Source organism: Myxocyprinus asiaticus, chromosome 47, assembly GCF_019703515.2.
Source record: "Myxocyprinus asiaticus isolate MX2 ecotype Aquarium Trade chromosome 47, UBuf_Myxa_2, whole genome shotgun sequence".
Lineage (NCBI taxonomy): Eukaryota > Metazoa > Chordata > Actinopteri > Cypriniformes > Catostomidae > Myxocyprinus > Myxocyprinus asiaticus.
The window spans coordinates 25,470,300-25,542,388 of record NC_059390.1 but is presented as its reverse complement, the minus strand read 5'-3'; the positions used below and the strand labels follow the sequence as shown (position 1 = coordinate 25,542,388).

The window sequence follows — 72,089 nt, the reverse complement described above, 5'->3', positions numbered from 1 at the left end:
TCTCTGAAGCATGAAAGTGCATGCAAATCCAGCAGGTTTCAGATTGGGATTCACAGACACTTGCACTACTCAACCCGGTTTCTCTCTATCATGGCACAAACTTCAAAACTTGCATGACTCATTTGAATTCTGCTGAGTTTTGAGTTTTTTTATACCTTAAAGCGCTATGGAGGAAGTCAAACATGTCAAACGGTGAGACAGCCTGACATTCTAACCAACACTGATGAGGAAAACAGCTAAAGCAATGTGTCATGTGCCAACAATTATGTGTCATCTGCAGATTTTTAAACTATACATCATCACCCTTAATAAAATTCAGTTTGAATTTTCTCGCTTTGCTTTCAGATATTCAAATATTGTCTACAGAGATGACTTAAACCATTAAGAGCCTAATGAAGTGTTTTATAATAATAATACTGGTTAACAACATCAGAATGAAGTGTTAAATTTAACATTGTGATAAGGTTGATTACCACTTTTTGAATACCACCAATTGTTTTGTTTTGTTTTTTTACTGTTTGTCAAGTTCCAAATAAAGAGAAAACTATAAAAGAGGAAGTAGTTGTCATTTAAAGTATTTAATTCAATGACTGGATTATTCAAAAATAGCCATTACAATATGTTTATTTAATATATAAACCAGTTTTTATAGATTTTTATTTTTTGTTTTATTTTTATTTTAGTTTTTTTTTTTTTTTTTGACAAATTTAATATATATCGTGATATAAAGTTTTAAGACAGATTTAGATTTTGGTCAAATCGCCCACCCCTAACTGAATGTAACCAAAGATAAGAGGGTTAACCGGCTTAACCTGCTGAGCAGACCGCAAAGCAGTGGAAAAAATGGTTTGGTGAGTTATCGTTTTACCCTTTTTGTATATCCAGATGGATAGACATTACAGGTTAAAGCCAAAAGATGTTGTCAATCCATACTGTAAGTCTGTTGCCAACCGTTAAACAAGTTAGGGGAACCACAATGGTAATATTTGTCAAGTGGATTATGTCAACTGGTTTATGCTGGTTAGTCCTGGTGTAGCTTGTAGAATCTCAGCAGATGTCTAAGATCTCACAGTGAATTCGGCGACAAGTAGGTCTAAAGTTCTTTAGCTCAAATCTGTCTGTACTTACTGAAATTCGAACTACTGCCCCCAGTGGCCAAAGTGGGATATGTTGTTGAACATATGGGCACGTGTGAACTCCCATGTACATAAATATAAACTCAGCAGAAATGTCCTCTCACTTTCAACCGCTTTTATTTTCAGCAAACTTAACATGTGTAAATATTTGTATGAACATAAAAAGATTCAACAACTAAGACATAAACTGAACAAGTTTCACAGACATGTGACTAACAGAAATGTGTCCCTGAACGGGGGGGGGGGGTGGTCAAAATCAAAAGTAACAGTCGGTATCTGGTGTGGACACCAGCTGCATTAAGTACTGCAGTGCAACTCCTCCTCATGGACTGCACCAGATTTGCCAGTTCTTGCTGTGAGATGTTACCCCACTCTTCCACCAAGGCACTTGCAAGTTCCCAGACATTTCTGGGGGGAATGGCCCCAGCCCTCACCCTCTGATCCAACAGGTCCCAGACGTGCTCAATGGGATTGAGATCCGGGCTCTTCACTGGCCATGGCAGAACACTGACATTCCTGTCTTGCAGGAAATCACGTACAGAACGCATTGTCATGCTGGAGGGTCATGTCAGGATGAACCTGCAGGAAGGGTACCACATGAGGGAGAAGGATGTCTTCCCTGTAATGCACAGCGTTGAGATTGCCTGCAATGACAACAAGATCAGTCCGATGATGCTGTGACACACCGCCCCAGACCATGACGGACCCTCCACCTCCAAATCGATCCCGCTCCAGAGTACAGGCCTCAGTGTAACGCTCATTCCTTCGACGATAAAAGCGAGTCCGACCATCACCCCTGGTGAGACAAAATCGCGACTCGTCAGTGAAGAGCACTTTTTGCCAGTCCTGTCTGGCCCAGAGAAGGTGGGTTTGTGCCCATAAGCGACGTTGTTGCCGGTGATGTCTGGTAAGGACCTGCCTTACAACAGGTCTACAAGCCCTCAGTCCAGCCTCTCTCAGCCTATTGCGGACAGTCTGAGCACTGATGGAGGGATTGTACTGTACGTTCCTGGTGTAACTCGGGCAGTTGTGTTGCCATCATGTACCTGTCCCTCAGGTGTGATATTCAGATGTACCGATCCTGTGCAGGTGTTGTTACACATGGTCTGCCACTGCGAGGACGATCAGCTGTCCTTCCTGTCTCCCTGTAGCGCTGTAGCATGCAACATGCCTAAGGCACGTTCATGCAGATGAGCAGGGACCCTGGGCATCTTTCTTTTGGTGTTTTTCAGAGTCAGTAGAAAGGTCTCTTTAGTGTCTTGAGTTTTTATACTGTGACCTTAATTGCCTACATCTGTAAGCTGTTAGTGTCTTAACCACCATTCCACAGGTGCATGTTCATTAATTGTTTATGGTTCAGTGAACAAGCATGGAAAACATTGTTTAAACCCTTTACAATAATGATCTGTAATGTTATTTGGATTTTTACAAAATTATCTTTAAAATACAGGGTCCTGAAAAAGGGATGTTTCTTTTTTTGCTGAGTTTATGTGTTAACATGATTTTAGTGTGATAAAAAATTGCTTACTAACCTTATTTTTGTAATGAATTATTCAATAATAGGAATACAGGGTTTTGTTGTCATGGCAATGAAGTCGTAATATTGGATTTAACTTTACACAGATAAGGTTAGTCATGTTTAAATGTGTTTTTGTTAATGTTTTGTGTTCAGGTCTTTTTATTTTGAAAATGTAGTTCCTTGTTCCTGTTTCCTCTTTCTGGTCATGTGATATCTTATTTCCCTCCATGTTTATGTGTCTCGTTCTCATTGGTTTATTGTCTTGTTATCTTATTATCAGTTCTGTTTTATTATTGGTTCCTTTTTATTAGTCTGTTGTCATGTTCATTAGTTTAGTCTCGTCATTGGTTGTCTATGTCATGTGGTTCCCATGTCCATGTATTTAAGCCCTCATGTTTACCATTGTCTTTTGTCAACTGGACTGTGACTGGAGCATTGATGGAATGAAGTGACGGTAGTACCGGAAGTGATCCGGAGATGGAGGAAGAAAATATCAGTGGGAATAGTGGAGTAGGTGATTGGAGTAAAACTGTCAAACGTAAAAGGAAGAAAACTTGTAGACATGAATCGGGAACTAAATAGTGAAAAAGAAAGGGTACCAGACAGGACAAACAAGGAGGAATTTAAGGTACTGATGAAATTTGCAGAAAATAAAAATTTCCAAAGCATTAAATAAAACACTAGGTGATGTAGAGAGTGCTAAGACCCTGAGAAATGGAAATCTAATTTTCTGTAAACAACAGAAAGTAGCACAAGGCATAAAATCAATGCTTGGCCAATCAGTGAATTCCATAGTTCCGAGTAAGAGAGCTTGATTAAGGGAAGTAATCTCTGGAATTCCAATTGATGTATCTACAGATACAGTAAAGAGCAACATATAGGGGGCTAAGGTGATTGAAGCGAAAAGATTGAAATGTGTATGAAATAAAGAGAAAGTAGATTGCTTTCTGTTTTGCTTCAATTTGATGAGGAATCAATGCCAGAGAGAGTGTACATTGGGTATGTCATTTATATGGTAAGAGCATATGTACACCAATCAGATGTTTTAAATGTCAAAAATATGGTCATGTTGCTGCAGTCTGTAGGGGAAAACAACGATGTGCTAGATGAAGTGGTAATCATGAGTATGGGAAAACACCGTTGAAATGCTGTAATTGTGGAGGCGAACACAGTGCTGGATTTGGTGGATGCATGGTGCATAGGAATGCTGTAAAAGTTCAGAACATTAGGATGCAAGAGGGAATATCATATGCAGAGGCTGCAGAAAAGGTGAAATAGACAGAATCTGTTCAAGGAAATGGGCCAGTAGTCCTAACAAACCACACTAATAGGACATCAGCACAACATAGAACAAATGAAGATTGTTTAAATGTTGGAAAAGTTGAGTTTGTGAGGTAATAAACTGTGCGGCACAAACCAAAAGCAGAACTGAAAGGATCAAAATAATAATCAAGGCAGCTAAAAAATATCTACAGGTTGAGGGAATTACCCTGGAATAAGTAAATGAAAAACTTAAGGGTCAAGTAGCAGATACTCAGGCATCATATGGAGGTACTTAATGGTATTAATAGTATTACAGTGGAATGCAAGGAGCTTAATTGCAAATGGACAAGAATTTAAAAAGTTTATGGATGATAAGGAATGTAAACCTCATGTTATATGTATACAAGAGACATGGTTGAAATATCATCTAGATTTTGTGATACAAGGTTATACAATTATTCGAAAGGATAGACAGACAGGTAATGGTGGTGGGGTGGCTATATGTATTAAAAATGAAATTGCACATAGGATTATAAAAGTGAGTGATGAATATGAATCAATTATAGTAGAGATATTTTTGAGAGAACAGAGTGTTAGGGTGATTAATTTTTGTAATCCATGCAACAGGTTAAGTATTGAAGCGTTAGAAAAGATCAAGGGAATGGGTAATCAAAAAGTGGTATGGTGTGGGGATTTTAATGCTCATAATACTTTATGGGGAAGTGATAGTATTGACCACAATGGTAAGGTAATAGAAGAAATGATAGCTTGGAAGGGTCTGGTGTGTATGAATGATGGTAGAGCTACTAGAATTAATGTGACAAGGGGTGGTTGTTCTGCTATAGATTTAACATTGGTGACAGAATGCCTAGCAGGGATATGTAGGTGGGAGGTTTTGGAGGATTTTACAATAGGTAGTGATCATTGTTATTTGCAGTAAAATAGGCATAGATGTAAATGAGATTACAGAGGATAAGATACAAAGATGAAAATTTAAAACAGCAAACTGGGAGGCATTTAAATATATTAGTGAAGTTACAAGAGTTGAATTTAAATGAGGAAATTGAGGATGTAGAAAGTTATAATGTGAAATTATGTGAAGTATTGTATAATACTGCTGGTGAAGTCATTGGGAAAAATAAAGAAACAAAAAGAAAGAAATCAGTTCCATGGTGGACAAAATTATGTAGCACAGCAAGACAGGCTAGGAATAAGGCCTTTAGAAAGGTTAGGAAGACATATATATTTGATGACCTCATTCTATATAAAAAAGCACTAGCAAATGTGAGAAGGGTAATTCGAGACCCTAAAAAGAATTACTGGAGAAGTTATTGTAATTCTATAGGGGAGAAAGTAGACGCCAGTGAAGTATGGGGTATGATCAGAAAAATGGGTAGTTTAAAAAGAAATTTAGGTCTACCTGTTCTGAGTAATGGGGAAAGAATAGCTGTGACAAATGTCGAAAAGGCAGAAATGTTAGCAGAGGTGTTTGTAAAGGTGCACAGTAATAATAATATATCAGAAAAAATGAAATTAAGTAGAGAACAGAGTAGAAATGAACATCCAAATATTATGGTGGGGAAAAGGCCTTCTAGTGACCCTACTGATGTGGAATTCTCATAACATGAATTAAAGAGAGTAATTGGGGGAGTAAAGCAAACATCTCCAGGAAAGGATGAAATATGCTGTATGATGATTACAAATTTATCAGATTTTTCATTGAATATTATACTACATTTATTTAATAAATTATGGAACACAGGTAGACTTCCTTCATGGAAACATGGGGTAATTATCCCTGTATTAAAGACAGCAAAGAACAAGCATAATGCTGCCAGTTATAGACCTATTGCATTAACGTCAAATTTGTGTAAAATAATGGAATGGTTGATTGTAGGTAGACTGAACTACACGTTTGAAAGGAAAGGGATTATATCACCTTACCAGAGTGGCTTCCGTAAAGGATGCAGTACAGTAGATGCTGCTATATGTTTAGAGACAGACATAAGAAAAGCTCAAGTAAATAAAGAGGTGGTAGTAGGCATATTTTTCAACATTGAAAAAGCTAATGACATGCTTTGGAAGGAGGGGTTGTTAATAAAGTTAGAACAACTAGGGGTTGAAGGTAGAATGTTTAATTGGATAAAGGATTTTTTGCTTGATAGAACATTTCAGGTAAGGATCATCATATTCCAAAATATATAAAATAGATAATGGGACCCCACTGTCATGTGATTTCATGTTTTCCCTCTATGTTCATGTGTCATGTTTTCATTGGTTTATTGTTTAATTATCTTGTTATCAGTTCTATTTGTTCATTGGTTTATGTTCCCCCATGTCCATGTATTTAAGCCTCATGTTTTCCATTGTGTCTTTGTCAAGTATTGAATGTATGTGAATGTGAATAGTAACGTTGTTTATAGTCAAGCCATGTTTATAGTCAAGTCATAGTCAAGTTCATGTTTATGTTTTATGTTTCACATTTGTAGTTAGGGTTATAAGTTATCACATTTGTAAATAAACTCCACTTGGGTTCTCTATACTTCATCATCGTCTTCGTCATTGCCATTGCCAGCACAACGTTACAGAATACTTGACCGAATAATGAACCCAGCAGTTCGGCTCATACGGCTACGTCAGGGGAATCGTCCCCTGGAGGATTACGTAGAGGACTTTTGCGCTCTGGCCAGCCAGGCGTATTTTAATGTGGTCGCCCTCAAGGACATTTTTCGGGTGGGATTAAGTGAGCCGATCTCCTCCTTGATGCCTGGTGGTCGCAGTTCCCTCAGCCTGGCTCAATATATTGACCTCGCCCTACAGATCATTGGTTTCACGTTCACTGTGGGGGAGGTGGACGCTGAGCCAGATGTCCACGACATGACCGCTGCCAAGCCAGAGGTCCACGACATGGCCGCCGCCGAGCCAGAGGTACACGACATGGCCGCCGCCGAGCCAGAGTTCCACTACATGGCCGCTGCCGAGCCAGAGTTCCACGTCATGGCCGCCAAGCCAGAGTTCCTCATCATGGTCGCTGAGCTAGCGCCATCTTTTGCTCCATACCACGTCACAGCAACGCCTCAGCCTGCTCCATGCCACATCACAGCAACGCCTCAGCCTGCTCCATACCACGTCACAGCAATGCCTCAGCCTGTTCCATGCCACATCACAGCAACGCCTCAGTCTGCTCCATGCCACGTCACAGCGACACCTGAGCAGCTGGACCTGGAGATGGTTCCCACCCTTATACACACCCTTAGTTCTCCTGAGCAGGCAAGGGGAACTTTCGGCCCTCCGACCACGCCTGGACCCTCCGAGCCCTGGACTTTGCCTTGGCCTGTCGGTCCCTCGACATTGCCTCAGCTCTGCGTTCCCTCGGCTCCACTGCGGTCCTTCAGCCTGTCGGCTTTGCCGGGGTCCCTCGTCCCTCGGGCTCCTCCTTGGTCTGTCGGTCACCTGGCTCCGCTTTGGCTCTCTGATCCTCTGGCTGTGCCTCGTCCCGCCGATCAGTCAGCTCCACCGGGGACCTCCTTCCCTACGGCTCCACCTTGGTCCTCAGTCCCACCGGCTCCACCTCAGTCTTCTGATCCCCCAGCTCCGCCTTGCTCCTCCGAGCCTCTAGCACCGCCTTGGTCCTCCCTGCCATCGGCTCCACCCTGGCCCTTCGAGTCTTCGGCTACTCTCCGGGCACCAAGTTCCATGGCTCCGCCCCTCTAGCCTCTCATGGCTCCACCCCCAACGGACTCTGCCCTGGTCACATGCCCCACGCCTCAAGACACACATTCCCCCCCCCCCCCACCTACAGAACTTTGAATTTATGTCATGTTTTACGTGTTTTGTTTATGTGTTTATGTGTCAAGCCATGTTTATAGTCAATGTTTATAGCCTGGAGTTCGGTCCGGGTTACTCTCACGTGATCCTGAGACCCCGACCGAGCTATGTGCCCAAGGTTCCCACGATCCCTTTTAGGAGGAGGCAGACCCAGCCCTGACGTCGCTGTGACCAGTGCGTGCTTTACGCATCTATTTGGATCGCATGCAGAGCTTTAGAGTCTCTGAGCAGCTCTTTGTCTGCTTTCGTGGACAGTGGAAAGGAAACGCTGTCTCCTAGCAGAGGATCGCCCACTGGCTCATTGACGCCATAACTATAGCATATCACGCCCAGGACGTGCCACCCCCGGTAGGGCTACGAGCCCATTCTACCAGGGGTGTAGCGGCCTCCTGGGCCTTGACCAGGGGCGCCTCTCTAACAGACATTTGCAGAGCAGTAGGCTGGGCAACACCCAACACCTTTGCGAGGTTCTACAACCTCCGGGTGGAACCGGTTTCATCACGTGAAGTGGCATGCACAAGCAGGTAAGTCCGGGACAGCCAGCTGGGTGTATTGCTTGTGCATAGCACCTTTCAGCTCCCCTGAGCTGAAGATGTGCACCGTTAACTCCCAGTAGTGTTCACAAACTGTGTTCCCTGCTTGATTTCCTCCGAGTCCTGTGGCAGACAAGTTTTCGGAGAGATTCACTGCCGGCCCAGTACACATGCTAACTAAAGCCCTGTACTGGAGTAGGTGCTCCGCATGTGGCGGTTCCCCGTAGGTAACCCCATGCGACGTATATCTTCTGCTAATTCGTTTCCCTATTGGAAAACTGCATCTTCCTTGGGCAGAGGCCCCTCTGCCCCAGTCTCCATGCTTGTAGTAACTCCTCCCCTATAGAGTAGGACCTACCATGGGACTTCTCCACATGGCATAATTTCGACATAGCTTGGCAAGACCATGTGACGTATTTCCACTTAAATACCCCCCCCCGCAGGGACACCCCTCCGACTAGACCTGGCCGGCCCAGTCGGTTAATCCCCCTTTTTTTTAGGGAGTGGAAAAAAAGGGGATAAGAGGCCATGACTGGGCTAGCCCGTCTCTATCTTTTGGGTAGTCGACTTGTCCCCAGTGGGCTGTTCGACACTCATAACAGTGTTTGGGGAGGTTATGTGTCAGTCTGGTGCGCTGGCTACGAGGCACACGGTGGTCTGCCTGTCACGCACCGCCAGTTCATGTAACACAGTTCAGCCAGTTGCGCCGTTTCGTATAGGGACCACTAGTGTCACTACATCGACACAACGTCGAGCGAGTGACAGATAGGGAATGTCATGGTTACTTGCGTAACCTCCTGATGGAGGGAAAGAGACATTTTGTCCCTCCTGCCACAATGCTTAACTACCCGCTGAAATGGCCAGGACCTCGGATCCTCAGCACAAAACCTGAATGAGTGGTTGCATACCAGCTCCTTTTATACCCGTATGTCCGGGGGAGTGGTATGCAAATACCACTCGCCAATTTTCATTGGCTTTTTATCAAAGACCAGAGGTGTCTCGGGCTCCCAAGAGCGACCCCTAGTGTCACTACATCGACACGTCTCATTCCCTCCATCAGGGAAAGGAGGTTACGTAAGTAACCAGGACGATATACTGCATACACTCACCGAGCACTTTATTAAGTACACCTGTACACCTACTTATTCATGTGATTATCTAATCAGCCAATCATATGGCAGCAGTGCAATGCATAAAATCATGCAAATACGGGTCTGGAGCTTCAGTTAATGTTCACCTCATCCATCAGAATTGGGAAAAAAAGTGATTTCAGTGATTTTGACCGTGGCATGATTGCTGGTGTCAGACGGGCCGGTTTGAGTATTTCTGTAACTGCTGATCTCCTGGGATTTTCATGCAAAACAGTCTCTAGAATTACTCAAAATTGTGCGAAAAACAAAAAATTTCCAGCAAACAGCAGTTCTGTGGGCAAAAATGGCTTGTTAATGACAGAGGTCAGAGGAGAAGGGCCAGACTGGTCCAAACTGACAGGAAGGTGACTGTAACCCAAATAACCACACGTTACAACAGTGCTATGCAGAAAATCATTTGTGAACAAATATGTCGAACACTGAGGCTACATCTACATTAATCTGGATACATTTGAAAATGGCATTTTCATTTCAAAACGCACTCTGTCCACACTAGCGTTTTCAAGCGTTTTCCAGAAGTTGCTCATCCACACTGAAACGTCTGAAAACGCTTACGTCCCTGTAATGCACATGAGTAAAACATAAGACGCTTCGACATGCGTCATTTCCGTCAGGCGTTTATTTACTTTCCGCCTCTATCTGAACACACACAAAAAAATCTGTACTTGATTTGATAAGTCTAAGGGGTCATAAAAAAAAGCAACACTTGTGATGTTCCGGGTGATTTTTGACCTAACGTATAATGTTCGAGTAAGGGCAGCCGGTGGAGTTTCTAGTGCCCTCCAAGGGTAAGATGGTGCCCACCTAGGGACTTGGTGTCCTACGCAGACTGCATAATATGCATATAGGGAGAGGCGGTACTGCATGTGTTCAATATGCAGAATCACTATTTTTACATTTTATATTTATACAACTACCTGTACAAATCCATTTGAACATAATTTCCTTTGCACATTTCTGTATAACAACACTACGTACATTTACCATTCATCTGCCATGTGAAAGAGAAAAAAGTGATTTAGACTTTATATATTTAAATTGCGACATCATATCTCACAATTTCAGGGTAATCTCTCACAATTACAGCTTTATTTGTCACAGTTACAACTTTATTTCTCTAATTTGCAGCATTATATCTAGCAATTTCGAGTTTATATCTTGCCATTGCAACATTATATCTCACAATTTGACTATTTCTTGCAATTATGACTTTAATTCTCACAACTTAGACATTATATCTTGCTATTGGAACATTATATCTCATTATTTCACATTTATATCTTGTGATTGTGACTTTATATCTCACAATTTCTAGTGTAGGCTATATCATGTGATTGCGACAATACATCTCACAATTTTGACTTATTTTCTCGAAATTACAAGAAATAAAGTTTTAATTGTGAGGGGGGAAAAACTCACAAAATTGTGAGCTAAAAAGTCAGAATTACCTTTTTTATTTACCTCATTCTTGACGAGATATGGCTTCCATAAAAAACAGTACAAGATGCTAGCATGAATGACATCAAGCTTAAATAGGATTGACATTACAACATTTTTGTTTCATCTTCCCAATAACAAGGGAACATGAGAATGACGACTACATGAACAGGTGGTTATAAATAAAATCTTATTGGCTTGATTTATACTCACATCTTTGTTGTATTTGATGACTTTATCCTCATAGTCATACCTCTCTTCATCTACTACATCGATTTTGGCGTGGAGTTGCTTGCACAAATTCTGAAGGTGAACATGCAACATCAGCAAATACACACTTTTTAGATTCAAGGAAAACTGGATACAGTTTTTTTTATTTTTTTAAGAAAGTTGTGCTTTTATATAAAGTTGCATGTAATCGTCCTGGTTACTTTCATAACCTCCGTTCCCTGAAGGAGGGAACGAGACGTTGTGTCGATGTAGTGACACTAGGGGTCACTCTTGGGAGCCCCAAACACCTCTGCTTTTTTGAAAAAAGGCCAATGAGAATTGGCAAGTGGAATTTGCATGCCACTTCCCCGGACATACGGGTATAAAAGGAGCTGGTATGCAACCACTCATTCAGGTTTTGTGCTGAGGAGCCGAGACCATGTCCCGGCCATTTCAGCGGGTAGTTCAGCGTTGTGGCAAGAGGGACACAACGTTTCGTTCCCTCCATCATGGAACAGAGGTTACGAAAGTAACCAGGACGTTCCCTATCTGTCACTCACTCGACATTGTGTCGATGTAGTGTCACTAGGGGTCCCTATACAAAATGCCACAACTATCTGAACTGTGTTACGTGAACTGGTGGTGTGTGAAGGGCAAACCGCTGTGTGCCTTGTAGCCAGCACACCAGGCCGTCACATAACCTCCCCCAACAATCTTATGAGCGTCGAACTGTCCATCAGGAACAAGTCGACTGCCCAACTATAGGGACAGGCTAACCCAGCTGAGGCCTCTTTCCCTCTCTTTTCTCTCCAAAAAGTGACTGGGAGCCATAAGTGTCTGCGTCGGGGGGTGACACCGTGGAGACCACACCCCGCCCAAAAAGGGGGGGGTATATTGAGTGGAATACGTCATATGGTCTTACCGAGTCTTGTCGGAAGTATGTCATGTGGAGAGGTCCCATGCTTGGTCCTACCCAAAGGGGGAGGAGTTTCTACAGAGCATGGCGACCGGGGGCAGAGGGGCCTCTGCCCAAGGAAGACACAGTTTGCCGACATGGAAACGATTTTGCAGAAAATATCACATGGGGTCGCCTTTGGGGTACCAGCACATGTGGAGCACCTACCTCAGTACAGGGGCTCATTAGCGTACGTACTGAGCCGGTCAGCGAGTTTCTCCGCAAACTCAGCTGCCAGAGGGCTAAGGAGGAAAGTCGTCCAGGGATCAGAGTCTGTGAACATGACTGGGAGTCAAGAGCGCACATCTTCACCTCTTGCGCAATTGGTACACCCGGCCAGCTGTCCCGGAACTTACCTGCTCGTGCCTGCCAATACACGGGACAAGACCAGCTCAACCCGGAGATTGCAGAACCTCGCAAAGGTGTTGGGTGTTGCCCAGCCCGCTGCTCTGCAGATGTCTGCCAAAGAGGCACCACTGGCCAGGGCCCAGGAGGCCGCCACACTCCTGGTAGAGTGGGCTCGTAACCCCGCAGGGGGTGGCACGTCCTGAGCCTGATATGCCATCACGATGGTGTCAATAACCCAGTGGGCGATCCTCTGTTTGGAGACAGCGCTTCATTTCCACTGTCCACCAAAGCAGACAAAGAGCTGCTCAGAGCTTCTAAGGCTCTGTGTGTGATCCAAATAGATGCATAAAGCTTGCACCGGACACAGCAATGCCAAGGCTGGGTCTGCCTCCTCTTGGGGCAGTGATTGCAGGTTCACCACCTGATCCCTAAAAGGGGTCATGGGAACCTTGGGCACATAGCCCGGTCGGGGTCTCAGGATCACGTGAGAGTAACCAGACTGAAATCCAGGCACGATTCGCTGACAGAGAATGCCTGCAGGCCCTTTTGATGGAAGTGAGCGCAGTCAGGAGGGCAGTCTTCAAAGAGAGTGCCTTAAGCTCGGCTGACTCCAAGGGCTCAAAGGGAGCTCCCTGTAGACCCCGAAGAACTACACAGAGGTCCCATGAGGGGACGAGTTGCGGTCTTGAGGGATTCAACCTCCTAGCACCTCTCAGGAACTTGATGATCAAGTCGTGCTTCCCCAAGTACTTACCATCTACTGCATCGTGATGAGCTGAAATAGCGGCTACATAAACCTTCAAGGTGGAGGGGGACAGCCGCCCCTCCAGCCTCTCCTACAGGAAGGAAAGCACCGATCCGACTGCGCATCTCTGGGGGTCTTCGCGTGGGGAAGAACACCACTTAGCGAACAGACGCCATTTCAAGGCATACAGGCGCCTCGTAGAGGGAGCCCTAGCCTGAGTGATCGTGTCTACCACCATGGGTGATAGGCCACTTAGGTCTTCCGTGTCCCATCCAGGGGCCAGACTTGGAGATTCCAGAGGTCTGGTCGCGGGTGCCAGATGGTGCCCCGTCCCTGAGAAAGAAGGTCCTTACTCAGGGGAATTCGTCAGGCCATGTCTGGGTGGGCCAGTAGGTTGCTACTAGGATGACCTGCTCCTCGTCCTCCCTGACCTTGCACAGGGTCTGTGCAAGTAGGCTCACTGGGGGAAACACATATTTGCATAGTCCAGGGGGCCAGCTGTGTGCAAGCGCATCTATACCGAGGGGTGCCTCGGTCAGGGCGTACCAGAGCGGGCAGTGGGAGGATTTCCAGGAAGCAAACAGGTCTACCTGTGCTCGACCGAATCGACTCCAAATCAGCTGGACCACCTGAGGGTGGAGTCTCCACTCTCCCCTGAGGGTAATCTGACATGACAGCACATCCGCTGCGGTGTTGAGGTCGCCCGGGATGTGAGTGGCTCATAGCGACTTTAGGCGCTGCTGACTCCAGAGGAGGAGTCGGCGGGTGAGTTGTGACATGCAACGGGAGCGTAGACCGCCTTGACAGTTGATGTACGCTACCATTGCTGTGTTGTCCGTCCGGACCAACACGTGCTCGCCCTGGATCAACGGCCAGAACCTCCACGGGGCAAGCAGTACTGCCAACAACTCTAGGCAGTTGATGTGTCAATGCAGCCGCAGGCCAGTCCAGGAGCTGGCGGCTGTGTGCCCGTTGCATCCAGCATCCCAGCCTGTCTTGGAGGCATCTGTTGTAACCACGACGTGCCTGGAGACCTGCTCTAGGGGAACCTCTGCCCGTAGAAATGCAAGGCCGGTCCAAGGGCTGAGGCGGCCACAGATTGACATGATGGTCGTGCAATGTGTCCTGCGGCACCATGCCCATCTCGGGACTCAAGTCTGATGCCAGTGCTGAAGTGGTCTCATATGCATCAACCCAAGCGGTGTGGCCGCCGCTGAGGATGCCATATGCCCCAGGAGCCTCTGAAAAAGTTTCAGTGGAACTGCTGTCCTCCATCTGAATGCCTTCAGACAGTTCAGCACCAGCTGCATGCTCTCGTTCGTGAGGCGCGCTGTCATCGAGACTGAGTCCAACTCCAAACTGAGAAAAGAGATGCTCTGAACCGGGGAGAGCTTGCTCTTTTCCCAGTTGACCCAAAGCCCCAGTCAGCTGAGGTGCCGGAGCACGAGGTCCCTGTGTGCGCACAGCAACTCTCGAGAGTGAGCTAGGATTAGCCAGTCATCAAGATAGTTGAGGATGCAGATGCCCACTTCCCTTAGCGGGGCAAGGGCTGCCTCTGCGACCTTCGTGAAGACGCGAGGGGACAAAGACAGGCCGAAGGGAGGACCTTGTACTGGTACGCCTGGCCTTCGAAGGCAAACTGCAGGAAGGGTCTGTGGTAAGACCGACTGGGTCACCCGTCTCGGGGGTGCTTCGAAGCCTTCCTCAGGTTGTGGAGGGAGGCGGTCCCGGTGACATTGGCTACGGTAGTTCCAGAGAAGGCGGAGCTCGGACCGGAGGTGAATTCAAAACATAAACAGTTCACCCCAGTCACTTGCGGAGACCACCTCTCACCGAGTCAACTCGTGGAGGTTGCCAGGTTGCAACAGGAATTTGCGGATGTGTTCTCCCCTCTACCGGGTCGTACAAACCTCATTCACCACCACATCGAGACCGAGCCAGGGGTCATGGTACATAGCCTCCCCTACCGATTACCCGAACACAAAAAGAAAATCGTTCGGGAAGAATTGGATGCAATGCTCGATATAGGGGTAATAGAAGAATCCCACAACAATTGGTCCAGCCCAGTTGTTCTAGTGCCTAAGAGCGACGGGTCTGTACGGTTCTGTGTGGATTATAGGAAAGTCAACGCGGTGTCTAAATTTGATGTGTATCCAATGCCTCGATTGGTGGGCAATGCCTTGATGAGTTGCTCGATCGGTTGGGCACTGCTCGATTTTATTCGACATTGGATTTGACGAAGGGTTATTGGCAGATCCCCTTGACACCAATTTCCCGTGAAAAAAACGTCTTCTCCACACCGTTTGGATTACACCAGTTTGTAACACTTCCGTTCGGTTTGTTTGGAGCCCCGGCTACGTATCAGCGTCTCATGGACCGAATTCTCAAACCGCATTCAGCTTACGCCGCTGCCTATTTAGATGACATCATCATTTACACCAATGATTGGCAGCGGCACAAGCAGCATCTGAGGACGGTTCTGAGATCGCTGCGCCAAGCAGAACTCACAGCAAACCCAAAGAAGTGCGCAATTGGGCGGGTGGAGGTACGGTATCTGGGGTTCCACTTGGGCCACGGGCAGGTGCGTCCCCAAATTGACAAGACAGCAGCGATTGCGACCTGCCCGAAGCCAAAAAGGGGGTGAGACAGTTCCCGGGGCTGGCTGGCTATTATTGAAGATTCGTGCCTAACTATTCGGATGTCACCAGCCCGCTGACTGATCTCACTAAAAAGGGAGCTCCAGATCCGGTCCAGTGGACGGAGCAGTGTCAGCAGGTGTTCACGCAAGTTAAAGCCGCACTTTGCGGGGGGCCGCTTTTACATTCACCTGATTTCTCTCTCCCTTTTGTTTTACAGACAGATGCTTCAGACAGAGGGCTGGAGGCCGTACTCTCACAGGTGGTGGAGGTGGAGGAGCGCCCGGTGCTGTACATTAGCCGTAAGCTCTCGTTGAGGGAAACTAAGTACAGCACCGTGGAAAAGGAGTGTCTCGCCATCAAGTGGGCGGTCCTCACTCTCCGATACTACCTGTTGGGGCAGGCCTTCACCCTCTGTTCCGATCACGCCCCGCTCCAGTGGCTCCACCACATGAAAGATACCAACGCGCGGATCACCCATTGGTATCTAGCTCTTCAGCCGTTTAAGTTCAAGGTGGTCCACAGACTGGGGACGCAGATGGCTGTCGCCGACTTCCTTTCCAGAAATGGGGGGGGGAGTGGTAGACAGGCCGGATGCCTCCCCGGCCTGAGTCAGGCGGTGGGGATATGTTGCAGCGGGGGGGCGTGGTCAAGCATCTCTCCGGAGAGAGAGAAAGCGGTATGGGCGCTTACACCTGAGCTAGATTATGTCTAACACCTGTCTCTAATTTCAGTGAGCACAGGGAGAGCGGCATAAAAGAGCCACACCGCCAGCAGACAGGGAGAGAGATTGGCACGAGGAAGGCCACGGTGCTACAGAAGCTGTTATGATTATTGTGTTAGGAAGTTAAAGTGTTTAAGTAACTATTTGTCTGTGAAGCTGATGTGTTTAAATAACTCCGTGCCTAAGAGACTGTTGAGTTTATGAAACTGTAAGCATCAAGGTGGCCAAATTAAACGCTTACCTGAACCTGGAAACCTCGCTTCCCTGTTATCCTTTCCACTGAACAGTGTTACATATATATAACTGGATATATAGAGAGTAATACATTCTGAATATAGTTATAAATCTAAATTTACAGTTATAATCTGAATAAACTTGTAAAACTGAAAGTAAAGTTATAATTCTTAAATATGTAGTTATAAATCTGAATATATAATGGTAAATCTGATTATAGTAAAATTCTGAATACCTAATTGTTAATCCAAATATATAGTTATAAATCCTAAATATGTCATATGAACATATAGTTATAAATTCTGAGTGTTTCTGAATAAATAGTTATAAATCTGAATATATAAATGTAAATCCCCAAATTATATATACTGTATATATACGTATATACAAGAAGAAATTACAATAATAGTTCTGTGATTTGACAGTCATTGTTTTGCTTAACCAGGGCCTATTTGAATGAAAATCTGGTTATTTTGTCATAGCATGCAATCATAGAGATGAAGACAATGTGCATTTCCATTTTTAATCAATTAAGAGACTAAGAGGCTAGGATATTCTTCTAAAATGTAGTTATGTACCCTCCATGTTACACGTGAAGCTCTCTAGATTTCGGAAACTAATGAATAAGAAATGTGAAGTCAGTTCTGTTTATTCAAAGTAAGTATCTAAATCCTCTTTGGGGCCACTGAATTTACTACACCTGCTTCCTGTATTTACCTGCTAAAGTATCAGCTAATGAGCTTGCAGAAAGGTATGCAGCACCAGCCACACTCAACATTTCCAAAGTTACGCTTGCTCAGGAAGTGATCAACTTATAGCTTCTACAAACCTACATTATACACATGACTCCACCAACAAATGCATGACTATGAATTACTGAAATCAAAGACGTTCTTAATACAGAGCCACAACCATTTAGAACACTTCTCATTAGCTTTATTGGTACATTTACACAAATACATTTTTATGATGGCACAAAGGAACAATGGGACATCACAGACAAATGACCTTGTTGCCATGCTGCCACCGGTGCAGAGCAGGTGCTTCAGCTATTTATTCTGAAATCAGATCCCAGCACAGAGAACTTACTCATCAGAGAGTTTCAAGTCAAGTCATTTATATTTGTATAGCGCTTTTCACAACACACATCGTTTCAAAACAGCTTTACAGAAAATCATGCATTAACAGAAAATTATTGTTTGATTAAAAAGATTTGAAAGATGAAAGATTTGTGGTTATGTACTTTTTATGGGCTCAATGACCTTATTTGCAATGTGTATGTTAGTGTGTTTGTTTGTGTGTGTGTGTGTGTGTGTGTGTGTGTGTGTGTGTGTGTGTGTATTTATACACACACACACACACAGTATATACGTGTGTATATATATATATATATATATATATATATATATATATATATATATATATATATATATATATATATTTACTGGTACAGTAATTTAATTAAATTGTAAATACTTAATAAAAATTAAACATAATTAATTATAATAATAAAACTGAATTAAATTATTTGAAATAAATTATAGTTTTTACCAAAACTAAATAACACAAAATAAATTAAAATATGATAAATAAATTAAATATGATCATTACAAAATAATAAAATTTGATACCAAAATTATTTCAGACATTTTAATTCATTCATAAAAAGAAAAAAATATTTTTCCATTATTATGTAAAATTATTAATATAACATTATCAATAAAATTCACAGAGACTACATGATCATTGCCATCATGTATTTCTTGTTTTCATGTGTAATGTTTATTTTTATTTTATTTGTTATTTAATTTTTTGCACATATTTTTTGTCAACAGTGTTGTTAAGTCTACATTTCTTACAGTAAATGTCTACAAGTGCTGTGACAATCTGGAGACATCTATCATCTTATAAATGAAAGGAAAGAAAAGAAAAGAAAAGAAAAGAAAAGAAGATGTAATTCCATTGCTCTCTTGTGTGTTCCATGAAAGCATCATTAAAAAAGAACAAGTATGCCAACCAGTGGTGGTTCACAGTCACTTTAGTCATTTACTGTAAATAAATATTACTCTTTCAAGAAAAGTATTTGACATGGATCAGTCCAGTGGACAGCAATAATTTAAAGCAACATCTTTTCTGCTGTATACAATGTAATATTATTATAATAGAGCAAGATTGGCAGTAATACAGAAAAACTAAAGCCTGCATGAATTGTTCAGCAAAAATGTGGCAGTTTATATTGTATATTTGTTGTATACTGTCATGTTGTCTAAAAACAACATGATAATGCAATGACCTGTCATGCATCCTATCAGTGATTCATCTAAAGCAACTTAAAAGATATTGACAGTTATGCACTTAAAATGGAAGTCTATGGGGCACCTCTTTACGATTGCTCCAGACATTCATTGTACATTCATTTCTGTCAACACGCTCTTTCGGTTGTTTTTACAAACTGAGTAACGAGTTGTAATTATAGTCTGTGGTAATGGACAGCATGCCACAGATGTTGTCAATAGAGCTTAACTTGTATTTAACCTGGAATTCCTTTAAGTATCTGCATCCTTCAAGACTCACCCCAGTACACCCCAGTCTTTTGTTGACAATTTCATTCAAACTTATTCTTACACATCATTTAGGTTACTGAAATATCTTTTTCTGTTGCATGTTGATCTAATGATATTCCTGCATATTGTTCTATTAAATTGTGCACTACTGTTTTTGTGTCAAACCCTTCCTGAAGTTTCTTTACTAGACAAGATGGCATGAATATATATATATATATATATATATATTTTCTGAGGTCTTGGCTGATTTCTTTTGATTTTCCTAAGATGTCAAGCACTGAGTTTGAAGGTAGGCCTTAAAATACATCCACAGGTACACCTCCAGTTCAGTACACCTCTATCAGAAGCTAATTGGCTAACTGTCTAAAGGCTTAACATAATTTTCTGGAATTTTCCAAGCTGCTTAAAGGCACAGTTAATTTCGTGTATGCAATTAACTGACCCACTGGAATTGTGATATAGTCCATTAAAAGTGAAAAATCTGTCTGTAAACAATTGTTGGAAAAATTACTCATGTCATGCACAAAGTAGATGTCCTAAATGACTTGCTAAAACTATATTTTGCTAAGATGAAATCTGTGGAGTGGTTAAAAAATGAGTTTGAATGACTTCAACCTAAGTGTATGTAAACTGTATATAAAATAAAATATAAAAAACTTCTGACTTCAATATATATATATATATATATATACTGTATATAAAATAAAATATAAAACATTTATAAAATAAAATATTAATGTAAAATTAAAATATTGTGACACCCTAAAATATATGCTATATGCTATTATATATACTCTTTGATGTATGTTAAAACATAAAAAATGGCAAAAATCCCATGAAAATATATTTCTATGCAATAAATTAATAGATACATAAATGTATATTTCAAAATATATTTGAGTCAATTATTTTTCCTGATATATATATATATATATATATATATATATATATATATATATATATATATATATATATATATATTCTATATTAGAATTATATTATATATTATATTCTTTTAGAATTATAAGTAATTTTAATTACAATTAATATTATTAATTGTATTCATTATTGCTAATTATAATAGCATAAAAATATATATAATTTATATATATAATTATATTATGAATAATAATAATAATAATAATAATATAATTAATATTTATTCAAATGTATATTACTAATTATACATTATTATTAACTATCCCTTTAGCACATAGTTGGAATGAAGAGCATGTCCCTCATGGGATCTTGCTTTCATGTAACTTGATGCTTCTTTAGTGCTTGTCATTCCGGGTTTACAGCATTACAGGTGTCTGAACCTCACATTGCACAGGTGAATCACTGCATGCAGCAATAATTATAAATCCTCCTAAATAATATACAGTACAGTCTGGTAGAATTATAGTTGAGTTTTGGGCTGGTAACACAAGGTTTTCCAGCTTAATCCCAGGAAGAACAGCCAATGACGATGAGCTTCACTGAGATACTCACAGGACCTTTGAGCAATGCTTAACCAAAGGTTACTCAGAAGGGATCTGGTAGTGTACATGCAGAACAAGAAAATACAGTAATATTTCTGTGGTTTGACATTCATTGACTGTCATTGTTTTGTTAACCAGGGTCTGTTTGAATTAAAATCTGGTTATCTTTGTCATAGCATGCAATCATAGAGATGAAGACAATGTCCATTTCCATTTTACAGGTGTTTTTCTTTTATTAGCGTTTGTATTATTTTCACAAGTAAGTGGTACATTTTCAAAACTCTTAGTACTAATATCACAACAGATCATCAAAAAAATGTTTTCAAACATTTCAGTATATTTTCAATTGAATAATTTCAAAACACAAAATCACAAAGTAATGGTTTCACCAGACCAAATAAGTGTTTCATCTATATATACCTTTCATTGAAAGAAACTGCCTTTCATAATGCTATTAACATCATCATTAACATTAACTTTTCATTTGCATCTCTTCTCATTTGTTTGAATACATTTGAGTATCATTTCATCCAACTGATCTTATTTGTTAATCAGTGAATCATTTGGCATATCTATAGATTTCCAACTGGTTTGACTATTTTTTGTGTTTGAAAATATCAACATATACAGCAAATCATACAGGTGCATCTCAATAAATTAGAATGTCATGCAAAAGTTCATTTATTTCAGTAATTCAACTCAAATTGTGAAACTCGTGTATTAAATAAATTCAATGCACACAGACTGAAGTAGTTTAAGTCTTTGGTTCTTTTAATTGTGATGATTTTGGCTCACATTTAACAAAAACCCACCAATTCACTATCTCAAAAAATTAGAATACATCATAAGACCAATAAAAAAAAACATTTTTAGTGAATTGTTGGCCTTCTGGAAAGTATGTTCATTTACTGTATATGTACTCAATACTTGGTAGGGGCTCCTTTTGCTTTAATTACTGCCTCAATTTGGCGTGGCATGGAGGTGATCAGTTTGTGGCACTGCTGAGGTGGTATGGAAGCCCAGGTTTCTTTGACAGTGGCCTTCAGCTCATCTGCTTTTTTTGGTATCTTGATTCTCATTTTCCTCTTGACAATACCCCATAGATTCTCTATGGGGTTCAGGTCTGGTGAGTTTGCTGGCCAGTCAAGCACACCAACACCATGGTCATTTAACCAACTTTTGGTGCTTTTGGCAGTGTGGGCAGGTGCCAAATCCTGCTGGAAAATGAAATCAGCATCTTTAAAAAGCTGGTCAGCAGAAGGAAGCATGAAGTGCTCCAAACATTCTTGGTAAACGGGTGCAGTGACTTTGGTTTTCAAAAAACACAATGGACCAACACCAGCAGATGACATTGCACCCCAAATCATCACAGACTGTGGAAACTTAACACTGAACTTCAAGCAACTTGGGCTATGAGCTTCTCCACCCTTCCTCCAGACTCTAGGACCTTGGTTTCCAAATGAAATACAAAACTTGCTCTCATCTGAAAAGAGGACTTTGGACCACTGGGCAACAGTCCAGTTCTTCTTCTCCTTAGACCAGGTAAGCCACTCCTGAACCACAGACAACGTCAGAGGCGTCTCTGACATTGTCTGTGGTTCAGGAGTGGCTTAACAAGAGGAATACGACAACTGTAGCCAAATTCCTTGACACGTCTGTGTGTGCTGGCTCTTGATGCCTTGACCCCAGCCTCAGTCCATTCCTTGTGAAGTTCACCCAAATTCTTGAATCGATTTTGCTTGACAATCCTCATAAGGCTGCGGTTCTCTCGGTTGGTTGTGCATCTTTTTCTTCCACACTTTTTCCTTCCACTCAACTTTCTGTTAACATGCTTGGATACAGCACTCTGTGAACAGCCAGCTTCTTTGGCAATGAATGTTTGTGGCTTACCCTCCTTGTGAAGGGTGTCAATGATTGTCTTCTGGACAACTGTCAGATTAGCAGTCTTCCCCATGATTGTGTAGCCTAGTGAACCAAACTGAGAGACCATTTTGAAGGCTCAGGAAACCTTTGCAGGTGTTTTGAGTTGATTAGCTGATTGGCATGTCACCATATTCTAATTTTTTGAGATAGTGAATTGGTGGGTTTTTGTTAAATGTGAGCCAAAATCATCACAATTAAAAGAACCAAAGACTTAAACTACTTCAGTCTGTGTGCATTGAATTTATTTAATACATGAGTTTCACAATTTGAGTTGAATTACTGAAATAAATGAACTTTTCCATGACATTCTAATTTATTGAGATGCACCTGTATATTCAGAACAGGATAACCAAACATAATGACTTTGTTACAATATTGCCAATTTATATCAAAATTCAGAGCAAACAAACAGTGAAGAAGAGGAAGAAGAGGAAGAACGAAGAGTTGAAAACTGAGAAGAGGTAGAGTGGGTAAAGTAAAAAGAAATAGGTGGACGAATTGATGAGAAAAGGGGAATGTTTTTTCAACTCAATCAGGGGTGAGCATTGAAAGAGTTGAGGAAAGACCAAATGGAGATGGTGTAATGATGGTGAGCAGAGAGAAAGAGGACAGCAGGGTGGAAGAGTAGTGTAAAGAAGAAACAGAAGAGGCTCAAATGAACTGAGATCATGTTATGAATCACAGTCTCTCTGAGACACAAAGAGTTCAGTCAAATGTGAGCAGATCTACAGTGACTTCAATCTCAACAAAAAAGAACTGGGAGGAATGGCATTGGTCTGCATGCCACAATCAATGTCCACAGTCACCATCTGTGATTACAGTGCTGTCTTAGCTTCATACAATCTACTTTAGCAAGACTGCTATTTTTTATTTACAGTATTTATATTCCACAGTACACTTCCTTACCCTCTTTCTAGAGGCAGAGCAGGAACAACTAAAATTTAGATACATTTTACGAAAACAGTTGGAAAAAGGTCTTTGATTTAGATTTTTATGATAAATGTGTTATTACAATAGTAGAGTTGTGTGTCTATAGCTGAAAATGTTATGAATTCAAAAGAGAACACATCTATAGTTTTGATGTAAGTATTTCGTTTTTATAAATGCATTATCAGAAAAGAATATAGTGCTTCATTATGCCATGAAATTGAATTGTTCTGCAAAACTGAGTGTCTGTTTCGTCTGCTGTGTGAATTATTTTGAGAGCATTGATTATAGTTTGGAGAAATGTATAAAATCGATTGAGAAAAACTGTATAATTGCTTTGGCACAAAATGCATTGAGTAAGCCTTGCACATCAGAATAGTTTGCATTAATTTGCTATTGAATGATATTACTCTCAAATGCAATTATACACATAATTAGAACAAACCAACAATCACAATAACCTGTCACACATATATTAGACACATAATAGTTATGTGGTATTGTTGATGAATAGACTTAGGCTAGATGGAGAACAATTCAATTTCCTCACAATTTAGAGCAACCAAACGCAAATGATGTCCAGTTTAGCTGACAGGTGAAACTCATAACCTATTGGTTCTCAAACACATTTATACTGCAATGGTAAGACTGAATTTCACAGCTGTGGAATATGAAGCAGGCAGGAGACAGACAGGGGCAAGAGCCTGCTCGTGCCAGAGTAAGGGGAATTAGAGTGTGGGGTGGTATGGTGAGGGGGAGAGGAAGAGGGAGAGGGGGCACAAAGGACAAGGAAGAGCCAGAGAAAGGCAAAGGCACAGAGAAATCTCAAATGAAATGGGCAACAATTATAGACCATGTCATCAACCATGGCCTAAGTATGACAGAGGCTGGTTGGAGAGTGCAGCCTAATCTGGGCCGGTCCATGGTGTCGTCAATAATCCAGACATTCAGGAGAGAAAACAGGTGTGTAAACAAATATTGTTCTGAAATATTCCTTCACACTGGTATTCCAGTAAACTTAACCAATGAATGTCTCAGAATTTATGTAGAATTCATTGACTTTACTGTGCTGTATTTTCTGTCTAGGACTGAGTGTCTGTCACATGGTGGTGGCAAAAGATCAGTTTTCACTGATCAACAAGAACTTGAAATTTGTAATATGGTCGTAGCAAACAATGCTATTAGACTAAAAAATATTCAAAGTGCAGTCATATAAGATGACGGCATCTTTCAGAATGTCAACACTGTCAGCCTCTCCACAAGTGCTGAAGAGAAATCAGGTTGCAATGAAGCAACTCTGCAAGGTACCTTTTGAGAGGAATGGTGAGAGTGTGAAGGAGCTGAGGTACCAGTATGTACAGGTAAGAATTAATCATTGTATACTACGCAGTGCTGTAATCTCCTTGTCTTTCAGTATTGGCAAGTATAACCTGTATATGCAGAATATGTTACACAGTGTGGGATATGCGTAACTTTTTGATTTACAATCTCTTCTGTAAATTATTTCCTACATTGCTTTACTATCTTTTATAGAGAGTGATGGAGCTGGAGGCTGATGAATCCCCACACATTTTTGTGTATGTTGATGAGGCAGGATTCAACTTGACCAAAGTCTGGAGACGTGGCCGTAATATTTTTGGTCACCGAGCCACTGTTGATGTGCCAGGCCAGCGTGGAGGGAACATTACAATGTGTGCTGCCATATGTGGGAATGGTGTACTCAGCTACATTCCCATTATTGGGCCCTATAACACACAACATCTCCTCAATTTCCTGGAAACTCTTTATAGGGATCTCATTCCTGAGAATGAGAGGGGGTTGGTAAGAAATGACTTGCCAACGTATTTTATAGTTTGGGACAACGTAAATTTCCATCGTTCAAATACAGTCAGGGAATGGTTTGTTGCCCACCCATGTTTTTTGACGGAGTTTCTCCCACCATACTCCCCATTCCTAAATCGCATTGAGGAGTTCTTTACTGCATGGAGATGGAAGGTCTATGACCACCATCCTCACGACCAGTTGTCCTTACTGGGTGCAATGAATGCTGGTTGTGAGGATATCATAGCAGATTGTTGTGGGGGGTGGCTGCGTCATGCCAAAAGATTTTTCCCTCGTTGCATTGCAAGGGAGGATATCAGGTGTGATGTAGATGAAATGTTGTGGCCAGACAGAAAGGAGAGATTGGAAGACCCATGAGGTTGATGAACCTGAAGCATCTTTTCTTTTTTCTTGCACATCTTTTAGTTCCTGAATTTTGCTGTTGTATATATTTTTTTCTGTACAAGCTTTCTTTATGTATTTTTGGTTGGCTGTAAAGTGTGTACATACAATGATGAGAAATGTTTGAATAAATGTTTTGTTGAAAGTATAGTGTGTGCCATGACTTTTTGACATCAGTTCTATTCAGCTGCCTACATATACAATGCTAGCAATTGGACAATGTTACATAGTGGGTAACTATCACACTTTCAGAGTACACTGTCATTTGACAAGATGTCTTTGCATTTTGACTGTCTTGGTCTAAGCAATGATAAAGGAACCTTTTTGTTTAATGACAATTATTTATTCATTGATGGATTTATTTACATTTGAAACATGAGTTAATTATTTTGAGTAATCATCTTTTGCAGGTCACAGAGACTGGTGTGCTGAATGTATCACGTGATGTGAGGAGAGTTTTGGCAATTGTAAGTTTGGCTGTGTCTTGTTTGGAAGGATGCGTCCTGTGGAGGTCGCATTTGTCAGCCACATACGTCATCGAGGCTGTCCGTTTCAGAAAAGCGTGTAGGACACTTCGAATGCGACCTTCTTTCATGGGAATTCGGAGGATGCATGAGGTGTATCCTTCATGGGCACTCACAACCCACAATTCTTTGCTTCAACAGAAATGTCTAAAACAATTACACCAATTTGCCCATAAATATGATGTCCAGATGCAAGGAATGTTAATTCCCAAGTCAAAGTACCTCAGTAGATGGGTGCAGAGTATATAATATGTATAATTATATTAATATATAATTAAAATAAAGTATTAGACTAAAGTACACCTGTAAAATCTATTTTCTTTTCTCTTTACATCATTATAACTCTACTAAAATGTACCTCATACATTCCCTTCTAAAGAGACTTTGTTCCCTTCTCACTCAAAGCGCTCGCGTTTGTTAAAGAGTGGCGTGCTGTTATAGCAACCGTGTTATGTTCCGTTTCCGTTTGTCCTACGAAGGCTGTCTCGTTTAAATTTGGCTTGTTTAAAGGATGACACTCGGTATACTGCAGCCTTCAAAGGACGCGTCCTACCTAGCACGCAGCCTTCCAAACGAGACACAGCCTCAGTTTCAGTAAATGTGCCAAATCGATTGAGAAAAACTGTTATAAAACACAAGACAAGGGATGGACAATAAACATACATGGCGACCTCTAGTGGTCACCAGGGAAAACCTCACATGTTACTAGTGTGAACAGCTTGGTGTTTTGTACTAGAAGTTTGAAAATTTACCACTTACTTGTGAAAATAGTACAAAAGCGATTAACATTTTTTAAGAGAATGAGAGGCCAGGATATTCTTCTAAAATGTAGTTATGTACCGTACAGACAGACAGGGTTGGGGAGTAATGGAATACATGTAACAGGAATACGTATTTAAAATACAAAGTATAAGTAACTGTATTCCACTACAGTTACAATTTAAATCATTGGTAAATAGAATACAGTTACATTTGAGCAGCGGTGAAACACTTTCTTATGATGTGTTACATTCATACGAGCAGACAGAGAAGAAAGTTTGAAGAAAGTTTGGAGCAGAAGAAATAGAAATAAAACTTGTGTAAATTGTCAGCTTTACGCTAAGCTAAAATGCTATTTCTAGCCATTTTACATGCACATTACCAGGCACGATCATATTTTTTTATCAAGAAAATTCATGTTAGATCAGAATTTTAGGGCAAAAATCATATTCCTGATAATAATTTTTGTATTTTTTCCCTGTAAAAATATCTAAAAATCCTTAAAACAAGATCAATTCGATTTATCTTGTTTTAGAAACAACACTGCATAAGATATTTAGGTTTTTCAGAGAATGTAGTTTTAACATGTGTATTTTGTCTTACTGCGCTGGCAGAATTTTTATAGTCAAATCAAGTGAAAAAATCTACCAGTGCTGAAGAAGTAATCCAAAGTATTAAGAATACATTACTGACCTTGAGTAATCTAACGAAATATGTTACAAATGACATTTTACAGTATTCTGTAATCTGTAGTGGAATACATTTAGAAAGTAACCCTCCCAAACCTGTGTTCAACTAAACAAGAGGATAAGTACATCAGAGTCTCTAGTTTGAGAAACAGATGCCTCACATGTCCTCAGCTGACAGCTTCATTGAATTCTACCCGCTTAACACCAGTTTCATGTACAACAGTAAAGAGAAGACTCAGGGGTGCAGGCCTTATGGGAAGAACTGCAAAGAAAAATCCACTTTTGAAACAGAAAAACAAAAAGAAAAGGTTAGAGTGGGCAAAGAAACACAGACATTGGACAACAGATAATTGGAAAAGAGTGTTATGGATCTTAACCCCATTGAGATTTTGTGGGATCAGCTAGACTGTAAGGTGCGTGAGAAGTGCCCGACAAGACAGTCACATCTATGGCAAGTGCTACAGGAAGCGATGGGTGAAATGTCACCTGAGCATCTGGACAAACTGACAGCTAGAATGACAAGGATCTGCAAAGCTGTCATTGCTGCACATGGAGGATTTTTTGATGAGAACTCCTTGAAGTAGTTTAAGAAGTTCTAACATTTTTTTCAAATTGTAATAGTAATTTTTCACATTATTAATGTCCTGACTATACATTGTGATCAGCTGAATCCCAAATTTGGTGGTGTTATTTGGTGAATAAAAGTACCAATTTCTTTCCATAAGAGCAAAATCTGTACATTATTCCAAACTTCTGGCTGCCAGTGTACATATTCCAGATGTAAACTCACACATCAAATAGACGTCTGTGTGACATACATGTGTGTGTTTTCTGGGTGTGATCAAGGAGCTTTTTACAGCTTTATAACGTGCGTGCCATTGAAGAGATGGTAAGTTACTAAAGATGGCGCTACTCTGAAAAAGGGCAGTGAACAGATCGACCAGCAGGGGGCAACACCAGAACCAATAATGAGAGCAGTGATGCGTGGTCAAGTGGTTACAAACTGAGCTTTGTCTCACTCTAGTCCGAAGATTACAGGAGACGATAAGATTGGGAGGGAAGGCCTTACTTTATTATTATTATTATTATTATTATAGCGGGGACACTGACACAGGCTGTGCGGTGGAAAAGGCAATGAGTCAGAATTTCAGAGCGATTCGATTTTTAGGGTCCACCGTGCAGAAAGAGCGCTCAAACCGGGTAAATCGGGGTGACGAGGCAAGAAGTAGCTCCGGAGCCCGTATAAAAACGCCTGAGATTCCTTCAACTGGGCCACAGTGAACTGATGCATGGCGCCCGCATCCACCAAATCCCTTAAAAACCGGAATGAGGAATTTGATGCATGCATGAAAATCTGAGCCGGATGCAACACTGTTGACCTCTCTAGTAATTCCTCACCGCATGATGAGAAGAGGACAATGACAGCATCCAAATGTGTTTTGTGCTCATAATGGTGGTGACACCGAAATAAACGGGTCGATCGTGGGCACGTGGTTTTGGACTAAAAGTTTTGGGCTTTATCGAAACAGTTCGACGGAATAATGCATTTGAAATGTCACAGGAGTAAGTCTTTATGGGCTACTCTGGGGGTGCTGGTGTTGTGTTGGCTCTACATTTTTCCAGTGTACAGAATACCAAGCGACAAGGAGATGGTGGAGGAGGTTCTGCGGCAGGGACAAACGTGGACCAGAAACCAAACGGGAATCGATCTGTACAGGTATTCCAGTAGACGTGTCCATGTCTGTTTTCATTCATTCACGGATGTGCAATACCACATATCTCAGATAAATCTGTCTAGTTATACTTTAAATGGCATTTTAGTCTAGGTAGCCTGTTTTGCTGTAATCAAAGCAATGGAGCGGATGCAATCAGTACATCTTCCATCTAATCTGGATTTCAAGCGGATATATTTGGTCGCGCAGACATCGCACTTTTAAAAACCAATTAAGATAATACTTAAAACTCATAACATCCTGAAACATTATCTGTCCCCGCGCTGAACTATAACAGTCTCTAGACATATTGTAATAAAGATGCTGGTTCTACGGGTTTATTGTTGGGTCAGCTGTCAATTATTGTAAATGATCTATGTCAGTACATGAAACCCTTTTTTGTTGTGAACAAAGTCTGCCTTCATTTACACTAAATTTACATTCACATTAACGTAGTATACAAAGAACCTGTTGTGAAACTGTTATACAGGATATTTTAATAATGTATTTCCAGTATACTTGCCTCGTTATATTTTTAGTGTTTATTTCCTATTAATCAACAACTTTTTGTTAGCACATTACCCATGAGATGCGAGACGAACTGTGGACGCTTGGTCCACTCACACCAAGACCGAGACATCTTTTTCTTTTGTGAACAAGGTGGCACTTAAAGGGATAGTTCACCCAAAAATGAAAATTCTCTCATCATTTACTAACCCTCATGCTAGCCTAGATGTGTAGGATTTTCTTTCTTCTGCTGAACACAAATGAAGGTATTCAGAAGAATATCTCAGCTCTGTAGGTCCAGACAATGCATGTGAATGGTGACCAGAATTTGAGGCTCAAAAAATCACAAATGCAGCATAATACATAAGACTCCAGTGGTTTAATCCATGTCTTCGGAAGCAATATTATCACTGTGGGTGAAAAACAAATACATATTTAAGTCCTTTTTTACTATAAATTAGGGCTGCAACTAACGATTATTTTGATAATCGATGAATCTAACGATTATTTGACTATTCGGCGATTATTGCAACGATTAATCATTAGCCCTTAACCGATTATTCAGCTTGTGCCTGAGTTAAAAGGTTGTATTAAACGCACTTACTAACAATAAAGAGGACAAAATCATCTTTTAAAAATACCTCTAAATGACATTCTCTGAATTAAAAGAAAGAAAAAAAAACATTTTTATTAAGTTTTAATTCAGTAAAGAAATTCTATTGTTATGTTAAGTGTTTTTGTATTGTTTTCCACTTAAAATTGTCTAAAAATCCTTAAAGAGCACCTGTTATGGTTTTTCAAATATTACCTTTCATGTAGTGTGTTATATAGCTGTTTGTGAATGTAAAAAAGTCTGCAAAGTTTCAAAAATCAAAGTGCACGACAAATGGAGTTATTGACTCCCAAAAGAAAGAACCGATTCTGAACACCTGAAACGAGTCGTTAGTAATTCCAGACTTACTTCCTCTACTAACCTACGTAATTTGGTAACAAAAACCCACCTCTAGTTTTCATTGGCTGCTCGTGAACAGCTTTGAGCCGCCCTCAAACACTACACTAAGCGGTAGACCAATCACAACAGACTGGGACATCTGACCAATCAGAGCAGAGTAGGTTCTCTGAAAGGAGGAGTTTAGAATGAATCCTTTAGAATGGATCATTGAACGAGTCGTTTTTGACACTGGGAAAAAAAGGTAATGCTGCAATTTAAATTAGGAGCAAATTAAAGTGTTTTTTGACCTTGGATGCATGTAAATCTATTGTATGAGACCTTTAAAACAAAATTAGGCACGTTTAAAAACCATAATAGGTGCTCTTTAAAACAAGATAAATTTACTTGAGAAGCAACAATGAAGATATTTAGACTTGCTTTAAGAGAATGGATCAGAAGTGTATTTTTTTATAGAAATTTATTTTTTCACTGCCAGTGCAGTAAATATACTTTCATTCAAGATCTATTCTCTAAAAGCAAGTCTAAATATCGTATATGCTGCTTCTCAGGTGAATGCATCTTTTTAAAAGGATTTTTAGATATTTTAATATATTTGTATTTTTAATATTATATTCAACATTCTCAAATAACATTTTTTTCTTCTGCAGTATAGCTGCTAAAGAAAATGTACATTGTTTTAAAAGAGTTTTAGATATTTATATTGGAAAACAAGCCAAAACAAAAACAAATAAAAACGTATTTTGTTGCCGTGTATAATGGGGAAGACTACGTACACTCTCTCACGTTTTTGTTCACTTCGATCCATCTTTAAAGCAACACTATATAAGATTTTTATGTTTGAAATGAACAAAATTTCATTAATGAGCAAGTACACCAACAACCCGTCTTCAAAAACATGTTTTTGCCTTACCCAGTTCACTACGGTAAGAATACAAGAGAGATTTTTATTTAGAGGGGTCGGGACAGATTTGGCACGAAATCGTAGACCTACGTCATTCATCCTTGTGTGTTTACATCATGTTCACAAGCTCAGAAAGAAGGTTCGGCTGTGGATTAGCGGGAAGCAGTTGCAACAGCTGTTCAGCAGCGATGTGAAATCACTCTCCTCATGGATTGTTACTGTTTTTAACTGCTTGGTGAAGTTGTTTACCTGCTTTAATGTGTACCAATCACAATGTGTTTGTTTCTTTTTTTTAACTTTTCGTTGATGTTTCTTTTACATGTTTAGTAATATTCATGACTTATGAGTATTTTGTTTTTATTGCTGCAGTTTCGAGATTCCCAAAGAGTGTGTCCCTAAGTATGTGTGTGCTGCTGTTTTCAGATTATTTTCATTTTTTTTTATTTTTTTTTTTTTACCTCAGTCACAAAAATGCACAAGTTGAAAGATTTATTATTATTATTTATTTTATTTATTTATTTATTTTGCCTGATGAAGAACTAATAGTCTAAATGTTGCAAGCAAGTTTAAGCCAATAAAGTATTTTTGGAGCAATAAATCAGAGCACAGACCCTTGCCATTGTTTTTCCTTTAAACAGATCCCCATGAATTTATGTTCCCCAAGTTGCTTATCCTGTACCGATTTCATAGCACATTAATCAAATCAAATCAAAATCAAATCACTTTATTGTCACACAGCCATATACACAAGTGCAATGGTGTGTGAAATTCTTGGGTGCAGTTCCGATCAACATAGCAGTCGTGACAGTGATGAGACATACGCCAATCTACAATAAACATCAAATTAACACAACACAATTTAAACATCTGTTATACATAATTAAACTCGACTTAAAACATCAAATTAACACAGCACAATTTAAACATCTGTTATACATAATTACACAACTTAAAACATCAAATTAACACAACACAATTTAAACATCTGTTATACACAATTACACTCAACAATATACAATAATAACATACATTGCACAGTATACAATATGCTGTTTTTGTTTTTTTTTTTTTTTTTTTTTGTTTTTTACTATATAGATACTATATAGATACACATTATTCAATAAAAATTAAAATATATATGAAAAAAGTATATATATAGAATGTACAGTATTGTACTGTATTGACATTCAGGCTGTCGGTTGATAGTCAGTTGTTAAGAGAGACATAATATAATGACAGTAATATAATTTATGACAGTCCGGTGTGAGATAAAAGAGTAATAAAGTGCAGGGATGATGTATTTTGATCGTGGGAGATCAAGAGTTCAGAAGTCTGATTGCTTGGGGGAAGAAGCTATCATGGAGTCGGCTGGTGCGTGTCCTGATGCTGCGATACCGCCTACCTGATGGTAGCAGTGAGAACAGCCCATGGCTCGGGTGGCTGGAGTCTCTGATGATCCTCCGAGCTTTTTTCACACACCGCCTTGTATATATTTCCTGGAGGGAGGGAAGCTCACCTCCGATGATGTGTTTGGCAGTTCGCACCACCCTTTGCAGTGCTTTGCGGTTGTGGGCAGTGCTATTGCCGTACCAGGCGGAGATGCAGCCAGTCAGGATGCTCTCCACAGTGCAGGTGTAGAACCGTGTGAGGATGTGGCGGTTCATTCCAAACTTCCTCAGCCGTCTCAGGAAGAAAAGGCGCTGATGAGCCTTCTTCACAACGACTTCAGTGTGGACGGACTATGTGAGTTCCTCAGTGATGTGGACACCCAGGAACTTGAAGCTGCTGACTCTCTCCACTGGTGCCCCATTGATGGTGATGGGACTGTGTTCTCTGTCTTTTCTTCTGAAGTCCACCACAAGCTCCTTTGTCTTACTGACGTTGAGGGAGAGGTTGTGCTCCTGACACCAGTGTGTCAGAGTGTGCACCTCCTCTCTGTAGGCTGTTTCATCATTGTCAGTGATCAGACCTACCACCGTCGTGTCATCTGCAAACTTAATGATGGCATTGGAGTTATGTGTTGCCACACAGTCATGTGTGTACAGGGAATACAGTAGTGGGCTGAGAACACAGCCCTGCGGGGCTCCAGTGTTGAGGGTCAGTGATGAGGAGATGTTGCTGCCTATTCTAACCACCTGGCGTCTGCTTGACAGGAAGTCCAGGATCCAGCTGCACAGCGAGCTGTTTAAGCCCAGAGCCCGGAGTTTCTCATCTAGCTTGGAGGGCACTATGGTGTTGAATGCTGAGCTGTAGTCTACAAACAGCATTCTCACATAAGTGTTCTTTTTTTCCAGGTGGGAGAGAGCAGTGTGTATTGTAGATGCAATGGCATCATCAGTGGAGCGGTTGTTACGGTAAGCAAACTGCAGCGGGTCAAGATTGAGTGGTAATACAGAGCAGATGTAATCTCTGATTAGTCTCTCAAAACATTTGCTGATGATGGGGGTCAGAGCAACAGGACGCCAGTCATTTAAACAAGTTATTTTCGATTGTTTTGGAACAGGCACAATGGTGGATGTTTTAAAGCATGTGGGGACTACAGACAAAGAGAGGGAGAGGTTGAAAATGTCCGTAAAAACACCAGCCAGCTGGTTCGCGCACGCTCTGATGACGCGGCCCGGAATGCCGTCTGGACCCGCGGCTTTGCGGATATTCACCCGTCGGAATGATCGGGTTACATCCGCTACAGAGACGGAGAGTGAACTAACCTCTGTAGCTTCGGCCGTGAGAGCTCTCTCCGCGAGGGCGGTGTTATTTCCCTCGAAACGAGCATAAAAAGTATTTAGCTCATCCGGTAGAGAGGCAGCGGTGTTCATGGCGGAGTTTTTATTCCCTTTAAAGTCCGTGATGATGTTAATTCCCTGCCACATGCTTCTAGAGTTGGTGGTGTTAAACTGTCCTACAATCTTACTCCTGTACTGGCGTTTTGCTGTTTTGATAGTTTTTCGGAGGGCATAACTGGCTTGTTTATGCTCCTCCGCGTTCCCGGAATTAAAAGCGGAGGTCCGCACATTAAGTGCTGCGCGAACATCGCTGTTGATCCACGGCTTCTGATTCGGATAGATTCGCACAGTTCTGGTCGGAATCACTTCCTCTACACACGTTCTGATGAAGCACATTACGCTATCAGCGTAAAGCTCGATGTCGTCATCAGAGGCGGACCGGAACATCTCCCAGTCCGTGCGATCAAAACAGTCTCGTAGCGTAGAGTCTGATTGGTCCGACCAGCACTGGATCGTTCTGAGGGTGGGTGCTTCCTGTTTCAGTTTCTGCCTGTAAGCGGGCAGAAGCAGAATGGAAGAGTGGTCCGATTTTCCAAATGGTGGGCGGGGGAGGGATTTGTAGCCATCCCGGAACGGAGAGTAGCAATGGTCCAAAACCCGGTCCCCTCGTGTGTTGAAACTAATGTGCTGGTGATATTTTGGTGCGACTGATTTTAAACTGGCTTTATTAAAGTCCCCGGTCACAATGAACGCGGCCTCAGGGTGCGCGGTTTCCTGCTCACTTATACTCCCATACAGTTCCTTGAGTGCCCGGTCTGTGTCGGCTTGTGGGGGGATGTACACAGCAGTGATAATGACCGCTGTGAATTCCCTCGGTAGCCAGAATGGTCGACACAGAAGCATAAGAAATTCCAGATCAGGAGAACAGAAAGACTTGATAGAATGTAAGTTCCTCTGATCGCACCAGGATTTGTTGATCATAAAACATACACCACCTCCTCTAGTTTTACCTGAGAGGTCTTTCGCTCTGTCCGCTCGGAGCATGGAAAACCCCGCGGGTTCAATGGCTGAGTCTGGAATCTCCGCAGACATCCAAGTTTCCGTAAGGCAGATAACGCAGCAGTCCCTCGTCTCTCGTTGGAAAGAGATCCGCGCTTTCAACTCGCAGAGCTTGTTATCCAGAGACTGAACATTTGCCAGTAGAATAGTGGGTAGCGGGGGTCGATTTGCGCGGCGTCTTACTCTGATGAGAACGCCGGCTCTGTTTCCCCTTTTCCTCCTGCGTTTCCGCGGCCGTGCTGCCCAGACAAAGGGCTCCGCTTGCGTGTTTGTAAACAGCGGGTCGGCATTGAGGAATGTGAAGTCCGGTTTACGGTGTGAGATCGCTGAGCCAATGTCCAAAAGTGTTTGTCTGTCGTAGACAATAAGGCAGGCAACATCCAAGACAAGAAACATAAGAATTGTAAACAAAACAAACAAACCATTGCTAAGTTGTGTCGGAGCTCGCAACGCAGCAGCCATACTCGGCGCCATCTTGAGTCCAAAAAGCATTAAAACATTAATGTACTGTATATTAATTTGTAGGGCTGCCTCTGACCAAAGATTTCCCTAGTTGACTAGTAGTTGTTAGTTTAAGCCATTAGTCGACTAGTGCGACTAGTCGCACGTTTATGATATTTATTTAATTACTTGAATATATATTTTTTGGGTGGCATCAAAAAATGGTTTGAGTTCCAGGGCTGAGAAAGAATGTTATAAGTAACATTGCCAACACTGTTCTACATTACAGAGAAATACTAAACCGTAATAATGAGCTTTTAAAATATACATTTTACAAGCGCATGCACGAAGCCAGCCGCAGCGATACCGGCAAAAGCAGTAATGATTCTGAATGTGTCGGAAAAAACATCAAGGAGGCTGTCTGGATGTTTTGTTAATTTATATAGAGAATTGCACATTAAGTTAAACATGCAGTAAGCGAGGTACTAATTTAGCTTCCCCACTCCCCACGAACACTTGGATAAGCTTAATAGCGCATATTTATTTAGGTTATCTTTCGTTAGAGCGAGCGGCCATGCTAAGTGGCTAACGTTAGGATACTTGCCTGTTTCAAATGATAAGCCATATTTGAGGTCAGTGAATGATAGGCGAACGTTTGCCTGCAGAGTTTGCATGTCACCTTCCTGAGGTCATCCTTTATCCTCTCAAAATGATCCCACACTTTAGATTTCCTGGCCGACATTATTAATTACCGCATGGACCGGCAGTGTAAACGATCATGTCTGTCCATCCCTGACTGCATGACTTCGCCACTTCCTGTGGAGTTTTTTTTTTTTCTGCGACCAAACGACCAATCAAAACTTGATCGACCAAGACTCTTCTCATTGACTAACGTTTGGTCGACCATTAGGGGGCAGCCCTATTCATTTGTTTAGCGGTTTACCAACTCTTTGTTTTAACTTCCTAATAATCTATTAAACATTTTTTTTTATTCTGATGTTGCATATTTCCGTGAAATATTTTCACGTTCAATAAAGTATTTCATCATTATTAAATTCTCGTTTTGCATTTTTATATTACAGTGTTATTTTTTGCAGTGGATAGACCTACTATTGTAGTATTACGGTTTGCTCACGTTCTCCACTGAGGCTGTAGATTGTAATATAAAAATAAGTGTCTTCAGTTGAACTCAAATCAGCCATTTCACAAGTTTCACCTCTTAAATTGATGTGTAGTACAAAACAAACATTAATGTGTATTGTGTAGTGGATAAAACACTTTAATAATCATACTAAAATATAATTAAGAGTGTTGTTTGTCTTCCTCAAAGTAAGTAATACCGGTTATAAATGTTAAGCAAATAACAATAAGCAATAAATAATATCAACATGAAAATAGCTCATCATGACTTCGCTCTGCAGGTAATCTCAGAGTTCTCGCTCAAACCATTAGATTCATCCACTACAAAAGCAGTGCCGAATCATTACTGACGTAAACTGTTCTTCCAGAAGTAACTTGCATTTTTATGCTTCAACCGCTAGAGGGCTAAAAGTTACATAGTGTAGCTTTAACTAACAAAATACAAAGTCTCTCTTCTTAATAAAGCTGTGTATTGCCGATTTTCTTTACAACAAGAAACACAAGCTGTATATTATGATTCAATAAGTCACAAGCAATCATGTTATAATCTAGCTGCAGCAAGCGCACGCACAAGAGACGAGTGTCCCCGTGCCTGAGTGTTCATCAGCCGGGATGCAGTTTCAACCTCTTCCCCCTTAGTTTGAGTCACTTTACATGACTCATAGAAGCACTGCTGACTGCACTGAGAATATTTCTGAGAACTGACTGCCAGTTTCGGAGTTTGTGCTTATTAACATAACCTGCTTCCTCATTATTTGAACTTTAATAAAAGATGCATTAAAGATATAATGCCGGGTGTTTTCCTTTGTCCTTGTTCTGCTTAAGCGTAACGGTAGCTTTATTTCACAACAAGTGCTCTTTTATTGACTTATTTTCTATTTTCTATAATTATAATTTTGCGATCTACATCACCTGAAACTGTTTGGAAAGTCTGGAGTGCTTCTGGACTGTGAGCTGTGTGTTCTTTCTCTCCTCAGTCAGGCTCAAGCTGCAGTGTTCCTCTTGCGTGCCATCGTTAGTTTCATATGATCTCATGTTATCTTAAATTAGATCAAATGACCATTCGACAACGGAAATCTTTGTACGTTGTTGAAAATGTAGACTAACTGTTTCAGCCCTATTCGCAATTAACATTCGCCCCAACAATGTGGGCTTGGTGTGAATAGGCCTTAATAAATGTTTTCAGTTTTCAGTCAGAGCTGTCAGGTCTGACAAAGTTGAATGACCACTCAAAACTAGCCTAAAACCAGCCCAATGACCAATAAAACAAGCCAAACCAATTATAAAAAATACCAAATTCTGTGGGAAACCTGTGTGAATTGAGTAATAGTAATAGTTGAGTAATAGCTGTCGTTATTAAATTGTACCATGTATTTATCAGCATTCTTTGCTGAAAATACGACACTGTTTTTGTTCTCTAAAAGAAGCTTTCGCATGTGTTATATGAGTCATTCATCCACACAGTTGGCCAAGTGAAGGAGACCCTTTCATTAGCCTGTGTTGTCTGTTTTCCTCCTCTGCTTCTGTCAGCATCTTTACATTCCCTGTCCTTCTTTTTTTTGAAGGAAGCTACTCACAGAATGCTGCGACCCAAAGAGGATGTTTGCAGTGACGAAGGAGAACTCGCCAATTGGTAAAGTCCTGTGGTATGACGGAGAGCTCCACCATTACCACACGGTCAGCAATGAGACCTACCCATTCTTTGTTCAGGTATGCTCCTTTATGGAAGTCTGTTAAAGATGCGGAGGTAATATTACAAACAAATTACTTCAGTGATGAGACAGGTCCTGAAATACACACTCTAACTGTTAAGAGATGTGCGAACACAACAGGACACCCCAAACCTTTGGGGTTTTGAAATCCCGGTAAGATTTTCTTATGTAGACCTCTATGAAGCCAAATGAGGAACTAATGTAGTTTGGATCTGAAAAACAGAAATGTAAATAAAAAGGTCGCCACAAAGAGAAATGAAAACTTGAGGCTTTTATTAATGTTTCTAATCTTCATAAACAATCTACATGCACTGGAATAAATAAATAAGAAATTATTTTTATTTTTATTTGTAATTTTTTTTTTTATTTATTTATTTATTTATTTTTTTCAATTCAAAATTCTTTAGTCCCTAATTTGGCTTCATACACCTTGTCTTTACAATGCAAAATAAGTTGCATCTGAAAATGGCAATATATGACATAAAAAATTAATGCCTATTTGTAATAAAAGATTAATAATGCAGCATTAATGTATTTACACCGTATGGATGGATGGTTTGATGGAGGGCCCACAGATGTGAGGGACATCGCTGACTACTAACAAGTACCCTAAAAGGAAAAAGCTATAATCAATGACATAAGTTCCCAACCGACCATAAACAAAGGGAAAGAGGATTCATTGTGAAAAGAAAAAGGTACCCAACCGGTTCACAAAAGTCTTTACGTAAATATTGTCAATATTTGCAGTGCGGCTAAACAACTGTCCACAAGTTCATAGACAGAAGCCATCTGGCTATAATTGAACTATTCATTTAAATCAGTGTAAAGATAGGTAGAAAGAGAAATTGCAACTATCGTAAACCTTGACTTCAATGGTATAGATACTAGTACCTGTAGATACTAAACCAGGTATATTTGATGCTCTGGCTTTGACATAACTGACTTTATTACAGCATGTACTGAAAAGAGTGCACCATTATATTCTAGAAATGTAATAATTAGTGATGCAAAACTATTTTCCTACAGATAAAAAAACGCTGTGTGCATCAGCTTTCTTTGTGTTAATGATGTGAACAGTTTGTTGCTTCATTAGAGGACATTCACACAAATTAGGTTTAGAGACTTACACAGTGGTTTACCATAATTTCAGCAGATCCAAACCAGGAATACACAGGATCATCAGAAAGCATGCAGTGGTGGTTTACTCTCAGGATTAATGACTCGTCTCCAGGCAAAATGTGTGCAACATGAACTTGAGCATTCTGAGGAAATGCTTTGAGTATATTTGATTCACAATGGCATGCAAATGTTATTTTTGGAGCTAAGCCGTTCTCTAAGAACCTGTCTTGCTGGGAAATCCAACTAAACTGCTTTTACATGGACTATAGCTAGGTGAATTTGGACATGTGTTGTCTATAGCTGGTCCAAGCTGTTCTTGGCATAATTTACTCACCCTCATGTCATTCCGAACCAATATGACCTTATTTATTATGGCAGTTTCACAACAAATACGATGCGAAAAGGCAAGATGCAGCATCAGTAGTACCGAGCACTGACTCAATTTGATACCCGTGCATTGTCTGTCTGACTAGTCTGTTCCCTATCTGTCACTCACTCGACGTTGGTGTCAATGTAGTGACACTAGGGGTCACTCTTGGGAGCCCGAGACACCTCTGGTCTTTGATAAAAGGCCAATGAAAATTGGCGAGTGGTATTTGCATGCCACTCCCCCGAACATACGGGTATAAAAGGAGCTGGTATGCAACCACTCATTCAGATTTTCTCTTTGGAGCCGAACGGTCATGCTCACTGAGCTGAATACTACTGTTCATTCACCTCTGCTGGATCTGACGGCGCATTTCAGCGGCTTCTCCCTCCTCTGCACTGGTGCACTTCAGAGAACGCCCCTGGGCGCTTCGGCAGAAAAACTAGAGAGTATATTTTCTGAAAGAGCATTTTTCCCCTCTAAAAGAGTATATGTTTCTCTAAAAGAGCGCACACACGGAACGTCTTTTTAAAGACTCGTCTTTTTAAAGATGCTTTTCCGATTGTGTGTTATTCCTGGTTGTGCTCGTTATCTCTCGCCTTCTAACGGTCACGATCACTGTCTTTCGTGTCTGGGCAGTGCTCATGCGGAGACAGCGTTCGTGGATGGTCACGTTTTCATTGCGAGAATATGTCCATGGCAATGTTACGGTCGCGGCTCGCCTTCGTAAGAAAGCGAGCCACCCCAGAGGCTCACGCCTCGGTCCTTTTACCCACGGGTTTGAGGCCAGCGCGGCTAGCACTGGGGGCGATTTGGGGACCCCAATGGGACCGCCTCCGCCGGGTATCCCCCCGCGGACCTGCCATCCCCCAGCACGCTCGTCTGCCCCGATCGGGCTTCCGGGTGAGTCCTCCGGCTCGTCTCACGGCGAGTTCGACCTCTTATTCGGAGCCCGCGAAAGTGATGAGCTCTCGAGCGCAGCATCGGAGAGCGGGCTCGTCCAGTCGGAAGCCTCAGCTGGGCTCCTCCCTTCGGGGTCGATCGCCCAGTCACAGGCTGACGCGGAGATGACGACATGCTTTCCCGGACAGCCGCGAGCGTCGGTTAGAGTGGATTTCTCCGCTCATCCCTGAACCCTCGCGGCTCGGTGATTGGTTCCTGGGCTCGCGGCGCCGCTCAAAGCCACGCCCCGCCCCGTTCCTTTCTTCCCGGAAGTGCATGAAGAGCTGACAAGGTCGCGGGAGGCACTTTTTACTGCCCGGTCCCGATCTTTTCAGCTTCCCCGCTCTCACTACCCTCGATGGTGGGGCGGCCAAGGGTTATTCGGCAATCCCCCGGTGGATAAAGGCGCTCGCGGTGCACCTATGCCCACAGAGCGCCGCCACCTGGCGCGGGTGCCCAAAGCCCCCGTCCAAGGCCTGTAGGTTTACGTCGTCTCTGACGGTCAAAGCTCTACCAGAGCAGGGAGAGGGAGGATTCTTGGGAGGCGAACAGGTGCACCTGTGCCTGACCGAGTCGACTCCAAATCAGCTGGACCACCTGAAGGTGGAGTCTCCACTCTCCCTTGAGGGTAACCTGTTGTTCAGCTTGTGGCGTTTTGTATAGGGACCCCTAGTGTCACTACATTGACACCAACGTCGAGTGAGTGACAGATAGGGAACGTCATGGTTACTGGTGTAACCTCCGTTCCCTGATGGAGGGAACAAGACGTTGGTCCCTCCTGCCACAATGCTGAACTACCTGCTGAAATGGCCGGACCTTATATCGGCTCCTCAGCGTAAAACCTGAATGAGTGGTTGCATACCAGCTCCTTTTATACCCGTATGTTCAGGGGAGTGGCATGCAAATACCACTCGCCAATTTTCATTGGCCTTTTATCAAAGACCAGAGGTGTCTCGGGCTCCCAAGAGTGACCCCTAGTGTCACTACATCGACACTAACGTCTCGTTCCCTCCATCAGGGAACGGAGGTTACACCAGTAACCATGACGTTTTGTTTTTTTGGAAACCGGCCAACATATTTGGGGGGGGGGGATGAAAGCACAATTAATCAAATTAAACTCGTGATGGGTCCTAGAGTATCTTTTAAACCACAAAAGGATGCAATTTCATTAAATAAACATACTGTCTGCATGTGCTGCATGCTTTACAGTGAATGTGTGAAGCCGCTCATATGCTAAAATCAACTTAAGTGCATCACTGTAATAGATGATAGAACAGAGCACTTATTCACTGTGAAGCACATAGTGCCTGCAGTTGTTTAAAATAATAATTAAATAATATATAAATTATTATAATTAAAATAATTATAAATCACAATGGGCCATTTAAACATCTTTTAAATAACTGCAAAAGCAGACACAAACTGAAAAGCCTTCATGTCAAAGTAAAAGCTCGATTCAACAGAAAACTGTTAAAACTGTATAGTAAAATGCAATATTCACTCAAATATATATTCACAATTATAATTATAATATTTAAGCAATATCTCACAAGCAAGAGTCCTGTTGTACTAAATAAATGTTTTCACTAATGTTTTTATTATTTATACTGTGATGCTCTGTTGTGCAGCACTTCATTTGACAAAAAAAGACCCATGTTGTGTCTTAGATTTTGCTGTGAAAATCTTTATAGAAGAATCTTTATCTTTATTTGGGGGGGGGGAACGCAATGGTATGTTGAAAAGCAATCATATATTATCATTTTATTAAAGTTTAATGAATTCTTTTGATTAGATACATTTTGATGCTAACATAGCTTGCATGTTTATGTTATTTTTTGCAACCAAAAATGGGATTATTTAACCCAGAAATTTGATTTCTCTCACCATTTACCACACCGATGTTGTTCCAAACATGTATCACTTGCTTTCTTAAATGGAGAAGATTTTAGGCAGAATGTAAGCCTCCCTTTTGTTCTCTCGTGTTTTTATACAATGAAAGTAAATGGTGCCCAACATCTCCTTTTGTGATATATAAGGGACAATCATGTGGGTTTAGAATGATTATTAAATGTAAAATGTTGCTGTAAAACGTACATGTCTGCTTATGATATACAGTAAGTGAATGTGGAAGTGTTTGTTAGAGATGTGGTTGACCCTGGATTCTTTCTTTCTCCCCCACTCGTCATGATGCTCAGCCCAGCACTCTGTGCTCTAAAAATAAAAAGGCATGGGCGAGCCACCCATATGGGTCCTGATTGTCATGTACTGGGCTCCCTGCCACCTCACGGTCGCAATGTTCCTCCTACTCTGTCTCAAAGCCCATGCTCATTATTGATGGACACACACATCCTACTCGCACACACAATCGCGAACACCCACACCACACTTCATTCTCCTTACGCTGTGATTCAGTGAGTTTATTCACTGAGATCTCTGGATGAAATATTTAGATTCCAATGTTCAAAGTACTTTACTGGCATTATTGGTTTGCATACAGTAATACCAGTGCATTAATACACACACAAACACAGTACTGTGACAGAAAAGAGTATAATATTAGTAATACTAATGTTTTATTAATAGTAATATTAGCATGGTGTCAGTTGTGTTAACAAAAATATTAGCTCCAATATATAATATAAAATAATAAATAATAAACTTTCAGAAAGACATCGGTTGGATGAGAATACACCATTGTAAAGCCCTAGAGCTAGTGAGTATGGAAAGCCATTTTACTCTCACTCATCACATCTTGTTCAACTCTTTTTGAATTAAAGGAGCCAATAGTTGAATTTCATAGTAGATTTACTAGGGCTGCCCCTGACCAAAGATTTTCCTAGTCGACAAGTAGTAGTTAGTTTAAGCCATTAGTTGACTAGTTGTCGCACGTTTATGATATTAATTTAATTACTTGAATAAATATATTTTGGGGTGCATCAGAAAATGGTTTGAGTTCCAGGGCTGAGAAAGAATGTTATAAGTAACATTGCTAACAATGTTCTACATTACAGAGAAATACTAAACCATAATAATGAACCTTTAAAATATATATTTTACATGCGCATGCACGAAGCGAGCCACAGCAACACCTGCAAAAGTGGTAATGATTCTGAATGTGTCTGAAAAACCAGCAAGGAGACTGTCTGAACAGTTTGTTAATTTATATAGAGAAATGCACATTAGAGTTGTGCTGATAGAAGATGATCTTGGGGATCGACGATGGTCAGAGTGATCGCCAATAGCTGATGCCTTTGACGATGTCAAGATGATATTTGGCTCATTTTCCCATTAATGTATAAATTATTATTATTATTATTATTAGGCTATTATTATTATCAAATTAATATTTCAAATAATTTGCCCGTGGCACACAGACACATGCTTGAAGAAACACTATGCGCCGTCTGTGCGCATGTATGACACGCTGTATGTATGGAGCCATGCAGTCTCCTGGAACACGCATATGTAAAAGGTTTCTCACTCTTTCTTTGTTACTGTCTTATGAATTTTTTTTTTTTTTTTTTTTTTTGCAAGAACAGTATCGTCTATGAGGGCTGGAAATGACCTCAGACATCTCACCTCAGGAGGTGTTTTGAGTTCAGTTAACTTTATTTCCACAGAGCAGTTCATTGTGACCACAACTCTGTAACCTATACATCTGTGATTAAAACATAAAATAATACAAAAACACGTTCACCTCGATAATTATTATTTTTACATTTATAATTGTTTTTGTGTCTTCATTTGTGTAAGTAATTTTCCGCCTGCATTTTTAGATGGAGACTTACCTGACGGTAAATGGAAAGGTGGTTACGTGTGTGTGTGTGTGTGTGTGTGTGTGTGTGTGTGTGTGTATATATATTGCTTTTTCGTTTCGTTTGGAGTGCAGTTTGATTTTAGAAATGTATTTGATTTAAGTTTTTCATTTTTTAAATAAATAAATTTAATTTTCAATGCAAAATCACTAAAGCAAGAATATTCAGCCCGGGGGTTGCCGATGTAATTGGATATTGCAATAATTATATATATATATATATATATATATATATATATATATATATATATATATATATATATATATATATAAGCAATATCGCAAGAGTGCGATATGGCCCTACATCAGCACTGCTGTGATTCGGCCGTAGGTAATTAGGGCCATATAGCACAATTTCGAGTGTGATATTGCTTATATAAAACAGTTCAATGAACAAGTAAATTTTAAAAAAGTAGGAAAAACTGAGTACAGTCATAAAAAACGCATTTGTGCATGGAACTACTTTCTTACGCGGTGGATCAGAATCTGCCGTTGCTGGTTCAAACCAAATGATGCGTCCAAGCCTTCGTTAGTAATTCAAAAATGTCACTTCAGAAATAGTATCACAGCTTGTGCTGTTTCTAACAAGTTATTGGATAAACAAGGATGGGTGTGTGTGTGTGAGAGAGAGAGAGAGACGGAGCGTGTGTGTGTGCGATCACCTGTTGCCACACCCAAGCAGAGATGCTGTCAGCTTTCTGAAGATCAGCTTTCTCAGTGGAAAAGTAGCCGTCCAAGCGGGGGTATTTCTTCCTATTTTGCGGTAGCCGGTGCACAAGAGTCATTCACTATAGAAACCGCAATGTCCTCCGCCATTTTAAACAGCACGTCCTCTCCAATGTGGAAACTCCGGTAAGAGGCAAGCGCCTTGAGTTTGTGTAATTAATCAGTCTGTTGTGTCTCTCAGCTGTGATGAGCTGTAATGCTGAAGTTGTTAGTTTAAAGCCATTTAAAGCTATTTCCTAGCTTTAGTAGTGTAGAAGTAATACAAGCGATCACGGAGCGCTGTTGTATGTAAACACTGGCTGACGCAGATTCACTTCACGTCACCTAACTGGCCCATATTACACACAACAATTAGCTTTTGCCACCACCTGCTGGCTAACATATGTAATGTAAAAAAAAAAAAGTATATGTAAAAAGAGACACATATACAGTAGCTCTTCACACATCTGCACTGCTCTTACACTTTAGTTTAGAATGGCACGAACACAAGCGGAGTGATACACACACAGTGAAGTGTCCGAGTGCTGATGGTGTGAGACCATCAGTGCTCATGGAACGTCTCTCGTCCAATCAGATTCGAGGACTGGAACTAACTGTTGTGTGTGTGTATATGTATGTGTATATATATATATATATGTCATGAAGGAGGGAACAAAACTAATTTATTCACACACGTGATGTATTTTCCCGGACAACGAAATACCCGACCGGTAGAGAATGCACAGATGAGATAAAGATTTTTTGCCAGAGAGATGTTGTCCTTCCCAACTGTTGTAAAGCCATCTTTCAAAAAGTTGTACAACACACATTTTAATTGCACTTAATTGTTTTCCAGTTTCATTTGAATTTTTTGTTAAAATAAATGAAAAATCAATTTGAAATCAAGGTGTCTTGCTTTATTGTGTAGGCTTAACCCTAACCCTGCTTAACGAAAATGGCCCCATAGTACCACCTAGCGTCCAACCAGCGGTAATACCGGTGTTCGTCGGTTTGAACGCAACCAACCGACCAATCAAAACTCGACCAAGGCTCTTCTCATCGACTAACGTTTGGTCGACTATTAGGGGGCAGCCCTAAGATTTACGATTAATGGGTTTTGTGGCCAGAAGTGCCATTAAATGGACACACACACACGCTGCCTTTTATGACATTCACTATTAGATTTCAGTTGGAAGGACACCAGTGCCAGCACAGAGCAGACATACTGTAATTCAATTGAATCTTTTCCAGGAAAAACAAAAACATTTTAATATGTTTATAAGTGCATAGCGCATGCAGCGATTGAATTCAGTCTTGCTCATTCAGTTAACAGAGAGCAGCTTTATGATCCAACACTCCTACACTGCACGCCAGAAAACTGACCTGAAACTAGTAGGCCTACTATATGCCACTGAACAATTACATGCTGCTGTTCCTTTAATGGCATATTTTAGCATTTTTGACTAATTAATATTGTGACAAATTTTCTGTAGAGCTTTCTGTCAATTTAAATATTTAATCTCAATTAATCACATAATTCTTGGTAGTTATTGCGTTAACGCATTCAGTTCCAAGTAGTGTTGGTTAAGTTACTCAAAGTAATAGACTACAAATTACTAATTACTTCTCTAAAATTGTAATCAGATTATTTTTAATTACTTCTGTGAGTGGTAATCACACTACTAATTACTTTAATTTTCCTTGTAAAATGTAATTGTGTAATGTAAAAATGTTTGAACTAAAAAAGTAAATAGATTACAGTAACTAATTACTTTGTAATCAGATTACACCCAACACTGGTTACATGGAAAAAAACTTTTTTTGAATATGTGTAAATATATAAAAATATTTGGCTATAGAACTGGGTAAAAATACAGATTTTTTTGATGCATCGTGATTTTAATTTGAATGATCTTGATATTAATTCTTAAATCCCAAGATCAATCTTTTACTCTATGCGTAACCCTCTCCTACAATGAGAAAAAAATACTCGCATTTGCAACCAAATTTCACGCTATGCGACTAATGTATATTTGGGATGCACCAATACCACTTTTTCTCTTCCGATTCCGATATCGGAAATCTCAGTATCGGCCGATACTGATCCCAAGCCGATACCAGTGTTGTTTTTTGCATAATCAGTTTAGAATATCTTTACATTATTGTGTGGAACTAATTGGGAGTACTCTTTAATATGTAAAGAAACACAAACCTCTAACTACACATTATTTCAATATAAATGTATAGCTTATTAAGAAACACTTTATTATGAACTACTATACTGGATAATGTAGCAGCAAAATTAACCGTAATTCCAGTCTTCAAGTCTTCAGTAGGAAAGAAGCCTTTATTTTTATTTTTTTTATAAACTTGTATCTGGACTTTAAAGGATTCAGATCTCTTTTTTGTTCAGTTTAGTTGTAAGACATCAGTCCACTTTTCACAGTTATTTTTTGGAACCCATTCAACTTATATTATAATATTGTATAAATTGTAAACAAATACTAACGATGACAATAATAATATTATAAATTATAAATTGTTATTAATATTATTATTATTGACTTTTAATTTAAAATACAACAGTAATATATTTAAATCGTGCACTTTTTAAACCGATTATCGATTAATTGGATATTTGCAGAGCATGGAGAACCTCTGTCAGTGATGTTACTTTACAGTTTTGTGAAAAAATTATTTGCATGATAACTCCTTGGAAAAATGTTGAAGCGGAAAAACACAACCCAATTTTTCCAGCACTTTTCACATTTTTCTCTCTAGCACATAACTTACATTTTACTGCTTTTTTCTATGATTTATAATGTATATATGTTATGAATTCAAAATCAGGCATGGATTTTCATTTCACACAACTGTTTGTCTTTACCACAAGCGAGTCTCCGTTAAACTTCACTGAGCAAGCGAGCGCCCGCATCCACGTCAATCAAACCGATTGCAATGGAGAAAGGCAGCACAATCATTTTGATTAAACTGTGCATTTTGTTTAGTAATCAAGCAACATTGTATCTCGATTTCAATTTTAATGTAATAAATTGTGCAGCTCTCATGGATATTACACCGATATCTCAGAGGTCAAAGTGTGTCTGTTTTTAAAATATTTTAGATGGTTTCCCCTCATCATGTAAGTGCATGTAATACAAAGATGTGATTTTTCAGTGCGAGAGTGAATCCGCACTGCGTTTACATAATAATATATGAAATATATGTATTATTAAATTTTTATGGAGCTAAAATGTGACAAAAATGATGAAAAAACTAATAAAATTGAAGTACTAAAATTTATATTTTCATAACCTCTTGTATAATTAACAGCATTAGCTAGGAGAGAATGTTAATTGCTCAAACTGTATCAAAACACAGGAAGTGCTAACATGGAAATCAAACTTGCAATAATTCAATAATTAAATGACTTTCACCACATTTTATGGATGTATCTTGTGTAAAGATGCTGCTGGCTTTTGTAAAGAAGCTTTTCGCAGTTTCACCTGGTGAAATTTCATTTGTTGAGCTTAAATGGTAATTAAATTCTAAAACACAAAGAAAGCAAATTACTTTTGTTTGATTTATTAATAAATTGACAGCTTTATTCACAGCGCCGAAAAGCTCTAAAACTTATTATCAGTTTTTTTTTTAATCACACTAAACAGAATGAAAACGTTGTAATGTCAAAATTTATAATCGAATTAACGATGTTAGAAAAAATGAAGTGTTAATAATAATTTTATTAATCTCATGTGTTAATATGTTTAATTCAACTGCGTTATAGATGTAACGCAGTGTTACTCATAGAAGGCCATGTTTTTTCAAAATATCATAAATCAGAAAAACACACTGTAATTAAAGGAATAGTTCACCCAGTGTTTTCATTCACTCACCTAAAGTTTAGCATAATGTCCTAATTGCTTTTTTTTTTTTGTACAACAAATGACAAAAAAAGCACTGTAAAACTACCGTAAAAGTAGGGCGATAAAACGATGTCGATATTTATCAGGGAATGTTTTATATATATATATTTAGCTTATGTTCTACATCTAGACGATCAGATCAGGTGTGTCGATTAAAAAAAAAAAAGAAGCAGTTGGGCAAAGTTATACACCCAATTAGCTAGCTGAATCACAGTCATGAATCCAGTTAGCGGCTACCTTGCCCTGCTGTCATGTAAACCAGTTATCAGGTAAACTAATCCTTTTGGTAGCGTAGACAACAAAACCAGTGGTTAGACATGTTTGATAAAGATAGGTTTGTATCATCTAAATATAAAACAGTCAAAATAAACATTTAACCGGTTATTGTTTATATTCGATATAATATTATTCTGTTTTCTCACACATCTTTTTCTTTCTACCTTTCCTTCTATGCTCTATTTCTGTTTCCACTTTTACTTTAAATCAGTCATCTCTTGTTTAACATTTTGCTGACCTCCCTTGCTCTCTCACTCTCAATTACGCTTACTCAAAATAGAGTTTTATTGAACACTCTTTCATTTTACAGCGTCTCTGTGGCTTTGTTCATAGCCCAGTTCAATGTGGGTGGATATGTGTGGGGGGATGGGTCCTTCAGAAACCATGAGGCCATGTGGCTCTCTCTCCAGCTCTCGCGGATTCAAGTCAGAATCCGCAATATGCCCCACAACAACTTGTTACATACTGTTTGTTGTAATTGTTTGCAATCCAGCTGATTACACAACAGAAGTGTTTTGTAGTGGAAATTATTTCCCAGTAAATGTAGGCTTACACTTCAAATTAAAAATGGATTTTTATCATTTTCTGAAGAAAATGATTCTGACAAAATGTGTGGAGTGTGTTTACATGCAAAACTCACCACCAGGATATTGCTACATTCTAGGTGTTCAAAATGGTTTTTAGCTACATTGCGAGGGTGTTCTGCGAGGTCGCAATGGAGTTGACTATGCGGTTGCTAAGGTGTTCTGGGTAGTTTTTAGTATGTTGCTTTACGGTTGGTAGAATGTTCTGGGTTGTTTTTAGTATGTTCCTATATGATTGGTCAAATGTTATGGGTGGTTGCGAGGGCATTGCTATGCGGTTGCTTAAGTGATCTGGGTAGTTTTTAGCATGTTGCTTTGCAATTGCTAAGGTGTTTTGATTGGTTTTTAGCATGTGATGTGATTGGTAGGTTCTGGGTGGTTGCGAGGGTGTTGGCTATGCGGTTGTCAAGGTGTTTTGGTAGTTTTTAGCATGTTCAGGTGGCTAAAGCACAGAAAGCTGTTTGGACCTCTGACATTAAACACTGAAGGAATTCAAGGAAGAAATTGTGAACCAGCAGTGAGGACGTGATCCGTTTGCATAAAATATTTTTAAAACTGAACAGATGTTCTCATGCAGGTTCTCTTAACATGTAAATGATATTGCTGCATCACTGCCTTACTTCCCCTTTAAAAACTCTCTGATCTTATGTGGATCTGTCTTCAGAATATATTCCATATTGCTGCAGTTTTTGCCTTTGTATTCTGACATGAGTTCTCTTATATCTCTTTATATATCTTTATTGTATCTTTGCTTTTGTACCACCTTTTTAATAAACAAATTTACGGATCTCACGTGTTTTTCTTCGCCAAATATTAATCATATTAATACTTGTGTCAGTGCCTGACAGTCACACAGACTGTGCCTTTGTATACCAAATACTCTGTTTTCTTCATAAAATTATGTAATCGTTATTGCTGTGCAATCATTAAGTCATTAACTGCTGTTCTGCCATTATTACTATTAAAGTATCTTATAATGGGATTTTGTGTCTAAAATGTCACGTTTATTTTTGAGCAAATATATTACACAAGTAGATACACATGGAAGATAAATTTAGTTTTGTTCCAATAGACTGTTTTAACAGTCATTATATGCGTGCAGTACGCAGTGATTTTAAGCAAATGTACTTAAAGCTGAAGTATGACACTAGCACCACCAAATGGAAATGCAGAAATAAACATTTTTTTCAAAACAGCTTTCTGAATACTCCCCTGCTTGACATTGGTCAAACAAAGAGAAAGTCCCACCCCCAACTCACACCATAGGTTGAGTAACGTTGATGGGCTGGGTCTAATCTGGTCGCTCAAAATAAACAGACGAATTTTCATAGTGCCAAAAAGTAGTTACAGTTTTCAAGAAAATCAACCTCTAAATGGCTTACTTCGAATTGCCTCTGCATATTAAGCTGTGGTAGTAGAAGGTATTCTTTCTCATTGAACAAATCAACAACAAAATCCACTGCTGTAGTTTATAGAGAAACCAGTTTTCTTTTCTCGATGTGCTTGCTAGCTAGAGAGCTCGTTTGCTTGTTGTTTTGTAAACTTGTCAAGTAGTTCTTCTCATCCTTGTTGGGCGAAGGGTGGATTGGCTTTAAGGAGCTTTGCGCCACCTACTGTTTCAGGGTAAAACTGCTTGTCGATTAGTGTCACCTATTGTAAAAGTGTAAATGTATTAACAGGGTTCATTCGTGTTGCTTTCTATATGAAAGGGACATTCGTCGGCGATTCGCCTCTTGTAAACGCATCGCCTTTGGTGGACAAAGGCCTTTAGAGTTGTCGACTACAAAACTCGAAAATGCCCATCCCTAGTTTTAGCATGTTGTTGTATGGTTGGTAGGATTCTCTGAGTCGTGTTTATTGCATTGACGTGATGGCTTACTGGTCTTTGTTCTCTAGATATCGCTCTGGTCCCTTCCAATTTTTTTATTCTTCACTCATTTTATTGCCCACGAAAATCATAAGCATTTGCTTACAAATAAGTTGCATCTCTCTACAAGCTGAATTTAGTTTTATTTATAGCACAAACAGTGCAGGAGGAGTTACAAAGCAATGTCTTGATAGTTCAAATCATTATTAATTAATTTGGTTACACTTATAACCATATTGGTTATATTGATTGCATAAAGAAACCTGGAAAAATACTACAGCTCATGTACAGTTAATAGAACATGTGTGTGTGTGATGAAAATGTTGGCCTGCAATGCAAATGGAGAGATTTTCCATTTGGTAATGAGCTCTTTGACAGAGTGACAGGGGTCTTACAAAGGGGCTTTTCATTGGTTAGGTTTTGCACAGAGCTTCCCCACGTTTGGAGCATGTGAGTACTGAAGGATCCTTGATTTGAATGTGTGTTCATCAAAAGAAGCAAATAGAAATGTACTGTGTGTGAGTGGGTCTTTATTGCTTTGTGTACTTGTATGACCCCCTCCACCCCCCACACTGTTTTTGTGTTGCTAGGATACACCATTTCAGCTTCCTCTGAAGAAGTGCTCTGTGGTGGGCAACGGAGGGGTCCTGAAACACAGCAGCTGTGGAGGTGAAATTGACCAGGCTGACTTTATCATGAGGTGAGACAGATTTTTACAAATCTCTGCTTGTTCAGAAGACCAGTATGAACTGCAATTACAGACATGAATAGCTGTGAGGAAGATATTTATTGCATAAGGGGTCAAGTGTTCCTTTTTCCTTGTTAGACCACTGTATGAGAAGAATATGTCCAGTATATGTGTTAGCAAGACAAACAAAAATTGGCATTTGCAACACACTGAACTTCTAAAAATTGGAAGATTCCGGAGTGAAACTGAATGTTCAGTTTGAAATACTGTATGGTGCAACTTGATTTAGGTGGATTCTGGATTTGATTGGATTATGAACTGAAAACATGTTGGCTATGGTAATTACTATTGCTCATACATAGGGTTATACATTATAAAAGTATGACTTGTCCCACACTGTTAGCCATATTTAGAGACCAGAATATCATGGGCAAGTAAGCAACAACCCAGAAGTAAGCAACAACCCAGAGCACCCTTGCAACCACACCACAATATGCTGAAAAAAAAAACACCAAACACTTAGCAAATGCATTGCGGTGTGTTACAAATGTCTTAGAACACCTTAGCAATGCACCCCAACAACCACCTACCAATGGCCTAAGAATCATCAGAAAACACCCTAGCAATCGCATTGCAGCATACTAGAAAACACATGAAACACCTTAGGATCACACCCAGAGCACCCTAATAACCACCCATAACACCCTAGTGACCACGTAGCAATTTTTTGTTTTAATGATAACATGAATCGTTCACAATATGAGCAGGAACATTTATCAAGAAAGTAAATAGTCATTTTGTTTTCTTGTTGTCTTTACAAAAAATATTTCCTTCAGTTTTCTGTTGTGTCTTTTTCTTCTTGCACTCTCTTTCTCAATCGTACCTTGTCTAGGTGTAACCTTCCTCCACTATCCAAAGAGTATACAGCTGATGTAGGTACCAGAACACACCTAGTGACAGCTAATCCTAGCATCATTGAAAAAAGGTAGACGTCTTAACTTATTTTTAATTTCTTCTTTGTTTTTATTGTTTGTTAGTGTTTATGTGATTCATCCACTGTCTGTATTTTATTGCATTTGGTTTTCATCTCCTGGTTAAATGGGGTTGAATACTTTAATTACTGTAATAACGAAGACAGATGAACATCAGATAAATCCCATTGTTATGGCTTATACTTGGTACTTAAATCAAGTACAAAAAAATCAGAACATTTCCACAATAATTGGCCAGGAATAAAAAGATACAATTAATTTAATGCATTTTGACCAATAGTGGGACATGTTGTCACACTATATGGGGTAAGTTGTTACAATGGGAACCTGCAATGAAAGCCTTTTCAGTTAAATCTAAACAGTGAAACAATTATGAAACTGAAAATCGGCAAAAATGTAACAAATATCAAACCATTATTTGTGGCCAACAGAAGGGGTCAAATTCACAAAATCATTCTTTATTTAAGACAACTAGTATAAATGAGATGCTAAGAAGCTATGGCAATGTGGCCAAAAAAGGCTGAGAGGATGTGCAATTCTCCAGACAGCCAATCTTGAGGGACAGATATTGATCTTTCTTAGTAGATTACCTGTTTTACATCATGTATTAGCTGGAAGAAGATCTTTACAGTGTGCATTATTGTTAGTACTAGGCTTGGGAAACGAGAGCCAGTTTTGTTCTGAATATGACAAAAGAAAAGTTTTAGCTGAGTTGTATTTTTGGAAGCATTGTTTTTCATCCCTCTCGTATCTTTACCCATCAGCTTTCAGAACCTACTTTGGTCCCGGAAGGCTTTTGTAGAGAGCATGAAGGCTTACGGGACCAGCTACATCTACATGCCAGCGTTCTCCATGAAGCCTGGCACTGACCCCTCCCTAAGGGTGTACCACACCTTGGCAGACTCTGCATCCAACCAGACTGTTCTCTTTGCCAACCCGGACTTCCTCAAAAACGTTGGTAGATTCTGGAAGAACCACGGTGTCCATGGCAAACGGCTTTCCACAGGGCTGTTTCTGGTGAGTCTTGCACTCGGTTTGTGCAAAGAAGTGACTGCTTACGGTTTCTGGCCATTTTCCGTGGGCCTAGACAAACAACCGGTCAGCCACCACTATTATGACAACATCCACCCCACCTCGGGATTTCACGCGATGCCTGAGGAGTTCCTACAGCTCTGGCAGTTGCATAAGAGCGGCACTTTGCGTATGCATGTCGGAAATTGTGCAAAATAGGGGGAGGAACCAAAGAAAAAAGGGTGAAAGTGATTTGTGAGTTTACAACCCACCGTCCAAAATGGTCTTTTCTATATATATACTTGACCCCTATGTATGTGCGCAAGAACACTGATCTGCTACCAAACCTACCTTCTTGTTGCCAAGGAACTGTTGAAAAGACTTGCATGTATACCCATCCTCATGTATGCACTCACTGCAAGCTTTTAGTGTCCTTCAATAGAGGTGGTGGGAGTGATGGGAAGTGATGGGGACTCAGTTGTCATGTCACCTACTAAAACAGCATCCACTGGCCGTTGGACCCTTAAACTCAGGGGCCATTTTTTCACGTAACATAAAAATGGGTTGGGGGAGGTATTAAGAGGAACTGCTTCAATTGAAGTCTTAAGAAAATGAAATGGGAAATCATAAAATGGGAGCAATACTTTGGGACTTCTCAGAATTTGATGTACTCTGTGTATATATATTTTTTTTTTATCTTGAGCACTGAATCTTTTTTTTTTTTCTTTTTTTTTTTGTTTGTTTGTTTTTTTAGGAATATGAATAAGGAATCATGTAAAAATAATTCTTAGAGTCTTTGTATATACAAATCAGTGTAAAAAAAACGCAGGTTTAGCCTGGCAAACGGAAGTAGAGTTGAGCATTGGATGTTGGCCCTGCTGAAAACAAAATACCCCAGCTTAGACCAGTCTAAGTTCTCTTGCTCTGGCCAAGCTGGCGTTCGGCTGATTTAGCTGGTCTTTGAAGCTAAGCGGGTGTTAGGCTGGTTCAGCTGGTCCTCCAGCCTGGCCAAGCTGGTGTACGTCTGGTTCAGCTGGTCCTCCAGCCTGGCCATGCTGGTGTTAAGCTGGTTTAGCTGGTCCTCCAGCCTGGCCAAGCTGGTGTTCATCTGGTTTAGCTGGTCTTCCAGCTTAACCAAGCTGGTGTTCATCTGGTTTAGCTGGTCTTCCAGCTTAACCAAGCTGGTGTTCAGCTGGTTTAGCTGGCTTCCATCCTTGCCAAGCTGGTGTTCAGATGGTTTAGCTGGTCTTTCAATCTGGCCAAGCTGTTGTTCGGTTGGTTTAGCTGGTCTTCCTGTCTGGCCAAGCGGGTGTTCGGCTGGTTTAACTGGTCTTCGAAGCCTTACCAAGCTGGTATTTGGCTAGTTTAGCTGGTCTTCAAAGCCTGGCCAAGCTAGCGTTCGTTTGGTTTAGCTGGTCTTCCAGCCTGGCCAAGATGATGTTCGGCTGGTTTAGCTGGTCTTCCAACCTGGCTAAGCTGGTGTTCAGCTGGTTTAGCTGTTCTCCAGTCTGGTCAAGCTGGTGTTCAACTGGTTTAGCTGGTCTTCAAAGACTGGCCAAGTGGGTGTTCGGCAGGTTTAGCTGGTCTTCCAGTCTGGCCAAGCTGGCTTTCAGCTAGTTTAGCTGGTCTCCCATTATGGCCAAGCTGGTTCTCAGCTGGTTTTAGCTGGTCTCCCACCCTGGCCAATCTGGTTTAAGCTGGTCACAGTGGTCCTCCAGTCTGGCCAAGCTGTTATTTTTGTGAATGTTTTTTTTAGCTGATTAAGCTGGTCAAACAGTGAGTCTTTTTTCCAGCTGGGAATGCTGTACAGCCACAATTTAAAAACGTGTGACACCATTTTGACTCAAATACAGGTCTGACCTGGCTGCGGTTCATTAATTCTTGTCAGTATGTTTCTGTTTTTCTTGTACTGTATTTATTTTAAAGTCCAATGAAGTGTGACATCTACTATGAAATTACTGCATTGTGGAAATCAATTCGTCATGAAACAGCTCATTTCATACAAGACGATAGTGTATTATATTGTTTGGGTGACAGCATTGAAAGTGAATGTTTGGGAGATTCTGTCCAGTGCTTAAGGACTTCTTGAAATAAAGGAAAGGGATCATGGAGACCTCATGTTCTGTGGAGGAATGAGTATCTGTATCGTTCCTGTGCCAATGGAAGAAGCATCATTGCTTTTGTAGTGACTCAGTTGGTGGGCTTTTCAGATATCATGCATCTTATTTGTACGTGTTTTGAGAATCAGTTATGAAGACACATAGTGGTTGGTTCGCCCTTGTGACGTGGGGCATAAATCGTGCGATAGACTTTTTTTTTTTTTTTTTTTGCCTGCTAAGGTGCTGGGCACCTTGTCGGAGCATGTAAATATTCAATCACCAATTTCGTTACTATTCCCATAAGAATCATGGTTCCTCTGAATGTAATAGCAGCCATTTTAGTAGTCTGTCCAGTAGCTTGTTTCCGTGACTTGTTTTTTGGGATTTTAGGGAATTAGGTTTATATGTTTTAGGTGCTAGTTGTATTATATCCACTCTCTAGTCTCAATATTGGACAGACAGGTTGATAGGTACAGTACATGAGTTGTAGGAAAGATGCACTATAATGTCGATTAAGGCTAGAAACATATGTCACAAAAGTACGCAGACAAGAGTGCTTGGCCAAAGCATTTCAAGTATGCTGTTCCATTGTACATGCATTATAATGTGTTCTTGTGTTACTTGCGGTAAAAACGTCAGTACTCAAGTGGCCAATAGAGTTCCCTTCAAATGTCTGTTCAATCTTGTGAAATATGACCAGGCCATATTCTTGACTAACATAGTCTTGACTCGTGGCAAATATTTCCATTAAATCCCAGTAATTCTCATTACCATAATTTCGCATTTCTACCGCTGATGAGTGCCTTTTTCTATGGAAAAAAAGAAGGCTAAGCACATAATTTTTAAAAAACATGTTTTTAAGGTATAAATGTAGTTGTTTTTTTCTTTTTCTTTTGTCCTACCCTCACAGAATTATGGATTATTCCAACCAAGTCTGATGTGGTTTCAATGTAGTGAGAGTTTTGATTTATTTCCATCTTTGACGAATGAAATTAAAAGTTTTGAAATTAGTTTTGAAATGTTTTAGCATTGTTACAATGTTTTAGGTTGTAGAAGGACCAACTTACAGTACATTATTGTAAAGTAAAATGCTTAATTGCCAGAAAACGACATCTTTTTAGCTTACGAGAAGGTTGGAAAGTGTTCGATGCTGACAATTTATCTTTAATTGTTTTGCACCTTTTTTGTGTTGTTCATTATTATGAATGAGTGAGCTAGTTTGTATGTAGGCATGTACGACTGTGATATATAATTAGTTTTTGAAACTGATTTTGAGTTGTAAACTCCTGAACTATTATTGTATTTAATGTTTTGCCCTCTTTGAGCCATATTAGGGTGTGTGCCCGGCTAAAACAGAGCTTACCTCAACTGTATTATTCAGTGTTAAATCTATCATTGAAGAACACCTGAGCTTGGATCTTTGGTAGGGGTCGACCGATATATATATCGCCAAGGCTGATAAATTTTCGCCGAAAATCACCAGCTTGCATGTGAAGCGACTAAGACATGTAAACGACCAGTCACGGTATGTTTTGTTGTTACGTGCCATCGTGTTACTACAATAATAGACCGGTGTGCAACACAGTGTAATTTAAATTATCTGCATATCAGAGCCGCGGCAGACGCGTTTGAGCTCATAATGTTAAAGTGCTCGTCTGTTTCATTCTACCTCTCTCTCCTCAACAGTTCCCTGTAACTTTTAACTGTCTTGTCTAATGATAAAAAGGCAAATATCAATAAAACTAATATAGTATAACATCTGAAAATATGCATATATCTTGTTAAAACAGATGTAATAAGCCTCACACAACTTGAGCAGATCCAGCATCCAGTGGAGTGCTCATAAATCTTCCTCTGAAGCACGTATCATAACAGTCTCTCCTCCACAGTTCTCCTCACCTTTAACTTTATTTTCTAATGATAAAAGGCAAATATCAATATATCAATATGCAGATACCTCATTTAAACAGATGTAATTCACGAACCTCACGAAAATCCAGCATTTTCTTCCCGTCGAGCGCTCATATAATATCTTCCTCTGAAGCGCATATTCTATCAGCCAGAATCAAAAACTTCAGGAACAAAAGTTTCTGTCATTCACAAATCATGACGGTGTAGCCTGTGACAATCCAAGCAGGCAATCCATGCTGTTAAAACTGTCAGGGGACTGATGATGCTCGCGCTGGATCCACACGAATGCGTAAATGCAACTTCAATGCTGTGTCTAAAACTAGGAAAATGCTGCCTCCAGAGGCTGTATACAGAGGTAGGATGAAAATAAGGTGCTTTTCAAACTGTTCAGAGACCAGTTTCCTTAAGAGTTCCATTCATTCAAAACAGATGTCAGTTAAGCCATTAACTGATTAGGCAGCAAGGAAGCAAGTCAACTCCCTACGTTTTCGGTTGCAGCCCAAGGTAAAAGCGCTTCACGTGCGCTATAAGTAAATGTCTTATTCACTATGCACTGTATGTACAGTTGGTTTGATTCTGTATTTTTTGGGTAAATGTGATTGCTAATGTGGACATGCCATCCATGGTTGCTGGACTACTGTGTGTACTGTTATTTCCTTTTTCTTATATATTAATAATTTCTTCATGGGCAAATAAATTACTAAAATTTGATGACTAAACAGAAATCTGAAGAAACAGCTATCTACCATTTAAAATACAATATTATTTAATTTTATTTAGTTTTGTGTGAAATTGAGTAAATATTGTGCTGAATAAGAGTTTTTTTACGTTTGTTATTTACTATATTAAATTGTGTGATGTGTTGGCATTGTATCGGCCACCCTGCTCTCTGGATATCGTCATTGGCCATTAAAAAAACCTATATCGGTCGACCACTAATCTTAAGTACTTTGTTTTACTCCCAAAAGCTGTAAATGTGTTCTGTTATGTTAATCTTTGCTCAGGCAGTTGGGTGATAGTGTTTGAACTTGAGGATGTCACAGTCTACTAATATTAAAAGGAACATGCCTCCTGGGTTATGCCAATAAATGCAACATTGACTGCGTTGACATGCACAAAATTCCAATATTGATCAGAATTCACTCATTTTCAGATTGTCATGTAAAACGCATTATTTTAATTGCCATTTCCAGATTAAGCCAATATTCTGGTTTCTTGAAATCCGAATAAGGTAGCTACCTGTATACATCTGCCTGTATTAATCAGAATTTTAGATTGTGTAAAAATTGCATTAAAAAAATCATAAGAGCGAGCATCTCCAGTATTTCCTGAAAAACATAAGATTTAGACAAATTAGGTTACCGGATTATGATGATTGCATTTATACAGGGATATTCCAATAGCTGTGGAGCATTTAAACATATTTTTAAAAACTAAAAGGCTTAACCAGAATATGGGCCTTAATCGGACAATTATGTGCATGTAAATGTGGTCAATGAAAAGAAAATGTTGCATTTAAAAGTGAGCTAAACACTGCTTTCAAATAATAAAAACAACCAGTGTCAACTAATCTGCTGCAGAACATTCAATGTTTATTTTATCTGAATAAAATTTTAATTGTTTTTAGGATATATTTTGGTGTGTTTCATCTACAACAATATTTCCTTTCATGCAAATCCTTTACTGTGAGTAATAGCGTGTCTAAATGACCTTAGAGGTGGCATTCCCGTTCTAAATTGGAAAGAGAAAAAAACACCCATTTCCTATCCAATGCATTTTTAAAATCAGAGCCCAGCTGTCTCCTTGGACATGGCCAAACAAAGGCCGGTTAACAGTTTTATTGATCAAAGATGTTTTTTGCCAAGCAGGATAGATAGAGAGTGTAGATAGGGAGGGGCAGCAGAGCGAGAAGATGAAATTACTTAGTCGTAATTAATTTACAGGTCCAGCCGATTATGTTTGAGATGAATATGTTCCACGCACATGCTAAAGGAATAGTTCACATAAAGATTAAAGTTCTGAAATGTATTCACCGTACATGTCAATATTTCTGTAAAAATCTTGACGTCCACTGCGTGTTCACGAGCGCTATGAGAGAAGCGCTAAGCACTACACAACGAAAGTTGTTGCGAGATCCACTGTTATACAAACATCTGTTATAGCGTTCATGAACATGTAACATCATTTCAGGAGCTTGTGCAATATTCTCTTTTCGGGCAGCTTGTCCGCTGTACACTAATAATACTGTGTTTTGAACTAGCGTGGGTGTTTAGCTTGGGGGCTATGCTGCTACTCTTGAGTGAGGTGAATTTTTTACAATATAACTTTCCAATAAGCCAGCATGGGCTGTGAAAAGGTACCAATGCCGTTAGTAGAGGTGATTGTAAACACCCACATAATTGTTCCAACAGGGCTTTCATTTGCATTTCATTTCATTGCCCATTCAAATGAAATATACACACAACTATCCACAGATGTAATTTGGATCCAGAAAAACAATTAAATCGACTGAAAGTAGATAACGAGTTGTGCGGCAACTAGAAACGGTATAGGGTAATATATTCAGCATACATAAACTGTATGATTTTACATATTTGCATTCTTGATCATTTAATTGAGCATAACCAATACTGTTAGAATTATTATATATATATACATATATACACACCCACACACACATACACACATTTACAGTTGAAGTCTACATACACTTAGGTTGAAGTCATTAAAACTCATTTTTTAACCACTTCACAGATTTCATATTAGCAAACTATATTTTGGCAAGTCGTTTAGGACATAGTTTTTCCAACAACTGTTCACAGACAGATTGTTTCACTTTTAACTGACTATATCACAATTCCAGTGGGTCAGAAATTACATACACTAAGTTAACTGTGCCTTTAAGCAGCTTGGAAAATTCCAGAAAATTATGTCAAGCCTTTAGGCAATTAGCCAATTAGCTTCTGATAGGCTAATTGGAGTCAATTGGAGGTGTACCTGTGGAAGTATTTTAAGGCCTACCTTCAAACTCAGTGCCTCTTTGCTTGACATCATGAGAAAATCTAAAGAAATCAGCCAAGACCTCAGAAAAAAAAACATTTGTGGACCTCCACAAGTCTGGTTCATTCTTGGGAGCAATTTCCAAATGCCTGAAGGTACCACGTTTATCTGTACAAACAATATTATGCAAGTATAAACACCATGGGACCACGCAGCCATCATATCACTCAGGAAGGAGACGCATTCTGTCTCCTAAAGATGAACGTAGTTTGGCGCAAAAAGTGCAAATCAATCCCAGAACAACAGCAAAGGACCTTGGGAAGATGCTGGAGGAAACAGGTAGACAAGTATCTATATCTTCAGTAAAACGAGTCCTATATCGACATAACCTGAAAGTCTTCTCAGCAAGGAAGATGCCACTGCTCCAAAACCGCCGTTAAAAAAGCCAGACTACAGTTTGCAAGTGCACAAGGGGACAAAGATCTTAATTTTTGGAGAAACGTCCTCTGGTCTGATGAAACAAAAATCTAACGGTTTGGCATAATGACCATCGTTATGTTTGGAAGACCATCCCAGCCGTGAAGCATGGGGGTGGCAGCATCATGTTGTGGGAGTGATTTGCTGCAGGAGGGACTGGTGCACTTCACAAAATAGATGGCATCATGAGGAAGGAAATTATGTGTATATATTGAAGCAACATCTCAAGACATCAGCCAGGAAGTTAAAGCTTGGTTGCAAATGGGTTTTCCAAATGGACAATGACCCCAAGCATACCTCCAAAGTTGTGGCAAAATGGCTTAAGGACAACAAAGTCAAGGTATTGGAGTGGCCATCAAAAAGCCCTGACCTCAGTCCGTGGGCAGCACTGAAAAAGCATGTGCAAGCAAGGAGGCCTACAAACCCACTCAATTACACCAGTTCTGTCTGGAGGAATGGGCCAAAATTCCAGCAACTTGTTGTGAGAAGCTTGTGGAAGGCTACACAAGTTAAACAATTTAAAGGCAATGCTACTAAATACTAACAAATTGTATGTAAACTTTTGTCCCACTGGGAACGTGATGATAGAAATAAAAGCTACAATAAATCATTCTCTCTACTGTTATTCTGACATTTCACATTCATTTAAAATAGAGTAGTGATCCTAACTGACCTAAGACAGGGAATGTTTTCTACGATTAAATGTCAGGAATTGTGAAAAACTGAGTTTAAATGTATTTTACTAAGGTGTATTTAAACTTCTGACTTCAACTCTATATATTTTTCACAGTTTCTGCCAAACGCCTAGTCTTCATGGTTCCCATGGTCATGGAAAACCTGGAAATAATGGAATTTTAAAAATTGTCCTTTCCAAGCCTTGAAAGCTCTTAAGAATAAAATTAAGAAAATTCTTATGATAAATTACAAGATGTTCTTAAGAGGTTATCTAGATTTAAACGTTGACAATTGAAGAAAAATCCTCAAAATCTCAATTTCAAAATTGCAAATCTCTTAAAGGAATAGTTCACCCAAAAATGAAAATTTGCTGATAATTTACTCACCCTCAGGCCATCCAAGATGTATCTGAGTAGGCCTGATGACAAGACCTGATGCTGTGTTTGGTGTGTACAACTTAGCATCTAGCATAAAAATGATGGTTGCTGCACGACATGCTTGCGGCTGAAGCTCTTGCAATATCTGATGGTATTGTTATTTTTTGGGCTGGTGCCGGACTCAAGAAACATATAAGAATACAATTATTTTTAACTACTATTTTCTTCTTATTTACTAACTTAAGAAAACAAGTTATGAATATATTGTATTCCCGAAAAGACTTCTTAAAGGTGCTTGTAACAAAACTTCACACAGGGAGGGAAGGAGGACACAGGGAACTGGGTTTCTTCAGTCTCAGGTAAGGCTTTTTAATTGTCAACTCTTCTGAGCTTACAGCTTCACAATAACTCAATAGCTTCACAATAACTCATTAGCTTCACTTTAACTCTTTAGCTTCACAATAACATATCAACTACTCAGCGGGACTCTAGATCTCTGGCTCTCTCTCCCCTTCTTGTCGGTGGTGTGGTCCTTTTATACTGCTCTCCCCAAGCTCACTGCAACTAGAAACAGGTGTTAATCATAATCTGGCTCAGGTGTATGCACCCTTACCACTTTCTCTCTCACCGGGGGGACGCTCGACCACACCCCTGCTGCCACAGTGCTATTTTTTTTCCTCATTAAAAAAGGTTTACTCAAGGAATAGTTCACCCAAAAATGAAAATCTGATGATAATTTACTCACCCTCAGGCCATCCAAGATGTATCTGAGTTTCTACATCAAAACAGAATTTAAGATTTTTAGGATTTCATTTCAGACCTCCTCCTTTAAACTATGCAAGTGAATGTCGTCCATTTTTTGATGGTCCAAAATGCATATTTAGGGTGCATCAAAACAATCCACATGACTCCAGTCGACAAATAAAGTGCTTCTGAACCCAAACGATTGATTATGTTTAGAAACAAAACAATACTTATAACTACAAATATTCACTTCCGTACATCTCTGTGACGTGCGCTCATGAGAGGGATGACGTAAGCTCATTGATAAGGTCACGCGTGGTGGAGACAGGAAGCGCGTCATTGTTTACATGAGAAGGAGCGCTGTACAAAAGTTTAAATGTTTTTGCTGTTGATTTGTATTTGTGTAAGTGTATTGTTCAAAATGGTCATTTGGTGTGTGTATCCTGGATGCTTCAACCTTCAGAAACCCCAAAGAAAATGCACGCCGGGAAAAATATTAACTTTTCATCGATTGCCTATACATATACATGTGCTTATCGCGCTGAACCTGGATATCAGTACACCCCTACATTCTCTCAAATATTGGAGGGTGTGCAGTGAACATTTTACCCCTGAGGATTTCAGACCATCGAAAGAAACAAAGGGTCGATATCTGAATTCATCGGCCTTGCCCGTGCTGTTTTTCCAGCGAACTCGGGTGTGTGTGAAAACTTTGTCATTGTTACGCCTCCCTCAGTTTCTGCACCTCCCTCAGCGCTCCGCTCCTTATCACCCGATTTCTAATTCACCGCACCTGCACTCAATTCACTCGCTCATCACTGCCTGCATAAATAACTCACCTTCATGCCACTTCACTGTCAAGTCTCACACAAAGGACTCTAGTTTGACCGCGCTGCTCTCACGCATTGTTTATTTACCTGTCTGTATTTGCACTTGATCTTCGTCGATATCTGTTTAGTGCTTACCCTGCTGTTTCGCCTGTTACTTCTTCTTCAGTTCTGTGGACATCAACATTGTGAATCCCTCTTCAGTTTGTGAAGCTTCTCTTCTGTGTGATATCACCTGTACCATTGATCTCACTGTGTAAACCCTGTAAATCCTGTGAATCTCAGTAAACGCTCTCGCACTTGGTTTCACTATCTACAACTTGTGTGGCTTGAATTCCTGACAGTCATATAGCCTTTATATTTCTGCTAAAGAAAAAGCACAAGTAGATAACACAAATGCATTGCTCTGAAATAAAGGATGGTTATTTACTGCAGTAATGTTTTTTTTATTATTATTATTATTTGTAAATTATGTTTTATTTTTATTTTATATTGTTTGAAATTGTTTTGGAATGTTTTGGTTTGTGAAAGGCACTTGGTCTGTGGTCTGTGCAAGTTTCTCTTGTAAATAGATGCGCTTCCTGCCTCCTCCTCCACGTGACAGGTGACCTTACCAACGAGCTTACGTCATCCCTCTCATAAGCGCGTCACAGAGATGTACGGAAGCAAACATTTGTAGTTAAAAAGTATATAAGTATTGTTTTGTTTCTAAAAATAATCAATCGTTTGCGTTCAGAAGAACTTTATTTGTCGACTGGTGTCGTGTGGATTATTTTGATGCACCCTAAATATGCATTTTAGACCGTCAAAAAAATGGAGTACATTCACTTGCATTGTTTAGAGGAGGAGGCCTGAAATGAAATCCTAAAAATCTTAAATTCTGTTTTGATGAAGAAAGAAACTCAGATACATCTTGGATGGCCTGAGGGTGAGTAAATCAAATTTTCATTTTTGGGTGAACTATTCTGAACCTTTTTTAATTAGGAAAAAAATAGCACCTTCAAGAAGTCTTTTCGGGAATACAGTGTATTCATAACTTGATTTCTTAAGTTAGTAAATATGAAGAAAATAGTAGTTAAAAATAATTTTATTCTTATATGTTTCTTGAGTCCGGCACCAGCCCAAAAAATAACAAGACTATTACATTATCAGTACCATCAGATATTGCAAGAGCTTCAGCCGCAAGCATGTCGTGCAGCAACCATCATTTTTATGCTAGATGCTAAGTTGTACACGCCAAACACAGCATCAGGTCTTGTCACCAAGCCTACTTTAAACCAGAATTTATCTGTTTCAGTTTGACTACGAAGTGCATCCTGTTGTACTTCTCTTGAGGGGCAGTGGCTGCAAGTTCTTGCTTCTCTTGTACTTTGCTGTATTTCTAATGTTTATTTAAGCGTGATAAAGACCAATCCCACATCACAAAAGAGCTGATATTCCTCATGTCCCAAAATGCAGGTTAAAGCATGGAAAAACTGCAGTGGCAAAATTATCTACCTAGCAGGCAAGTAAGCTAACTCCAATCACATTGTTTATCTTGCCAAATCAAAATAATAGATGCACTTTTTATTTTCTTCCAACACATGCTTTAGGTAGGGTAGCTTTGTAACATTGGTAACATTCCCCATCATAACTTAGAGACTACTACAAATCTACATGCATCTTATGGTATAAGAAACATATATACAGTATGTGACAACAGTAAAGGTACCATTAAATCATTACAAGACTAAAATATGTAGAAGTCAGAATGTTACAATTGCTCCTGTAATGGGGACAACTGTAACATTGTGACTTTTTGTAGGGGTTGATTAAGTGTTATTGTTACAATTAAGAAATATATTGATTTAAAAAATAATAATAATTAATGTTACAAAAGAGTTTTTATCTTTATACAGTACTAATTGTTCTAATTGCAAGTTATAATACATGTTAAAAATTTGAAAATAGGTTGAGATCGTTTAGGCCCCAAGGCCCCTAATCATTCACTTTACCGGATAAAACTGAGAACAAGCCCCAACTATTCCTAGGAAAACTTCGAAAGGGAACCAGCTACTAGATAGTTTGATTAGTCTTTCTCATTTATACCTGGGTTGGACGACCGATTTGCATATCAAGACCACTTAGGACCTCCACCAGAGTTTGCTCTGGCTTCTCCCTGCCCAGGCATAGTTCACCTTCTTTCGGGTCCTATCACGTGTACTCTTGCTTCACCTTCCCAGTGGTGTGGGCAAGATGGGCTAATGGTGCAACCCCCACTGCAACAAGGGGATCAACTTCAGCGGCACATACCGGCCTTCACCTTCATTGCAACTTAGAGGCTCAATAATAACTTCTGACTCACGCACATTAGAATCCTTGGTCCATGTTTCAAGATGGGTTGGGTGATTGGAAGGCCCCCCTGAAATGTGGGCTGATCCCTGCCCTGGAGGCGCAGTGCGGTAGATCACAGTCCACTCCATTTAATGTCTGTGTTGTATGCGCAGTGCCCCATCCCCCGGGAGGGAGAGGGTGGAGAGGCCCCAGAGGCTTGTTTTCAAGTGTGGATTTGCCTTTTTTGTTCCTGATACAGGGTTATCCCTTTGGTCTTTGCTCTTGTGCCTTCCCTTGCCCTTTTTATTGTATTTTTTATTTTTTGCACTGCCTGCATTTCCAGCGGCCTGTATTTTGGTTTGGATTTTCTGATTTATTTATTTATTTTTTACCTGTTTGGACCCTGTTTTTTGTAATAAATTTATTTGACCTATTCCCTTGTCAATTGAGTCCTATCCCCCCCCACCCTGACACGGAGATTCAGCACTGGGCAATCCTGGTTAGTTCCACCAAGTAATATGCTTAAAGCCAAAGTCATAGCTACATTATAAATATGTATATTGTATATAGTTAAATCCTTTTACTGAGATATTATGGTAAGCTAATGAGTCTTTAAATAGATATAGAAGTTGAATAATGTCCATTACATTTTTAAATAATCTTTACAACTATGATAAAAAATATTTATAGCTTGACAGCAACAGTAATTTATCAGTTATCATCTGTTCAAGTAGTATTTCATGTTAACTTTTAACTTGCCATCGCTGCAGGACAGAGACTCAGTGCTGGGAAATTCCCCCTTCGCTTCTGAGGGCAGCCTGATCCGTTTCATTTCCTCCGCTTGTTTCCTTAAAGCCCAAGTTATAAATATACTGTATATAGTTAAATCCTTAGTTACTAAGACATTATGGTAAGCTAATAAGTCTTTAACTGGATATAATAATGAACTAATGTCCACCACAAATTTTAAAGAATCTTAACTTAATGATAAAATCTTATATTTTGTAGCTTACCAGAAACAGTCATTCATCCATTACCGTCGGTTCAATCAGTCATTCATGTTAACTTTTAACAACCTAGAAAGAAAATGCTGTACATATATTTAAATGCAAAGCCATTCAAACTTCAGACAGCCAAAGAAAATACTGTACATCCAAATAATCATTTTATATCTTTAAATTCTCACAAAGAGATACAATCACACTCCTTTTTCTCAGGCAGACAGAGAAAACTTACATCATCCCTTTAGCTTTTTGGGACTGACAAAAATTTGACTCAGTACTATTCCTGCTGAGGTTTCTTCCAGGCTGGGCATCTTGTGGACAAACATTTGTTACAAATTATGTGTCAGTGAATGGATTGTGAAAGTCTGCGAGTTGATCTTGGCCTCTCCTCGTTGTCCAGTCATAGCGACCAAGTGGCACAGGTCAGTTCAACTTACTCAAGTCTTGCCCTGGAGGTGGTGGCAGTGTTTGTGCTCTACTTTCCATCAGTCGCTAGGAAGATGTCCTGACCTATTTGTGCGGTTCCTCTCTTTCCATTCCACAATCCAAGATAACTGAGGGAAAGAACTTCTTGATGAAACTGTGCCAGATCCACTAACCCTGCCTGCATTCTCCTGAGACTGCAGAATTAACAGTGACAATTAATTTCCACGGTGGCCCAGGGCTGCATTTCCCAAAAGCATTGCACGCTTAAGTTGATCGTAGAGAACACTGGTGTCAATGGTTTCTAAGATATACTTAGGCTTACGATGCTTTTGGGAAATGCAGCCCAGGCTGGTTTTCGCTAGTTAGTGACTGTTTGGTGCAGGTCCAGCAAGCCATGCTGTTCCCCAGCAAAACTTGGGATTTGAAGCTAATCAATCAGCATGGTATTTTTGGTAAAGCTGGTTAAGCTATTAAAGAAAGCTTAGAGGAGATACCAGCAGACCTGAATCCCATGCTGGCTACAAGAAGGGCCGCTGATAAAGGGGGACAACTGGATGTTTTGTCCCGGCCCAGGCTTAAGGGGGGGCCCGACCAGACTAGAAGGGGTGGTTACAGAAAGGCTGTTCCATATTGAAGAGCGCATCTAAATAGGTCCAGCGGGAGATGCGGATATAAACACGGAGACAGTGCTGGGGCAGCGCACGTTGATGGATGTTTTCCTGTGTAATCCTGTTGGTTAGGCAAAATGAGTTGCTTGTTTCCATAAAACAAAAGGGAATGTTAATTTATACTACAATACCATAAAAGTATTAAAACCAGTGCAGCTTGGGAACTGTCCCAGACTAGCTGGGACCTCATATATTTTGGCTGAAATTAAGACCTCCTGTTTTTAAGCACCAGACAACGAAGCGCTCGATGGGGAGCCATAAGCCACAAAATGCTGTTTGGTATTAGGGTTGCCAAACCAATGGTGCTTGGCATTAGGGTGGCCAGCTGTCCCGTATTAGTGGGGATGTTCCGTATTTTGGCAGAAATTAAGATGTCCTGTATTTAAGCAGCGAAATGGACGGACAACAAGTGTCCAAGGGGGACCCATATTAAATGCCGCTTGGCATTAGGGTTGCAAACTGTCCCGTATTTGCTATGCTGTTGTCTCATATTTAAGCAGCAAAACGCTAAAGAGGAAGCCACCTCCACTACTCCCTGTGCTGAAACAACTTGAACTAAAACAAGTTAGCTGTGTCTCTAGACATCCTGGAATCATGGTATTGCCAAAAAGATCATTACACAAATCAGCCCAGTGTGTCAGCAGTCACTCTCAACTTACTGTATATGACCTCCATACTGTAGGCACCATAAAAGTATTAACACCAATGCCCACTTGGTAACTGTCCTATATTAGCCGGGACCTCCCGTATTTTGTCCAAAATTAAGACCTCCTGTATTTAAGCGCTAGACAACGAAGTGCTCAAAGGGGAGCCATATTGAAGCCACGAAATGCCGCTTGGCATTGAGAGGCCAGACCAATAGTGCTTGGCATTAGGGTGGCCAGCTGTCCCGTATTAGCAAGGTTGTTCTGTATTTTGGCCGAAATTAAGATGTCCATCCGTTTCACCGCTTAAATACGGGACAACAAAGCATCTGACGTGGACCCATATTAAATGCCACTTGGCATTAGTATTGCAAACTGTCCCGTATTAGCCATGCTACTGTCCCGTATTTAAGCAGCAAAACACTCGAGTGAACCACCTCTACCACCTGCTGTGTTGAAACGTCCCTTGAACTTGAACTAAAACAAGTTAGCTGTGTCTCTAAACATCCTGGTATCCGGTCATTACACAAATCAGGCCGATGTGTCTGCAGTCACTCTCAACTTATATGACATCCATACTGTAGGCCAAGTCACTCCTATGTCTTCTAGTCACCAATTAATAGTATTTTTAGCATGATAAATTAAATCAGGGATCTACAAAGCTCTCTCTTAATGTCTCAAATTTTATTAGGTTCTTAAAAGACAAAATAATAGAGCATGAAAACAAGGAAATGAGTGAGAGCCAGATACCAGTTGCATAATTTGTTTGTCAGAGTTATTCTAATCGAGCCCATTTGAAGATTAGTCATATTTGAAGAGTAGTCTATATTTGAAGAAACTCGCAAATCTCCTTTGTGAATTTGCCACCAAGTAAAATTCCACACTAGTTTTCGCTCCCTGTCTTCAGACAATATCCCTTGGATCTGTTTTAAATCCACAATTCAGTCTGTGTTCTCATAATGAACTCTCTCAAGTCATTATTGAGTGGCTCTGGCACAGAAATGCAGATCCATTATACTGTTCCCAGTCTACACATTCATTTCTAAAACAATTGTCGGTCACACTGTATATTAGGAGGCCTTAACTACTATGTACTAATATTAAATACATACAAGACTGTGTATTTACTGTGTAACTACATGTTGTTCTGCAAAATTCCCTCATTTGCTACAGGTAGATTTTGGAGTAAGGTATGGTTAGAGTTAGGTTTTGGGGTAAGGGTTGGGTTAGGGTTAGGGGTAAATTCAACAGTGTAACTACAAATGTAATTAAATGCAAGTACTTTAAATGTATTTACAATGCAATAACATGTATGTACATAATAAGCACATTGTATCAAATGGTTAAGTACATAATAGTTAGACACCTAAAGTGGGTCCCAATTGTTTTGAGTTTACATTACAATGGCTGCAATTACAGAATCAGTTTACAAAACCCGAAACATGCAAATCGACCAATTAACAAACAGTTGTTCACAATCTATGAATTGCTGTTAGCATTACTGTGAGCAACACCTGACATATAAACACCTCAGTCTAGAACTGTTGTCTCCGTTAGTATCTGTGTGATTGTCTTTTTAGAATAAGAGAAATGTAAATAGTCCAGTTCATAACTTTTACTGCACAACAGTGAACGGAGTTCCAAAAGGATAAGGTTTTTTTTTTTTTTTTTTGTAAA

At 40.0% G+C, this 72,089-nt stretch overlaps 1 protein-coding gene across 1 annotated transcript; it reads left to right on the top strand.

Moving 5' to 3' along the window:
* The first annotated feature begins 28,846 nt into the window (after positions 1 to 28,846).
* LOC127436847 (alpha-N-acetylneuraminide alpha-2,8-sialyltransferase-like) lies at positions 28,847 to 60,886 on the top strand. Its single transcript, XM_051691293.1, has 5 exons — positions 28,847 to 29,526; positions 38,810 to 38,954; positions 53,147 to 53,256; positions 54,137 to 54,229; positions 55,001 to 60,886. Exons 1-5 carry the CDS (start codon positions 29,351 to 29,353, stop codon positions 55,464 to 55,466), a joined length of 990 nt encoding a protein of 329 aa, XP_051547253.1. The 5' UTR covers positions 28,847 to 29,350; the 3' UTR covers positions 55,467 to 60,886.
* The last annotated feature ends 11,203 nt before the right edge of the window (positions 60,887 to 72,089 follow it).

Excerpts from the sequence above, each read along its gene's own strand:
- LOC127436847 (XM_051691293.1), top strand. The coding sequence starts at position 29,351 with ATGCATTTGAAATGTCACAGGAGTAAGTCTTTATGGGCTACTCTGGGG. Across the intron at positions 38,955-53,146 it reads CCTACCCATTCTTTGTTCAG|GATACACCATTTCAGCTTCC; the intron begins GTATGCTCCTTT and ends TTGTGTTGCTAG. Across the intron at positions 53,257-54,136 it reads CAGGCTGACTTTATCATGAG|GTGTAACCTTCCTCCACTAT; the intron begins GTGAGACAGATT and ends TACCTTGTCTAG.